This window comes from Coturnix japonica, chromosome 4, assembly GCF_001577835.2.
Source record: "Coturnix japonica isolate 7356 chromosome 4, Coturnix japonica 2.1, whole genome shotgun sequence".
Classification (NCBI taxonomy): Eukaryota; Metazoa; Chordata; class Aves; order Galliformes; family Phasianidae; genus Coturnix; species Coturnix japonica.
Genome location: NC_029519.1, coordinates 38889733 through 38961821, shown reverse-complemented (window position 1 = coordinate 38961821; position 72089 = coordinate 38889733). Strand labels below are relative to the sequence as shown.

The following is a 72089-nucleotide window of genomic DNA, read 5'->3' as shown; positions in this document are numbered from 1 at the left end:
AAATGCAGCTGATTCTTCCTTACCTCCTACAATATTAATTTTAATGTGTTATGTTAGTGTCAGGCTGAAAATAAAATACCTTCCCAACTCTAGAACTTCACATTTTCACACTTGGAAAGAGGGTTGTCTGATCATCAAGGACAAGAAAATGAAGTAGAGGTAGCATTAAGGAAGGAAAACTGCAGAGTTTGGGGTTACTTTCGTGGAAACAGAACATGGGGCTTCCCCTTGTATTTAGAATTACACTGGTACTGAGTTAGTTCCAACTTATTCTGGTGAACCATTTTTAACAGATGCCTAAATACAGTAGAATTTGAAGACCAGTATTTGGAGACCAGTTCAGAGCCTGGGAGATGAAGCATCAAAAGTCATATGGGGGAAAAGAATTCAAGCCAGTTTCAGAGAAGAGCATAACAGGTAAGAGGACAAGCAAGATTCCACCCAAGCTACAGGAAAGACTCATTTGAGGCATCTTATCTGGGACACAGAAATTCATGATGTTCTGCACATCTTCTACTCTTTGAATACCCTCTACACCCAACTACACCCAGGAGAATGTATGAGTAAATTACTGTATCTTCCACCCTCCTGCTTCCTTGACCCATGCAACAGCAGAAATCCATCAGCTGACCTGCAACAAGTATATAACTTAGGTGCTAGTTCTGATCCTGATTCTGCACCTTGCAAATAATGGAGAAAGTATGTCTGCAAGCTTACAAAGAAAGCTGATGACAAGGACTGAAAGATAAAAGAGGGAACTCAAAGTCATAGGTCCCTGCTGCAACACTGAGACCGGGTCATTCATTGCAAGAGCAGACAGCTTTCAAGATGGAAGGCAAGTACTTCAGTAACTCAGGAATCCTTACATAAAAAGATCAAATTGTTAATTATCAAAATCCTGTCAAACCTCTAATTTCTCTGAAATCTCCTATTTCTTAGAAGACATAATTGACTGTGATAAGTAAAGCTTAACACTTTTCAAGCATTAAGGGGAAAAAAATTGAAGATCTATTTTATCAAAACAGTAAAAAAATATCACTATTATTATATATTAAGAAATTTGTCAACAATAAATGCAATTCTGAATTTTGCTTTGTGGTCAAATGTATCAGATGCATTTGCATTATTTTCTTTGACAGGAAGCTTGGGGGTGGGGGAAGAAATAAAAAGAACAACAACACTTCATTTTCAAAGAGAATACAGAATCCTTCAGGTTGGAATTTGCTGTGGCCTTTTGTCGTTGCTATTGTTTTTGTTTTGCTTCAGTTTAAATATAATCACTTTTACTATGAAGGCTCATGGGAGAAAAACTGAAATGTATACGGTGTCTTTTGTTTCTTGAGTAAAACAATAACAAAAGTTACAGCTTTGGAAGTAAAACAGATATGCAGATAAAGATGAAATTTAGGATAGTAGTATAAGAGTGAAAAGTATGAAGAATACACACTGCTGCTGCTCCTTCAGTGCCAGATATTCATCCCATTTGGTCACATTATGGGTTTTCTCAATGAGCTGCTCCTAGGACTAATCAGTAGCTGAAAAAGCAGCAGAAATAATCCAAGAGATTCTCCAGGATTTTACGTACCATGCAACACATAACTGTCTCAACTTTGAGAAAGCTGAGGCAGCACTGCCATTAGCTTTGGTATGGGATCATGGAGATATGAGGGTGACTTGTAAGCCCACATCCTGACCATGCAGTGCAGGAATATGTTTATACATACGTAGCCAGGCTTATAAGTTCTGCTTTTCTTTCTGAGGAGTAAAGCCTACAGAATGAAGAAGTGTCAAAATCCTTACAGTAAAGATCATGAACCAGTTCCAGTTAAGAGCATGACAGATAAGGGGAGAGGCAAATTTCCACCCTAGCTACAGGAAAACCTCATTAGAGGCATGTTGTCTGAGACAGAGAATCCTATTCTGTACATCTCTCAGTAATACTTATTTGCTAAGCCATCTCTGGATGGTACTTGTTGATGATGAGTTGCTAAAAAATTTCATGCATTCAATTGTACTTTTCTAATTCTGTCTCTCTCTTGACTTCTTAACTTGCCTTTTAACATTCCTACTTCCTGGCACGTTTCCACAAGGAAGTAATCCTCAGCAGAAGTTGTACAGTATAAAATCAGTAGGCCTAACTTAAACAAAAACATTTGCCACAGAAAAATGTAGACACTCATATAAAATATAGTTTCTCTCTACAAGAAGTTTCTCAAACCTTGATCCTAAAACTCTTTCTCAAACTGTTCACACTAAGATTGAGGAACCCTCAAAAGCAGGTCTTTTTCTGGGAACCATGATGAACCCTGTAGAGATGAGTTCAGAGTCCTGTGGGGTAAGGACTATTCTCAAAAAATGGCATCTTGGACTAGCTTTTGGAAGACTCACCACAACTGTTTTAAGAGACTTTTAATATATTTTAATTTAGGCTGCTGTAGTTAGTAGTAGCCTTTTGACAGTCTTCACTGTAAACTTTCATTACATTTTAACATACAGCCTCAAAGAAATTTTTCACGTTGTACTTGCTAGAGGTAAAGTGCCAGTATGATGTCACTAAAACATCTGGAAAATATGTATAGATTTTGCCAGATTTCACTTTGACAAATATTTCTAAATTACCAAAAAAGAAAAAAAAATAAAATAAAAAATCATTGAAATTGTACATATATCAGTTTAAAAATATTTCTTTGCAATGAATTTGTTTTTGTTTTTGTTTTTTTTTAATTGAAATGCTTCAAATTAGAATAAGATGGTTCCCTTGACGCTAAAATTGTCAAATGTCAGCTTACATTTCTGTTCTGTGCAACATCATTTCTAAATGAAATGAAATGTATATTACAAAGTTTTTAATCAATCTAGATAGTCTTCCTTAAAATGCCTGAAGATCCTGCATGTACTTTTTGCAATTAACCTAATGGAAAGAGAATACAGTTTCAAGGGATGGGGTTCTCTGTTTGTAAGTTTTCTTTTCCAACTATGTGAACAAATATTCCTCTTAAAACAAAAAAGCAGGAACATCGTACCTCAGGAGCTGGATATATAACCCTTTACTGGATGCTAATGTACCAGTGATGTCAAAAAAAAAAAAAAAAAAAAAAAAAAAGGAACAGGAGTTACAAATACATAAACATGCAAACAAAAATCATTCACCTTTTTCAAAGCTCATCTTTGTGCCTAAATATAGAGATACCAGTCTTCTTGCCAAGACACAACTATGATCTTTCAGCAAACTAAACCTATGGTCACCAGACTTTATTTGTACCAATATTCCAAAAGGATCCAGGAGAAAAACTACTTCCTACTTTTATGGCACAATTCATAATAGCCCTGAGCTACATTTGTAATTACATTCTTTATCTTGGCTTTCTTTTTTTGATACTTTTCGAGAATGGTTTCACAGAATCATAAAGGTTGGAAAGACCACTGCAATCATCTGGTCATACCATCAACTCATGCCTGAGACTGCTCTAGACCATGTCACCCAAAGCCACATCTATCCTTTTTTGGAGCACCTCCAGGCATGGTGACTCCAATGCTTCCCTGGGCAGCCAGCTCTAATACTTCACTATTTCTCAGAAGTTCTTCCTAATATGTAACCAGATATGTTTCTTGGTGCTTCTTGAGGTCATTTCCTTTTCTATCTCCAGTTACCTGGAAGAAGAGTCCAATCCCCACCTCACCACAACCTCCCTCCAGGTAGCTGTAGGGAGTGATCAGATCTCCCCTGAGCTTCCTCCCCCTTCAGAGTCAACGATCCCAGTTCCCTCAGCTGATCCTCCTAATACTTGTGCTCCAGACTTGTGCTCACAAACTTTGTTGCCCTTCTCTGCCTTATAACAGTCCAGGCAAAGGAGGAGCATGTTACTGTTTCCTCCTGAACTGTGGGGGATTTAATTTACTCTTCGTCATCAGGCTCAGGAAGCTGAGTACCCTAAGGATAACCAGCTTAACTATTGAAAACTGAAAAAGATACTGGGAACCTCAGTCTAATCTTGGTGTATAAGGTGGTTTTGTTGTTGTTGTTACTTTTTGTGGGTCTTTCTCCACAAAATAACTTCTGTATATAAAAAGTACTGAGGCACAGGAGAACTATTTTACACTGCTATAAACAAATACAGTAACCTAGGAAAATCCAAAAATGTCAGACACTGTAAAAAGTAAAGCCTGAACTCTCAAACTGGCTACAGACAGGTGACAAAAGTGTGAAAATTCAGTAGCTGCTCTGTCTACATTCCTTTTGTTTTTGTTTTTCTTAAAAATGACAAAAAGGGATTTTCTGTACCTTCTGCCTGCAGGAGAAGGAAGAAAAGTATTAATTAAAGAATTAGTATTAATTACAGAACAAGTTGAAGGTCTGAAATACATGTAGTCCCTCCTGCATGTTTTACCAAGTACTCCCGTAGCAGACAGTCTTTTCATATAGCCTTTCTGAATCTGTTTACTCCTCTAAAGCTAAAAGCAACGCAGAGTGAAAGTATTTCCATCTGCTTTACATAAACACAGTGAACATAGCAGAGAGTACACAGGAACTTGCAAACTTCCATATCCTGTCTCTGATAGTGGTCACTATCACTGCTGTAAGAAAGCAGGAGACAGCAATGAGATAACCCTATCATCACAGAAAGCTGTTCTCACTGCCTGAAATTGATTTGTGCTTCTCAAAATAACTGTAAAAACTATGACTAATCTTGACACTCCTGCAAAGAAACTGCATGATCTTTAGCCCTCTGGCTTTTGTGTCTCAAGATCACACCTTTTGCTCAACTATATTGCCAAATGATAGAAGAGTTTTCTTTCCGCAGCTAGGAGACACACTCTTCAAGTGTAGGATTTTTAAGTGCAAAATTGTAGACAGCAGCAAACAGAACCAGGGACAAACATCACACCAACTGCAGTAAATCCTTTATAATCCAAAAACCACCTTCAAGATGTATCAACAAGGTACAAATTAGACAGTGGTTCTTATCACTATTAAAATTCACATCAAGCTATTTACAGCTTTCTACGGAGACGTGCTAAAAATCTCCAAGCCATTTCCCTCAAATTCCCTGGCTCATCAGTGACTACCTACTGGACTGTAGTGAAACCACTGCTTCTTTTCAGTAATAAAAACATATTTGGCAAAGGCATTCTGAGCTTCTTAAAATATTTAAGGCATGCTCTGAAACCAATCATTTATTATTATTATTTGCATAGTTCTGATACTCTGCTTACCTGTAATAAGTCACATCTTCAAAGTAAGCTCAAATGTGGATTAAAAAAAAATAATAATTTTAAAAAAATAATAGAAAATTGAGCTTTTTCAGTATGAGCGAGCAATCTTCAAGGAAAATTCAGCATTTAATAACAGTGCATATAATCTATAATGTTACCCTTTGTAAACTAACAGATTTTCCTTATAAAACATCAAGAATGTCATTCTCTGATACCTGAGGTCACACAAATTTCATTTCTTGCATAAAAGTTACACTTTTCAAAGGTAATAATGGGAAGTTACAATGAGAATGCATTGTTATATTAAGTAGGAACATAAGTGAACTAGTAGTAGGATTCAGACAAAACTTTGGAGTGCATTTTCGTTTTGCATTTTACCTTTATGCCAAGTTGTATTGCACTTGTTACTGGGTATTAATTCTTCAAATTAGAAAATTAGTATATGTTTTCAAAGGCAATCTTTTGGTTTTGTTTTTTTTTTTCTTTTTCTTTTGGCAGAGAGGGAGAGGATTTTTGACCTTTGGAAAGGACAAGAAAAGAGACAAGAGATAAAAGACAAGGTGATTATATCACAGAGTAATAAAATGACTTGGGTTTGAAAGAAATCATTAAGACCACCTATTTCCAACCCCCTCCAGTATATACATGTGCACTTCCCACTAGATCAGGTTGTTCAAAGCCCCATCCAGCCTGGAAATCATCCAACATACTCAGTAAAGACTACTCTGTGCAGATATGATTTGAATGTAGTTATTCTTATAAAAATCCCCCCATGCTGTGATTTGCCCTTTTTTTTTTAAATAAAATGTTCCTTTCTCGGTAAATTTTATTCTTAAAAATCTTCCACATACTCTTATCTTAATTTTAAACTGCAGATTTCATTTTGTTGCATTGACTTCTAGCTCAATGGACTGTACAAAGTAATTCCTTGTATTCTTTGTGTGTCTTTGTATGTGTACATGCAAAAAAGGTAAGCAAATACAACAATTTGGTTTTCACTTTTATTTTTCTAATTTTTTTGAAATTATCTGCATTAGCACAGAGCCATGCCACAGCTGAACATCCAAAAAGGACAGCAAATAGGCCACATTGTTCTCTTAATGTAACAGGGCAAAGCTCACATTTAGTATGACATATGCTAAGAGCCAGCACAGAGATGCAGACTTGCAAAATAACTTGCACTGCCAACAATTCTGTTTAATAAATAGTTACTGACTAATCTACCTTAATTTTCCAAAATAAATAAAAACAGCATGAAGACTTATTACACAATATAGAGAAAGACAATTATAATGTCTGTCTCCCTTTCGTTTAGCAGTATCACTTCATGAACAACTCATATGCAGAACTGGATGAATGCAAATAGCAAGTCCTAAAAAGAATTTGGAAAAAAATAAAAAAAAAAAAAAAAAACAAAAAAAACCCCACCAAAACAGTTCTTTTGAGATGTTGTGCACCTGCATTATTTTCTCTATAAATATTTTGATTAATTCAGGATCCCCACAAAGAACAACCTTACTATGAATCACCTTCTGTTTGGCTGGTTTTCACAAAGCCACAGGAATGTTCCCACTCTGAAACTTACTTTTAATTGGAAGGAATTCATCAACTGTTTAGAGTAGGAGAAAAAAAATAAACTCCATCTGTTTGAGAGCATAGTACTTTTTAGCATATGTGACTCAATAGTAAGTTGTCTTGAAACTTTTTGATGATTTCTCTACCTTAATAAGAACTGGAAATCACAGAATCACAGAATTGTAGGGGGTGGAAGGGACCTCTAGAGATCATCGAGTCCAACCCCCCTGCCAAAGCAGGTTCCCTACACCAATATCTTCAGCACAAAGAGAAGAGGATTCTAATTTTTCTCTATGTTCTTTCCTTTCTCTTCTTGCTGCACACTTAATTTATATACAGAAATTTCTAACCATTGCCTAAGATTTTTATTATTTTTTATCCAGTAAAATTAAAATGATTGCAATTTATGCAATTATTAAAGCTACAAACATTCTGGGAAGAAAGGATTCTATCTGGGAGTATCCATTATTTTCAGAAGATGAATGGGTTAAATTCTAATGTGTTACAATGGAGTCCAGTACTGCAGAGGAATCTAGTCATCCCACAATGAAAAGGAACACGACGTTGCGACATAAAGGTCTCTGAACAGCCTGTACAATTGTCAGTTGATATCACGTCAATGCTAATTAAGTAGAGATGACACAACTTTTGTAAGAGGGTATGGGGAAAGACATCTTAACTTGGGAAAACTTGTATTGTTTTCTTGAGTAATATTATGCTTTAGGAAGTATCTTATTTATATATTGCTTACCAGTTCTTCCTCGGGAAGAAAACAAGTACGTACTCAAACCTGAAAGGAAAGACAAGTTAATCTTGAATGCTACAGAAGTAACATGAAACAAATGGATACTGTGAGGAAGGAAAACAAGTGTTCCTATAAGGTAACTAAGCTTACAAAGCGGAAAGATTCCCAATGCCTATGGCAGACAGAAATTCAACAAGATTATATAAGTTGTTGTAATAATTTCATTCTTTTCAGAAGAGCTTCTAGATGGGATGGAACTACTTACATACCTTATTGACATATCCATTTAACTGATTAAATATGAGATGATTTAAATTTTTATAAAATAATTTAACAGATGTTCATAATTTCATCTCTCTTATAGATGTCTTTTTTCTGATAACTAGTGAGGGATCTGGAGTGTGAGTCTTAGGAGTGGTGGAGAAAACTGGAATCATTTAGTCTAGAGGAGGCTCAGGGAAGATCTTATTGCTCTCTACAACTACGTGGTAGGAGGTAATGGCAAGGTCAGGGTTGGCCTCTTCAACCACATAATTTATAATAGGACTAGAAGGAACGGCCTCAAGTTGCACCAGGGGAGATGCAGGTTGGATGTTAGGAAATTCTTCTCCAAAACTGTGATTGGACACTGGAACAGGCCACCCAGAGACCTAGTGGTATCACTGTACCTGGAGGTGTTCAAGAAATGCTTAGATGTTGCATTAAAGGACATAGTTCAGTGGGAAATACTGGTGGTAGGTGATCGATTGGGCAGGATGATCTTGGAGGTCTTTTCCAAACTTAATGATTCTATGAATCTATGATATCTTAAGTAATATCTACCAATACAGTGTCATAATCATTTTCCATATGAGCAAATTATTCATATGAGCCAAGGATTGTTTGCTCTTGAATGGGTTAATAGGACAGATCAATAAACTCACTGCAGCTCAGTTCTCCTGAGTTTGCAGGAAGAGCCTAAGAACTTAAAGCAACACATACATGCATGATATAATCAGAATAAACAAAACCAAAAGTAAAAAAATGCTCTGAGCATCATTTCAGCACAATTTATAAACTAGGCTATAAGTTGTGAAAAGAAATTTTATAAGAAAGGGGAGTAGGGCTAGAAACAGTCCATTAAAAATCAACATCTACACAATATTTGATACTGTACAGGCTTTTTTTAGATGACCTTTTTCCATCAAAAAGACATATATACACAAAACAAACAGCTCAATCAAGGTCTTAAATCAATAGGATTTTTTGTAGGGGAGGAATTAGTGAACATTTAATGTGTGTCATTTGAGATATCTGAGTATTGAAAATGATGACAAATTGAAAAAGTACTTTTGAGTTCAGTTATAAGAAAAATACAGCTTAACTGCATGTACTGAAGACATTATTTTTGCAATGACTCAGATAAAATGAGTGTCTCTATATTTAGAAAAAGGAAACTTGCAGTGGTTGACAAAGCATTTCTTCTGGAAATGTTTGTAAAGTGGGTCTTGGTCACTTGAACACATGGTAGTAGAATAAAATAAAATAAAGCAGAAGACAAAAAGCAAGCACATAAGATTATTCTTGGAGCTTTCCTTTGTGCGTGTACTTCTAAAATAAATGAAACTTACTAGTCCATGGAATGAAACTCTTGTGGCTGGACAAAGGAAGAGAAGTGATGACTATGGCCAGAGGTACAGCACAACCATCAAAGCAGCAGTTGTATGTACATTACACAACACAAACAAGGATGACAATCAGTGACACACCAGGCTAGCTTCCACTTTGAGAAACGTGCAGGAAGGATCATAATTCCTGAGGGCAGAAAGCTCTGTATCACTTTGGCAATCAGCAGAGCACACCAAGATGTGCTCAGAACAGAGTGGTGGTTCACTTACAATATACTGCGCAACTCTAATTGAAAACCTGCAGAATTTTTTTTTATATAAGTTCTCCCTTGGACTCATAATATTGCTTTTTCACACTTCTGTAATAAGCTTTTTTTCTATATAGTCATACTATCTAATTTCCAATCTCTCTCTTGTCTTTGGTTAGGTAACATATATATACACCCATATATACATCATGTACAGTGACAAGAATGAAGAAAAGCTCTCTTACAACTGGACAAGCCAGCAACAAACTCCAAGACATCATCTGCCAACAAATTAGCGTCACACTTTTTCATTCAAAACAAGTGAATTTTTCACAATCTGGAAGCATGTGTGTCCACAGCTGGTTGTGATCAACTATTAAACTGTAAAGACAGATTCAGTGCACACTGACTGCCACAGCAGGCAGAGGAGCATGAGGTCCCAGTCAAATAATGTGGAAGACAGACAAGAACCGCTGCAAGCTGAAGAAGCAAACATGCATATTCACTGTAGAGCAAATTCACTCCCATCCATTGAATCTACTTTTGAGTAGTCCTTTTTTTAATGGAGTTATTTGCAGCTTTAAATTCTAAAATAAATTCTAAATTAAACATACTTGTTAACAATCTGTACATAATATACAGTAATGTAGTTGCTAGAATAGCAAACTGGTGAAGTTTGTCACTGTATCTTAGCACTAGAGACTGCCAATTCTCAGAGCACAGTCAACTCAATGTGTGCCTATTAAATCATCATTTACAAAGCAGTAATTGGTTTATTTTTTCAGATCCTTGTGTTGATTACCCAGTATATACAACAAGTGCTGGTACACTGCAAACAAAACTGAAAATGTCTATTAATGTTTATTAGCAGCTTCTCTTTATTTCAAAGGATGAATCATCTCTTGGCTCCCCGAAACTCTGAGCCACTCCTGCACTGATTCATACTCACTATTATTATTATTATTGTTATTATAGGAATTGCAATGAGATACACCAGTCTGTATAACCAATGCCATAACACATCTGATTCATCCCAAAAGGCTCACAAACAGTGAGCACAGCATGAGACCAGGATGAATACAGCAACAAAAGTGTAAAATCAGAAATCTTAAATATATTTGCTGAATGAGTAGCAACTGTATAAGGCTCTGGGTAGCTGTCAGCAATACACAGCTGCTCGGAAGTGGTTTAGATTGAATTAATAGGTACAGAGCCCTACAAGTCTCCTAAGGCAACAGAAAAAGAGACTATTTGCATACAGGCAGGACATCATTGACAGGGAAGCTTTTCATCTGTGCTCATCTCAAAATCGGGGCAGGGCAGAAAATGCATCCTGACCTCCAGAAAACATTTCCATCATTTAGTTTTCTCCAGAATTTTGAGGAATCTATCAACATAGGTGTGCATACCTGGTAATTCTCTGCTTAAGGATGTTGCTATGAGCCTATCAGTACCACAGGTGATAGGAACTTGTAATTAGACTTGTAGTTAATTGGGACTTCAGTGAAAATCTTGGCAACTCCAGAAATGCCTTACTGGAAACAAGGAAAATAAAAGGTGTTGTTTCTTAAACATATTAGTCAAATGTGGAGTTGCTAGTGATTTTAGCAACGGGAGAAGTAAAACGTAGTCACATAATGTCTAGCATAGCTTCAAGTGATAAATACCTTGCTGTGACTCCCATCAGTACAAAGTTGATATCCAGGTTACAGGTGATACAGCCTCAGCTCCTCATCTCCCATCCAACACCATAGCTGATCGATTATGTGGTCTACTACCTCTAATCTAAAGCAGCTTACAAGTCCCATGGAGTGTGTGCTTTCCTTCAAGTGATATAACCATTTCTTGTTCCTCTCACCAGCTTTAATCTCCAGGAAACTGAATAGGAGAATAATACACAGGTTATGCAAGTTAAAGAGACTTTAAAACATATACCTGAGCTTTGTAATGGAAGTGTTATTCTAATGAATGTTAAAAAAAACAAAAACAAACAAACAAACAAAAAAACCTCATTCTGTTTGTATTGGAGATGGAGTTGGGAAGGCTAAGACAGATAGGAGAGATATCTCATTCTATAGTTGAGTAAGAAGATATTTTCCTGGTCCTCTTACATCCCCTTTGTAAATAAAATGTCAAAAATTTGCTACTCAATTTAACCCAGTGTGATTCTCAGGATGTTTCACCAATGTCATTGAACTGAATAGTCACAATTTTCTTAGATAATACATTTAATTACTGATAATCAATCACCTTACCCCACAAAATCAAAACCAAACTTTATTTTATTTTAACAAATAATTCTCATTGAGTTCAATGTCTTGTCTTATGCAAAGGCTGTATGGATTCCATCTCATACTATGGATCACTCAATAATCATAGAAAGAAAATAATAATCCTAGAATAACTAAGGTTTGAGAAGGCTTCCAAGATCATCTAGTTCAACCACCCACCTATCACCACCATTTCCCCACTAAACCATACTAAACCATGTCCCTTAGTTTATACATACATACATATATATATATATATATATTTTTATTATTATTATTATTTTTAATTTTATTTTATTTTTTTTTAATTTTTTTTTTTAACATCTCCAGGGTTGGTGACTCAATCACCTCCCGGGGCAGTCTGTGCTTGACCAGTAATCATTATTTTTAAACCTTTTGTTTCTAACATTCATTCACTAATGAATCTGTTTTTTTTTTTAATTACCTATGATCTTTCCCTTTGCCCCACCACACAATAACTGCTTTTCCACAGTAAAAGCTCACTACGCCATCTTTATCTTCTTTTCATTATCTTATTTTCATTAACTATCCTGTTCACTCTTCCTTCTTCTTGCCAGTTATTTTCTGTTGTGTTTTTTAGTTCACATCTTCAAAGCTCCCAATAACAACAGCCTGATGGTGTTTCTATTCTAATGGTGGTTTTTTTTGTTGGTTTTTTTTGGTTTTTGTTGTTGTTGTTGTTTGTTTTTTTTACAAGATCTGGGAAATAAAGATTATTTCTTCTCTCCTTACCCAGTGCACAGCTCCCCTCCCCACTCAAACCCTGGTCCTTCTGAATAAAACCAAAAATGGTTAAATGCAATAAAACAGCATAAAACAGTAAACATAGTCAAATCTTGCAGTATTGTAGAATACTATGAATGTGAATACTAATACAGAAGAAAACAAAATAAGACGCTTATACTGATATAAAAGAAAGTTACGAGAATTCAAATTAAATAGAGCAAATAAATTAAATTAGGATTTATCCAATCCCACTACCTTATCCATCTTCAAACTTGAAATTAAAGAAACACTATTTCATTATGTTTATCTTTTCCATCTAAATGTTTGAAGCCATGATAAATCTCTTCAGTATCACAAAGTAAGAATGAAGTGACCTTGAGAATTGATCTGTAACAACTGTATTATTTATAACTATGGTTTCACTGACAAGACATCAGATTTCTGTACAGCAATGTTCTTTTAAGTGATAGAAAATGTCACCATCAGGGTTAGATGAGATAAGAAAGGACAGCTTTAAGACTGATTGAAATTCAGTGGCCTATTTTAGCATATAACTACGCAAATTTGCACTTGAATGCTCTATGAAGTGCTGTCACTGACGTGATTAAGTAAAACATTTTGAAATTAAGCAAACTGAGCATGGAACAGGCTGATGTCAGCTGGCCAAGATATTGACACACTTAGTGATTCAGCTTAGAGACTCAGCTGTCACTGACCCAGGAAACAAACACAGACAAGTCTAATTCCCATTTAATTCCTCTTACATTCGTACTTCAAACATTGCTTGAATATTTCAGATTTTTCATTGGCTCATTAATACTAGAATGAGAGGTATATGCTATCTGTCACGCCTCATGTGTCATCTTTGGCTTAGCTAACCAATTTCAGCCAAGTGAACTCAATATGAGTTTGTTATCTCAGTATCTTTGATTGTAAATGCCTCAGGGCAGTGACTGAGACCTCAACAAGGTACTGAAATGTACTAAACAAACATCAGTAGTTAACCTGTACAGTAAGTTTCCATGACTTCACTGATTGCAACACACTTTTCACGACAACAATTACCAGCCAGCTATGGAAGTTCTTGAACATGCTAAAACTTCAAAAGTCAATTTAAATTTAAGCAACATACTGAAACTGTTCAATAGCCAGTGCAATATAACATGAACCCTACTGGCACCAAAATAAGAAATATCTTTGCAGCAGACCTTTTTGACAGGATGTTGTGATTAGCCAAACAGATATTTTTGGTTAGCTACCTTCCATATACTGGCAAGTTGTCCATTCCACCATCAATATACTCACCAAGACACACAAAACACAAAATTTCCATATCACTAATAAGCAACTTACCTGTATAAAGCACTAAAAGCCTCAACAGTTCCCTGAAACCCATACAGATCTGGCTGTGCCAACAAGATAAGAAGAGGCCAAGAGGAGGAAGATAAACAAGCTTGTTATGCCTCCAAGATTGCAGCATAGTTTTTGTGCAGTGCTACAACACAGTAGGGTAGTAGATACAGCTAAACAATAATATTTTATGAGGTGATGACAGATGGCTCTTTCTCACTTAAACACCACTCTGATTTTTCCAGTTTCCCTTGGCTGGCAGCAAATCAAATTGTAGGAAGTCAAAGTTTTCACATTCTTGGTTTCCATTACCCTTACACTCAGTAAGGAACAAGACAGGTTATAAAAGAATTAATCACACTTTAAGAGCACATTTAGATGTCTACCTGTTGGCAACCCTTAGGCTTCACTACACAGTAATCACCTGGCTCCTATCCATTCCTCAAACAAACAAACAAACAAACACCCTCTTCTACTTCATAAATTATTTATTGATGATTCTACAAACTAAAATTTACAGAAATAATATACTACAGATTCAATGTACTTAATGCCTTTCTTAGGCAAGGCACAGTGATGATGGTTATACCTTCATTCTTTTCCAGCTGTGTCTTCATGTTTTCAGGTATTTAGTGGTAGGGCAAACGTTTTAATCTAAGTCAAGAAAATGAATCAGACAACATTTTGAAAATAATAAGATCATTTATCTCAACTGAAAATCACTGTATGTAAAACCCCTTCAGAATACTTATCAGTAGGCTGGTAATTCAGATTAGAATGAAATATCATTGGAGGCAGTATGTAGAAATCATCAGGTACATCATGTGTTATAATGGTTTCCTTTCTCCTTCCTCTCCACTTGTAGTCAGTGAAAGTTCCTTCATCGTTTTTTCCTAAAGAACTATGAACAGGCAGCCACATGCAATTTGCAGCTTTACATTCTCATAAATGGACCCGGAAGAATCGTTTATCTTTTCTATTCTAAGATATATAATGTGAATATTAGCAACAATTACACATTGTATTACAATAATTTGGTGGTTTACGATATAGATATATAGAATTTTTTGTTAGAGTGTTTAAAGACCATATTACATCTCTTGTATCTTTTTTTTTTAAAAAAAAAAAAAAAAAACAAACCAAAACTGTTTATTTCCAGTTCTTCAAAACATTCTACATACAAGTGTTTTCAAAACCCTTCATTTTCTTTTAAGCCTTTGCACCAGTTTTGCATGAATGAAAACACTCAGATTTCACTAACTAGCAAGCAGATGAATCTACATTGTTTTGGCTAAAAAAACAAAACCAACAACAAAACCAAAAAGCCAAAATGAAAACCACATCAAACCACACAAACAAGCACAAGAACAATCACTCAAAGGTAAGGGATTCAAAGGGAGGTTATTACTTAATCCTACTGGTTTTGATTGCTTTAACAATATAAAACACATATACAACATGAATGAGATAGGTCACCCACAGATTCACTTCCAAGAAACAGAAGAAACATGGAAATTAGGAGATCTTACTTGCCCCCCCAACTTCTCATCTCCCCATGCACACAGGATAAATCCCTTTGTATTTTGAATAGCCTATAATAAATTTGAAATTTAGAATAGCAGAGCATTTCTCTCAAAATGAAATATTTCCAATCCCTTTCCCTAAGAAAAATTTTGATAAGTCAGTGTAGGCTAGACCCTACATTGATAAAGCCAAACCTACTTTTTTTTTTCTCCTTTAAATAAAAAACAGATTTACATGATTACTTGCTCAGTGTGGTTCCATGTTCCATAATGTCTATTCCTACTAGCTTCAGATCAACTTCTTATTTCATGAATTTGCATAGCTGCATTTGAAATCCACATTCCATTTCAGACAGTTACTACTCTTCTACAATCTAAGGTACAAACAATAACTTCTCCACTGTTTGTATGCTTTTTCTGATCTGAAGATCTAGAGGAAGAATAGAATGCAGCATTACATCAGAAATGTAGGATTTTGCATTTTTTGCATTAAAACAAATACTCTTAGTATTTCCTAAATAACAGTCTAAGCTTTCTCCATCACGTGAGTCTGAAATAGCCTTCTGAGTCTTTACAGTCTTTGGATACATCTCAACTCTGTTCAGATTACCTGTCTGCACTGTGAAAGCCCTTCTTGGTTGCTCCTGGATGACAGAATCTCTTAGATATTCTGCCCAGCATTTTCTGGAAAACAGAGCTAACAGTAGTCTTCAGAAAACCTCCCAGATCCACTTTCCAATCCTTTAGAGATGCAGCACTTGCTGCTTAGCAGAACGTAATTAGATTTGTGAGTGCACATTAATTCCAATAGGTCTAAGAGACCAATGTACTGAACGAGCAGCAAAATTCATACTGGTACAAACATTCATAACAGTCAAGGTGCCTATTACTGAACAGAAGAGGTTAATTTATGTTCAAGAACAAAAAACATAATACTGTGAGTAGGGTTTTTGTTGATTTGTTTCTTAACAGCATAGTCTCTTCTCAAGAAAACCAAAACGCTTTGTTTTTTCCTTACAGAAAACTATACTGCCTATGTTTTGGTGACAAGCCCTAGCCCCAGCTTTGCCTTTGGGCAAAAAGGTATAAAGACTTCTCATCTTCTTTGGTGTTCCTTCATTCTACAGTATAGAAACAGCCACCTCACTGTTCTGCATGCTTATATCTTCCAACCATAAAACAAAGAAGGCAAGAAAGTGATTATATATTTAAGTAATGCTAAAACCCAGTGTTAATGGAAGTTACTAAAATTCTTTCTCTCTCAAGATTTAACTAACTGCAATAATAAAACACCTACGCTCTAATTATCTTAGTTATAAATGTCAAAGTTATCGCAACACTGCTTTGGTTCCCGCAGAGGAGTTTAGTTTATAAAATGCACCTACACTGCCATCTTGTGGGAAGAATGAATTTGCACTGACTGGACCTTGGCCGGATAAAACAGCTTATCAAAAGGGAATTGCCTTTTCTTTTAGTACAGTGCTGTTTCTTATTGAAAATATGTGAGAGTTGGTGTAATTTTATTTTTTTGTTTGTTTTCTTTCTTTTGTTTTGTGGGAGTGGGATGGATTTCTATTGATGGAATCTTGTTAGATTTCAATATGACACCGTATTGAACTAACTTTCCTCTAAGATACAGTGGACAGGATAGATCCACACTGAATTTGCAACTTTAAGTGCAGCTTGTTTAAAATCAGTAACTGAGAGATAAAAAGAATCTTGCTGCATGCATCTCAGTGACCAACTCATTTAACATCCTCATTTTCCAGAATCCTTTTGAATCACACCCACATCCCTACAACTTAATCTCTGGATATTAGATTGCTCCAGTAAGATTCTGGTAATACCTGTACAGTCCTTCTTGTCCTCAGAAGACCTGTCACTCAATGGAATTCATGGTCAAACTGGGATCAACTCTTCAGTGTACATTAAGGAAGCATCTTTGTAAGAAGAATTCCATCACCCATTATGAGTTAAAAATACAGTGTCTCACCACTGTGGACCTTGAGAGCTCAAGGATATATTTTTCAATAAGGGCTAATGTGTAATCATTTTAGGGTTATATCAGGTACACTCAGTAAAAACAAAGAACTTGCATAACTCCTACGTACCTAAATTTCATTCTCTTGAGACTGATAATGCTGAAGAAATCACCTACAAAAGTTTAAAAACTATTACAACAAGTTTAAAAAATATTACAGCACATAATACAAACTTCTACTGTGTGAATGAAAACAACAACCAAGAAAGAACTGGGATCAGGTCTGAATGAAAACAACAACCAAGAAAGAACTGGGATCAGGTCTGAAGTAACATATATATGCCCCAATGACTCTTTTTTAGTGGCCTGTCAATTTGGTATATATAACAAATGTGTCATGAAGCCTTCCGCACAATCACCAGGACCTATTATATCTTCATTTTAGTCCCTTTAAGACCTTCTTCTCCCTCTAGCACAGGCCACTAACTGAATATATTTTGGTACACATTAGGTACTCCCTTACCTTACCTTAGCAGTCTCCAGTTGCTGAAGACTATACCATTTTCTTTAGATGGCATTTATTATTTCTAGCAAGAAGATTACTAAAATCTAAGATCCCAATTGCCAGGAAAGAGGTCATTTTTGAATGGTTTTCCCACAAAATACATACAAACAAACTCTTGTCCACCATGTTTGGGATTAGATTACGGGGCAAAAGCAAGGAGAAATGACACTAAACATAAGTTTCAGTTGAGAGAAATCTGCAAGAGATCTGCAACTTCCTCAGTTAGGATGAGCTACCTAGAAAGAATGATCACTATTGATTGTTTCTACTCCAGAAAATATATACTGGTTAGCACAGAAAGAACAAGAAGAATCCAACTGGTAATTCAAGAATGTGAGCATATAGCATAAAAATTAATTGTCATGACAGATTTTACAAATTATACTTGTAGAGATATTAACAGAGCCTAAAAGACTTTGAAGTCTTAAGAAAAAAAGAAATCATGCTGCAGGATGGCAGACTTCAGAATTACACAAAAAAACTCTGACAGTGTTGAACAGCAAGCTGTCAAGGCCCTTAGAGATGAATATGAAGTTACACTCATTGTTATGACATATAAAACAACATACTTGGAGAGGGAGTTCAACTTCCAACCACAAAAATATTTTTTCTTTAATGCAGACACACATTTATCATAAAAATAAAAAAAAAAAAAGCAAAAATCATAAAACAAAACAACACAACCACAGGCAATTTTCATGCACTAGCTGGGCAAGGAACTTCTTAGCATGCAGTTCTTTCACAGCTCCTAGTCTGTGCTGGATATTGCACTAGCAAAAAGCACTGTTATGTAAAAAATACACCCTAAGCTATGTTTTTATCCTGGAAACTTATCATCTTTTACATAGCTTGTAAATCTGTCCAGCTTTACATGTCTGTTAACATGGAAGCATCTACATGATTTAAAACAGAGTAATTCCACAGACACATACTACATTAAAGCATTTAAAAACACTAAGTACAAAGATGATTACATAGTTACAATTAGAGGAAAAAATTCTAACTTTCTGCTTACCTGAGGACCAGTCCTGGTCATCTCCTTTCTTGCCTCCCCAGGCTCTTCCTAGCTTCTGCCAGGACTCAAACCATTCAGAGGAAATGCAGCTTCTCTTCAAGGAAGGCATCACCATTGTCATATTCTTGGTGCAATTCACCTTTGTCTGCTACAGTTCCAATTATGGAAAACTAGAACAAAATTAAGAAGATTACAGATCTCAGGTTTATTTTTTATAAGTAAATACAATGAATACATCTGATACTCATAGGCATCTAAACAGTATGAAGTTATTTTCTCTGAGATCTATTTGGGGAATGTATTGGATTAGATCCATACTTATAGAAGTACAGGGTTTATTTTTGTACAAGATAGAAAGGAAAAATATTTGGGGAATTTCAAACAAGGATAGAATAAAGTCAGATAAAAGCATGCAAAACTCTGTTAACATCTGTTTATTAAATTTCATGAAGTGATAACAGACACTGAAATGATTGTTTTCAAACATGCGCACACGAAAAGGTACATGTACACATTAACTGTGGCAAGCCCAATATCAAATGTACAATTTGCACCATGATATACCAGCTACCCCTTTTTTTAATCCCAAAATAGTTCTTGACTAACATACTAAGTGTTCTAGCAACGTGCATAAATAAATGTCCAGTAATTCATTTCCACTTCAAACACTAAAACTTGGCACAATATTAGTAACGTTGGCAAGGAGCTAGACACTGCTATTTCCTAGACTTGATATAACCTGTTGGATACACATCTGTTAAATAATTCTAGTGAGCACATCACAGATAGACAGGTATGTCTCAGGCATTTGCAGAATTCTGTGTTGAGCTAATTTTATTCCTATGGTATACATTTAAATTCTGATGCTTCACATATATTTTAAGTTTAAATCTGTGAAGTTTCGTAGTGCATGACCAACATCAAGATAACCACCCTTATTCATGTTGCCATATGTGATATTTTCTCATTGTGTTATCACAGAATAAATGACACTACAATAATGTAATAATGGAACAGACTTGTTCTAAATCAGTTTGTCAAATTCAGTAGGATTATTTTAGATATGTACATATAATTGGAAGAAGGATTGAGTTAAAGTGCTTAGAAAAAAAAACAACAACATTACTCAGAGTGAAATCTAAGGCTAAATAACCAAATAAATCTAGAATAGAATCAGTACATTACTCAAAATTAAACCAGTATCAGAGACATCTGCATTTATCTATTTGTTGCTTATTCTCTGAATTTTCTCTGTAAAACATTGTTTCAGCAGAGTTACTCATATATACATATATATTACTGCACATATTACTGTAGAGTATATAATGCATCAATTCTTCTACACATGGTGATAAAAATTCTTGTAAAAATATATATTATGTCCTAATATGAGTATCCATCTCAATTGTTAAATTATTCAGCTCATTTAACTGCAAGTTAATGCGGAAATTTTTTTTTTAGTACAATTTAGCGTCTTCTTCACTTGCTTAGAGTAGATTTGCCTCTCACTTTTTATCCCAGATAATTTGCTTTGGAGGTCCTGGCACTACAAGAAACTCAGCATCCTGGAAAACTAGAACAGGACAAATTCACCAGAACTGACTTCACTGTCAATTGTTTATATTCTCTAGCATTTAAGATATCACCACTAATAAGTTTTTTCTGCTTCAGCTTCAAATGGTTGACCCTATGTCACTTGCACTGTAAAGAATTAGAATCAGCCAAAGGACTATTTTAAGACTATACATGGACTCTTTTAGTAATAGTACTTCTTGGTCTCCAATGTAACATGATTACAGAATAAACAAATAAGTTGGAATGCACAGACCGACACTTGGGCCACAAGTAATGAATCTTCTGTAGTACATCTCTCAGAGCTCTGTTGTTCTCTGCTTAGCTTTAAAGAGACTATTTTTTTCCCAGGTAATGCACTTCCTTGTAGCTGTCTGCAAACATAGTTATTTACTCTTCAAAAAGTTAAGAGTCTTCATGTTCCTACTGATATTTTCTAATATTTTCATCAGATTATAACCTAGGATGATGATATTTTGTAATAAATACCAATTTATTAAATTTGTTTATATTAAATTAATATATTAATTAATAAATAAATATTAATATTTTAATAATTTATTAATTTAATAATTGATATAATTAATTGATAAATATTGAATTAAATAAGTACAATAAATTACAATACATTGTAATAAATACAATGATATTTTGTAATAAATAATAAATGTCTTCAAAATCTTCTTGTTGATTGCCTATTTTAGGAGGAACCAACCATAAAAGGAGGAACCAATCATAAAAATACTCAGTGACAAAAAAGGAACACCACTCAAGATTTTGACAAAAAGCTTTCTTTGAATTTTAAGTATTTTCTATCCTCATGCTATTCTTCTTCTTTTCTCCATTCTTTTAGTCAGAAACAACAAAATGAACTTGTCATGGAAAAGAAATCTTCTCTTAAATATATATATGTAATAATAAAACAGACTGGCCCTATTTAGATTGCTTCAACAATGCCCTTATTCCAAAGACAAACATCCTACTGAGGATAACATTACCTGTTGTTAGAAGTCTTTCATTTTCCACTTTGAAAACTACTTCAGAACGTTTTTAATGTTTTCCTCCTCTAATTCAGAACTGAACAGAATTCACTTGCTGTACCATAAAGAGCAAAGAGTGACAGCAGATTGCAAAGCCGTCCTGTAAGTTGAGTCCTGCCTGCCCTGCTTAAGCCTGGCATTTGAAGCAGGCTGCTCGGAGGTTGGATGAGCAAGAGCTTTGGGTATGCAGACTCATTGGTCTCAAAGCCACAGATATAAACATCTGGTCTGCACATCAGCATTGAAAATGGAAGGTTTGCAAATGTACAGCACCCTCTTGTTGGCAATTACAATTCCTAAGCCCCAGTTTTCAGACATAAAAATCCAGAGATTTATTTTCATTGCCTTGGAGCTGGACATCAAAAATCACTTAAAAATTTCAGAGCTATCATCTTTGAATGGCTGTAAAGACCACAGCTCTATGTTCTATTCAATACAGAACTGATATTAATTCCCTATTTCTCTGCATCATTTAAAAATCCATCTTCAGAAGAATTTGTGCCCTTTTCCCCAGAGCACACTTGCACAATTTCTTGAAGATTCTGAAGCAGTAACAAGTTATAAATATGTGCATCAAGATGTCAATGACCACCTTAAGGTCAGTAAAAATTGAGTATATTCTGAAAAGCTGTAGACATCAAAAGAGCTAAATATTTCTGGGCTCTTTTAGGATCTTGGCTTTGCATTTATTCACACATACATCTTAGCAAAGCTCCTAATTTCTAAGCGCTGCACAATAGTACACTTACACATTCCGGTTATCTGTGTGACTTCCAAGTCCAGGTAATTTGTCATTTTCTTATGAAGCATTCATATTTGCACATTAAAGAAAATTTATAATACTCAAAGCATTCGTTATTGTAACAATTAAGTATATCCTATGATAATCTTCCTTGAAGTCAGGATATTGATTTATCTAGACAGTGTTTAAGACAGATAAGGAGACAACAGTGCTTTATGCTCAAGATGTATTCAGTCAGTTCATAAAAATTAAATTAACTATTCTTTTAGTGCATACATAGAATCATATTTACCTATTTACCCATTTCCTTTGTAGTGTGGCTCAAAACACCACAGAGACCTAAGAATGGAAAGAAACAGACCAAACAGCAGCTGCAGTTGTGAGCAATGATCACTACCTCCATATTAAGTTTTATGCTCTCCTCCTTCCTGCTGTTGAAAAGAGGTAATAATTGCTGCAAGTGGCCAGAAAAATGTGTTGCATTGAATATCTGCACATCTGTATACCTGAAGGATATTACAAGCATGCCTGCTGCCTTGCTGATGCTCTTCCTTTGAGCCAAGGACATGTTCACACAATAGCAATGCATGTATCAAAAGATACCAAAAAGAACTCCACTGAATGAAGAACTCTTCATACAAGAGCCTTAAGACTGTAAAGAAAACCCAGCAAGACATTTCCTCAAGTAGCATAACTTTTAACTAACATAGATATCATTACACATTACACAAGGAAAAAAACTGGTGAATACTGGTACTTAACCTTATACATTAGTGCAAGATGAACACAACCATAAAAACTTCATTAACCTCCAATAAATCATTCCATTTATTTTAATGTTACTTGTATAAATCCAGAGGATAACACTTTCTGTCAAGATTTACATTGATGTAACTTAGGTCATCACTTGGTTCCATAATTTTTAATGCATACTTACTTCTATGTAAATTTAAAGTTTTGCATTCATATAGAAAGGATGATTCTGCAAACAAAGAAGAGTATAACCACTATTTTTAATTTGCCTGTATGCTACATACTGCTTTGTCTATTCACAAAGAAAGGCATCTATACAGCCATGCTAGAATAAACTTCACATTTAAAGATGTACTCAGAACAAGAAAAGCAAGCATAAAGTACAGGAATAACAGCAGTTTCACAACTTGCCACCAAACTGACTTTCACTACTATCCTGCACTACCTCTATGCAGAGGAGTGATTCTAGCCTGCTAGATTTTTAAGATTTTAAAGGCTTGTACATTAATTGTGATCTGAGAACATTCCTGGAAATACAGGAGCACACACAGAATTATGATTTCTGGAGTTCCACATCAAAACACATCAAAATTTTTTCACATTCTATTTAAAGTCACCTTGCCCAGAAGTTTCCCTATACATATCTAGAAAACCTCTGCAAACACTAATCTTGTTTGCAGTATGTGTCAGAGATCAGTGAGAGTCAATTGTTTGCAAATCCATTCCCAAAGGAAGATAAATGCTGGTTTTTGGCCCCCACATTTACAGAGGGGTTCACGATATGTTCAGTAGGTTCTATATATGTCAGAGTATCACACATCAAATTTGAAAAACTGCGTGAAATGTTTGCCCAATGGCATTTCTCCCTTTCTTAAGAAAATATGTTTGGATTATACAGCAAAACAAGCCACTAAACTCCTAATTAGGCCTTCAATGTTCTCCTCATGTTGCTCACATCTACCCTTCTGCATTAGAATCTCACAGTCTAGAGTAATTCCAGAGAGTCTCCAAGGGAAAAACTTTAGAAGGAGGCACTTGTTAAAATACTGGCAATACATAAACTTGTCTTTTTAATGGCAACCACTCTACATTGTTTAGCACATTTAGCAGGATTTAAGGGTCACTCTAATATAGTCAGAGGCTTTCAAAAACACCTATGAGGTGGAGGAAAAAAAAAAGTAGTGAAAAATGAAATACACAGTCACAGCCAGCAGGTCGTGGGCAAGCACCGTGTGAGCAGGTGAAAAAAAAAAAAAATCTAGTGATTGTGAAGAGCTTGATGACAGCTTTGGGTCTGCTTCTCTTATTCAACTGCTTCCACTTATATTCGCTTCTGCATCTGTTACGTATTTAGACATGTTTTTATTAGTAAGTTTGGATCCATTGAAGCAAAAGAGTATGTGTTTAAAAGACAACTGAAAAAAAAGTTATGAAGACATGAAATCATTCAGAGAATGAACAAGGCATGTTCTCTGCAAATAAAGGCATGCACATTTTAATTGCATGTAAATCATCTGAATGGAGACAAAGTGAATATAAGTTTCATTTCAAAGTAAACCGTGTGAAAGTAACTTGATTCAGGTAACCTCTCTTGGTATCTATTGCGCAAGTTGAAGAACAGAAAATTCACAAACACTGTGCAAGCATCTTCCACATGATAAGCTTTTCTCAAGCAAGCTTTCCCTCCTTCCTTCTTACTTCAGATTTTATTTCTAACCCTTTTAATAATCCTACTTGTTTTCTCTGTATATGTGTTGACAGATGTCCCAGTTCAGGAAAACACCTGGTATGCACTTGAGATCCAAAGTTGTAGCAAGAAAGCTAATTCCAAACAAAACTCTCTTCCTGAACTTTGGTCAGTGGTGTTGCATTTTTGCTTTTGTTTTCAAGACATTCAGTTATTGCTTTGTACATAAAATCTTATTTTAGCATTTTAGCTGCTAGTCAGGGCAATATTTATCTCTAATATTTGGAGATACATGTATTAAAATGAAATATAACAAAGATGAATTTCCTTTGTGCTGCTGGGAGTACTTAATTCTGACAAGAATTTTGAAGAACTGTATAATACAATAAATTATATTTCCACTTCTAAAAAGTTTAGAGGTGCTGCAGAACTTCTTAAGCACCAGATCAGTTCCTCTCTCAAAGGAATCTAAACATCTGTATTCAAGTGTAGTTACATGATATATTTTCTTCTCTCCAGACAGCAAAGTCAGTTTAAGATGTTGCCATACCTTTTCTCCCTGATCCCAACCACTCCTTTTCTTTCAGCTGCACCCTGAAATGAGCCAATTTTAGAGAGCACTTATTAAACAAATAAGAATGATGACAACTAATTTAGGATGTAGGCGTTTTACGTACAGTGAAATATCTCCAAAGAGTTTCACAAATCAGAACACTACCCAGATAAGCCTAATATCGCCCAGATATTATTGGAAGGGATCCATTTTTCCTCTTTTAAAACACAAAGTGATGTTATTTATAATGTACTCTAGAGAAAATTGACTGGGGCACAAAAAGCAGACAACAAACATGAAAGTCTGGTCTAATAGTCAGGAAGCCAACAGAGTGGTGGTGATGTTCTGGCTACTTTTCCCAGGACTGTTTACCTTGTTACTCTTCAGTGCAGGAAAAATATTACTCCCAGTGTGAACTATTCCACAAAATGGTAGTTAAGACAATCCCAGAAACTGGACACAATTATTCCAGTCCCTCATCTGAGGTGACTACAAAGGCTGAGCTACAATACCAAAGGTAAGTTCTGCCACTGCTGTTTTAAGTAGATCAGTGTAATAAGAGGGCTTTTATGATATCTCTCAGTCCAATCCCCTAAGGATATTAATGTAAATGAGACAATTGGTTTTGGATACTGACCAGGTGCGATGCTCCTCCAAACTGATTCAGAGTGGACACAAGTGGATGTACAATTCTATTAAAGTCTTTTCATTTTCATGTTCCTTTGGAATTCTAATGGCCTGTAAGACAGCTTTCTGCTTAGACATCAAATTTGATTTGATACTGACCTTTTTTTTTTTTTTTTCCAAATTTAATAGCTCCTTCAAATCTTGTTTTTCTGTCAGTATTGTGGTTCATTTCCCCCTAGAAAAGAGATAAGAGGTACAGAAAAGCTATTCAGAAAAAATAAAAAAAGAAAAAAAAAAGAAAAAGAAAAGTAGATGGATGTTTTCTTAAAATAATCATCACATGGAAGGTATTAACTTAATCAGTGAAGATAATGTGGTTCATGTAATATATATAAAAAACATTAAAGAAATAGTAAAGCAGCTGTGAACATAAACTTGTTTCCTGAGAAGCAGCTCAAAATATTCATCTCTGAAATGTCCTATAACAGTTGTTGTGGGGTTTTTTTTGGGTTTTTTTTTTGGGGGGTTTTTTTTTTTTTTTTTTTTGGTTTTTGTTTTGCAATTCCACAGCTGAACAGATGCTCAATATTTTGCTCAAGCTACAGCCACAGCGTGAAATCAAGCACAAACCATGGTAAAATGATAGAGTCTACATATGAAACTCACTTGCCAGTAATTACTAGCCTCACAAGAACTGGGTTTCTTTTCATTTTTGGTCACCATATTTTGCAAACTGAGATACCTCTGGAACATCAGATCAGGGAGGGGCCAAATTGACTTATTTTGATGAAATACAAGAAAATGATCCAGAAATCACAAAAAATGTCTTCTAAGATTGTCTTTTTTCTCCCTTACTAATAATACCATTACCTTCTGTTTAAATTATTTCTAATGCCACAAAATATGAATCATCTAAACATCTCTACACATTATATATATTGTGGATAAGTAAAAGCATTACAGTGCAATAGAGATGGGAAAGAGAAAACAATATTTGAGGTTTCCTACAGTAAAATAGCATTTTTATACCTGGCTGACAGTAGTCTCAAATTTGCAATTATAAATCACAGATACTTTATGATCCCCCTGACTAGTCAGTCCAATATAGGCACAGTCCCAAACTTTGATTCAGGAAGTCTGAGATTTCTCCACTAATAAAACATTTATCATAAATCCAAAAAAAAATAATCACACAGACATCATTACTAGCATTTAAATTCTCAGAAGCTGATGCTCAGGAAATAAATGTTAGGTGTAATAAGTCCAGAATTGCATACCCATGATTTTTCTCAAAGGGTTTGAGTGTATATTTCTCCTTTCCCTGTATTACTCCTTTCCTTACTTCATTAATCATACAAGCCTCAACGTCTCTTTAAAGAAAGCCTTTTAGCCTTAATCACAAAGGGCTCTATGGAAAATCAGAATTTGCTAAATCTTATGAATTTATACATTTTTCAATATTATTAAGACAACATTTTATTCCTTGGAGAAACAAACGAGTTCAGCACTAATTCTAAATTTTACACAATCTACATGTATTTTTCCCCAGCCTGCAGAAGACTGCAACACTTCAGATCAAGACTAGAATTATTCTTTAAGGCCTGCGAGAACACAAAAAACCCTCACACTTCCCTGGATAGTAACTAAATTAAGCTTTTCAATAGTCTTAAAATCTATACCCTGAAGGGGGTTGAAATAAGCATGGAGGGCTGTACCTGAAGAATTACATGCTACACAAGGCATTCAAAAATATTTCTCCAGTAAACAAGGTTTAACTTATGCACCAGTTCTTTTAACTCAAAACAAAGCTGATGTCAAATTGGCTGCAAAGAACAAGGTGTGCATTTAGTACATGTGCTAGTCTAAATAGGGAAAAAGATACAGAGAAGGGAGAAAACAGTAAGTATAAATCAGTGCTAAGGTTTTAGAGAGCTGAAAAGAAGATAACATTGCCTATTTAGAGACAGATTTGTCAACTTCCCTTGATTTCCTCCAATACTTGTAGAAATTTGGCTTTCTCCAGAACATATTTAGGGAGGCAGACAGGAAAAACACGCAGCAGTGTCATCATATAAATTAAAGAAAATCAAACATAAAATTTTCATTAAGCTTCAGTAATATTTTAACTGGGGGAAAAAAACAAACAAACAAACAAAACCTCTTTCAGCAAAAATTACAAATACAGCTTTTGCTGAGCATCTTAATAAAACTTCATTACCCATTTTGTGAAATCATAATTAATCACCTTTATTTCTGCATACAAAACATTTCACACAGCTGCTGAAATACTTGGGAACACTAGTTGGCTTTCAGGATCTTGGAAGTCCTTCAAATATATCTAAAAACTCCATTTCATATAGTAAATAGCTTGGATAGAAGAGATTATCCTGAGACATTTTTGTTCATCATTCAGGAAGCAACTCATTTTTCTTAAATAAAATATCAAAATACATTAGTGGACACACCTCTAAATGGTGTTGTTATGATTAAACCCTCACTATTCTGCTGCTAGGAAAGACTAGCCCTGTATTCTTAGCAGATGTAACGTTGGGATTGTTTCATACTCTTCAGAGAAATCGCATTGTGTGATTTATCACCCTAAAGCCAGTGAAACAATGCTGACTGGAGTGCTGTCAGGGATGAATGACAATTCCAGCTGATTGAAATTTACTTAAGAACAACAAAGTTAGCATCTTTGTACAAACTTAAAGCTCACAAAGCAGTCTGGAGAGCTGAAACTTGCCAGATCTTCCTATAACTAGCGGCCACCCAGCACCCACTTTAACCAAGGGAATTACAGAGTAGCTTACATGGCCTGAGGCCACACACAGTCTAATCTCCATCATCTCTGGAGAAGGATTTAAATATCACAGCTTCATGCAGATACGAAGTTTCCAGTTGAGATGGACATACAAAAACACTCAAAGTATAAAATAAAGAAAGGAAAAACATCTTTGATTAATGCAAATCCTTGGAACTTGAAAAAATAGCTTTAAAACATACTGGGCCTGAATCTCTCTACTACAGAAAATGAATAGAAAAAAAGAGAAAGAAGAAAAAAGCTAAGCAATAGATAAGGTTCAGTAAAAATGAGATTTCAATTCTTTGAGAAATAAATCAGTGTTTAAAGCCTATAAGCAGAGTACAGAAACTTCCATGTTCTTATTTAATAGTTTTCAGGGGACTTGAGGTCTCTATTTTGGAAAGCCAAATCAACAAAGAACAAAGAATAAAGCCTTGTTCACATTGCTGATTTTTTATTTTTTTTTCCCAAAAGATTAAAACAAATAAAAAGTCATTTACTTCATTAAAGAGATCAAATATTAAAACCTCTTTAAAAACACTTTGACCCTAATACCTGGAGTTTTTAAGTTCTAGTCAACATCGCATTAACTGTTGCACTAACAAGTGTTAATGCAGTTCCTGCCTTTCCTCTGAAGAGCCATAAAACCCCAATGCTTTCAGAATTCAGGTAAAGATATAAATCTTGGCTCCAGGTGTTCCTGAAGCACTTTCCATAATCTACAGTGAAACTACTCTTGTCCAACACAAACTAAATTTTGATTGATTTATATGAATAGGTTTGTATGAATTTGAACTATCTTAAGATGGAATATGTAAAATAAACTGAAACTTACAGCCATATCTACTTTCTGGAATGCATGTTAAGTGGACTTTAACACCAGACTTGAAAATCCATCTGCAGAAGGGATATATAAAAGTGATAAATGAGGACTGAAAACCATCCACATCACAAATTTAATTGGAAGAAATACAGTAAACAACTAAAAAATAAATAAAATAAAATAAATCACAATCTGGACTAACAATTCAGTTCAAATTAGAATTTTCAGTTATTTTTCCAGTTGAAGCCAGTAGCTATTCTGTATTTTGCTGTACATCGGAAAAGCATGCCTATTGAGTGCAAAACAGCTCAGGATAACAAATATTAGCAGTGGTCATTTCAAACAGAATTCCTAGGCACAGAGCGCAAACCTTCTTCAGGGCTGACCCTAATACAAATCATGCTTCTATTTTCAATGAGACTCCAAATTTCCCACCCTCCCTCCTCACTAGAAACTCCTCCCATATTATCTTGTTTGAATGCTTCAATTAACAAGGAACACAGATGCTCACACTTCATTCCAGGGAATGCAAAGTTTCAGGGATACACTTCCATTTTATTTAATTAGAAAGAAAATTAACCTAAAATGCTCTGTGAACATGGTGCTGAAGTAGATTCCATGAATAATTCTCTTATAATGTTAGCACCACCCAATACCCTCCTTGACCACAGACTTCATTCTCTATATACTCATGGATAAATTGATTTCTCTGGATGCAAAGGCTGCCTCAAAAGTAATGCCTCCTATTTTATTATGTTGACCCACAACATCAGAGGTGATATATCATAGAGGCTGAACCTTCCCACCAATATTCTGTTGCCGTACAGTAGATAGCAGCAGAGAGGCAGTCTGACAGAACGATGTCTGATATGGAAGTGCATGTGAAGCAAAGTTTTGTCACTGAATTCCTCCATGCAGAAGAAATAGTACCCCCTGACACTTACTAATGCTTGATGAGCATTTATATGGTAACCAATTTATCTACCAAACATTCGCCACTGATTCTACACTGAACTTAGGCCAATAAATTCAAATTCTAAATAACTTTAACAATGTTATTCAATATTTTTTTACTGCACTTCAGATTTTGGCCCTGGATTTCTGGGTCTAAAAGTCTGACAGTGAGCATGTGCACATACTAACAGGCAGTAGCATCTTCTAAAGATGATTCTTTCTCAACAGCCCTGAAAACTAGTAAGCAAGATTAAGTATTGCTGTAAATTTGACATCTATTATTCACGTGAGTCAAGCACAGGAGCTTACCACAAAGTGAATTGTCTTGCAAACCTCTGGTAAATATGTGAAACATATTGTTCAGTAGCATTTTTGCTATGCTTTTGGCATTAAAGGGAGAAAATACATTGGAGCACTGTACATCAGTAATTTGGTGGGCTACAAGCAGTCTGAAAATGACTTACAGAAAACTCTATATTTGGATTTACACATTGCTCAGAAACCACATGAAGGGGAATATCTGCAAGAAAAACATTTTACATTGAAAAAATGACATTTTATATTTTAAACAGTGGGAAATTTGCAAACAGACATGGGGAAGAAGACAAAATGCACATAAATATTTTGCATCAGTAAAGATATAAAGCATCGTCTACAGAAAGAGGAACAAGCATTCCCAAGTAGATGTGTGTCAGAGAGTCTACAGTTACAGGTATTTTCTATTCTAAATACAAGGGAAGTACATCAGTAAACACTCACAAATGTTGAATAACAGCCAAGCACAAAAAAAGGTGATTGCTAAAGCAAAGTTTGGAATAGGCTAAGCTACTTCTTTAACAGCAGTCAAGTAAAACAATGCGCAACACCACCCAGTGCACAGAAACACACATCATAACTCACGTAAGTCTTGTTTAACTTTCATGCATCAGAACAATGCAGAAAGCCCAACTAAAACTACACTTAACACAAAAGCCTGTGTAGAATCCATACAGGCAACTTAAAAAGTTGTTTAAAAAAGCCTTCAGATGTGTCTTGTGGTGCACCTCAGGTTTTCAGTAGAAGTCCTGTGCACTCAAGCTAAGATTCAGGGTAACATAAATCAATACAAGAATATATGCAAAAAGAAATGCTAGGTTGGAAGCATGGGAATAAAAATATTAAAAAATAATAACCCTCTGTTGAAATGAACTGCACTGTAAAAATAACTTCTGATACAGCAACAGCTTTAATTATGAGGTATTTATTTTTAAACTTCTCAATGGTAACACCATTTAAAAGTAGAAAAAAAATGAGGTTTCATGTAAGATTAGGAAGCTTTTCCCCAAAGCAAGAATAATCTAATTACTATCAGAATAGTACTAAACAGTAGATACTATAACACAGTATACACAACCGTTAACAACCTTTCTCATAGCTTTTTACTAAAGGAAGAGATAGTGCCATCTTTAGTCAAAATCAGCAGTTTCTTCAGCTGTCATCCACTACCTTGCTAAAAAAAAAAAAAAAAAGCCCTTCACCTTTCCCTCTTTTTTACACCACTTGGAAATATCTAATCTAATTTCTCAACTTTTTGTTCACCTTGAGCTCTGAAAAATTCCTGGAAGCAACAGAAAAGGTGATACTAATGAGGAAAAAAATAATCTCTGATAAGAGATTTGAAGAGCAGGTATTCGCATTAGAGTAAAACAGAGGAAGGAGCCATAGTGAATATTATGGCTTTATGAATAAGTATCAGAATATTTTCCATTTTAGAAAACCAAACAAGTGGCTTTCTACAGGACAGGGAAATATAACATGGATCAAAAGGCTTCTGCTTATCTAGAAAGTTATGAAAGGCAGAATTGTTTTAGACGTAATAAATAGAAGAACAGTTTTAGCAATTCTAAGGAAACACACATGGATACATCTGTATGCAGAGCATTTTAAGGATGTGAAAATAAATAACAAAGTAGCCTAAGGAAGAAGAGTTAGAATGCATAAATTAAGTTGAAAAGATTTTTTCTAGAAAGTTATTTTGTCACAAATGTGACCCATCTATACATCAAAGAAGTGCTGAAGCTTCATGTAAGCAGAAGCGGTTTGGACCAGCTGTGCTTCATTACCAGTTTCTAGTTTAGCTGAAGGTTAGACCCTCAAGTCCCTGCTGACAGATGTTTGAATAATACTTTATTTGGTTGATTTTGTAAGAAAGGGCTGAAATGATTGCCTCTGCTGACAGGAACCTTAATGGTAACTTGAATTTGCAATGTTACCTGTTTCTCACAGGTCATCTGATACAATTTCAGCTATGTAAGTTAAGTAGCTTTGAATCTTCCTTGATTTCAAAGAGACTTCTGGGTAGCCTTAAGGTCTCAGGTAGACAAGATTCCAAAACTTAGGGAGAGAAGGCCTCAAAAACCCCAAAGGAAAAGGAAAAATGTCTAAGGACTTTTGTATTAAGCAGATCCCATGGTTAAGTGAACCAAGGGGTCAGTTACTTCTTTAAAGGTGCTGATCTTTTTAGTAGGAATTTAAACGTATAATCACTTCCTCTAAGTCACTTTTGTGCCAAACAGTGAGTTATGTTATACCACTGAAGCTGTGAAACCACATTCTTTTTGAAGAGTTCTGTACTTGTTCTAAAGCCGCAATTTCTGCAATTAATTGAAATAGGCATATTCCTAAGAATCCACCAAGTTCATTTATTTTGTCTTTTTGCATTTTTTATTTGTGACAAACATCTGATTTTCTTCACCCTATATTAACATTAGATGAGCATACTCTCAAGGAATTCAGAAAAGAAGCAGAAACATTCTTGAGCATCTTAATTTTTAAAGAATATTGGTGAGAATTTGTTTCCAACATTCTATATACTGTTCTGCCAATATTCTCCCCAGATTGTTAACAGTTCATCCACAGCTAAGAACCCAACCTCTGACATAAGAATGAAGTAAAATGTACAAGAAGGCTGGTGAATGTTAGAACAAAGATTTAATGTGTACTATCCTTCTTACAAACACAGCTCAGCAGTCTAAGCTAGAAAGTAGAAACATCAACTTCAAATGCATCCATAAATGTTCTTGAAGAGAATATCTGGTGTAATATTTTTATGTTTTAACTTCAAGGTTGTGAAGACTACAAAAGCTGGAAAAGGCTTGAGAATCTGTTTTGAAAATGCTCCTCTCTTTAGGAGTTTTTGAGAAAATGCTCTTGGGCATCAAGCCTTAAAGCTAGAAAATAATTAAACCTAATTATTATGATATTACCTGTAACACTGACTCAGTGTTATAAATAAGTGCTCAAAGAACAAAAAGTGAACATAAAGTTCAAGTTTTATTTTATAAAAATAAATCCTGTAATTCTGAAACACTCTCTATACTGCTAAGAACTTTATGATTTTTAATTTTAGAAATTTTTAAATAACTACTATATAATTTATAATGTTAATTTAATGTTTGCCTGGAGCTGAATTTTTATATGGAAAAGACTGCTGATCTTGTCAACTTACTGGGAATTTCTTTTGTCTTAAACCTTTTCCCAAACACAAATGTCCTGCTACCAACTCACACCACCTCTCCATTATTCATAGCTTTTATCTTCTCTGACCTACAGCACTGCAGCTGACCTTTTTTCCTGAGAAGGCAATATTAGCTACTGTTATCTTGAAAATGTAGCAAGTATCAGTCTTATGTGGGAGAATAAAAAAAGAAGAAAAAAGTAGCTTAAAGACTACACTGTTTATATCACAGTAGACATTTCTGTCTACAATTGCCAATAAACTAAACTGAAGTAGAAAACTCGTATCATAATGTATGTGCTGTATTTAGATACACATACTATACTTCCAAGGTTCTACTTGCAGAAAGCGTCCACTTTTTTTTGTGTAACGACTGACACCGGAGCAGTAACAAAAGAATGATCCTTTAGTAAATTATCTGACTCAAAGTTCAGATTGAAAGGCATTATTCCTGTGCTAACAGCAGCTTTCCCTTTCATGGGAAATGATATTATTCCTTAAATCACTCCAAATAATATTCTATTAAATCTTTAACAGAAGAGTACCATGCCTATTTTAAAATAGAAATCTTGAGTTCAAATAAGTTCCAGGTAAGCAAAAACTCATTCATTTTAAGGTGTTACTAGTAATTATACCACAGTTGGTATTAATGAAGGCTATTAATGAACTATATTGCATTTTGAATGACTTCCTTCACATTTCACTATTTTAGAAATGAGTTTCTTACTGCACTAATGTTTGATTTACCTTAATCTGTTTGTTTCTCTTTTCTCACCCCAATACAAAAATCACATAGTTTAGAAAGCTTTGGAGAGTATTTCAATGATTAATGGAAGTAACTTAATGTTACCATGCCAGTGATTAAAGATACTCCTAAGAACAATGATAGCAACAGTTCTGCTGCACTTCCTATTACATTTTTTATTATTATACAGTCATGGAGTCACAGCTGACTTTTCAAGATGGGGGAAAAAAAAAAAAAAAAAAAAAGACTTACCTCAGAATAAGTAAATCTAACTGGGCAGTAACACCTCAAAACAATGCTTTAGTCTTCATTGTATTCAAGGTGACTGTGACATCCATGATACTAGGTTTGACCTCAACTATAACCTAAAACATAATAGCACTCAGAAAGCACACAGAAAACCTAAAAGAGGTCAAGAAGAGCCTGTCTGAGGAGGTACTATAATATGAGACAAAGTACCAAAATCTTCACTCACCTCGTAAATCGTAAAAGAGGCAAACTGACCCATGCAGGCAAGCTATTAACAAGGAAGCCCTTAGCAGTGAAGGGAATTTTAGTCCCAAGAAACCAAGTGTGATATGCAAAAAATACTGTGAAAAGTGGAAACCTTAACCCATCTCACTTTAGGGTACCCCAGCTGCATATTCTTATCCTCGTTCTCCCATATTGTCTTAGCTTTGTGCCTAACCAGAAGTTTGGCTGAATTCTTCTTCCCTTTTGCTTCTGGTCTCTCCCCAGCCAAAATGGCACAGCTCAACCTCTTGTGTGTATAGAGCTTCCTAATAAATAAAGTAATTCATTAAGACTGCCATAGGGTCACAGCCTATCAAAAATGATAGTCCTCTTATAAGCTTCTCTGCTGCATGAGTACAAAGCAGAAAGTAAAATACTTCAGATCTTTCAAACTCCACCTTCGTTGTCAGAGGGCAAAATCTGACACCGAATAGCTGGCAGTATAGCTGTCATCACAGAAGGAAAAATATATCAATAAACAATTTCTATTTAACTTGAAATTAAATTTGAATAAAAATATTAGCATAAAATAATATTAGCAATGAATACTGGATTTCTATATTTTTTCTTTTTCTTTCCCCATTCCGTTTACCCACAAGCCTTTGACGTACCTCACAAACTGTGTACGCACTGGAGACAACCTTCTTTTTGACCTTGTTGGCTAAGTTCTGAACCATGAGATTCTGTTACTTCTGTTTTAACAGAAAGCTAAATGCACTCTGATAAAAATATGAAAAATGCAGAGGAGATTAATTAAATCCAAAGGGAATAACAAAAGAGATTTAAATATATATGTAGAGAGAGAGAGAGCGCACGCGTGCGCTTTGGAGAGAAACACCGATTCCAAACCCAAGGCCAACCATCTCTCTCCAAAATGACAGCACTCATTTTCTTCACTTAAGCACAGAAGAGAAATATGTCAAACATTTTCACTTTTTACCCCACAGCTCACCATCTCCACATTTTTAGAGAAGTTCTCAAGTAGAATATTTGCTGCACTTCTGAGGAACATGGGGGTCTTAACCATCACTTTCCTTCTGCACATCACCTTTGAAGTTAAAGTTGTAGCAATTATTTTTTCCCAGTACCAATTTTCCCTACTCATTTAAGAAGTTATAATTTTAAATAGCTCTCAGTACTAGCATAGTTCTAATTAAACACGTCCCCTTTCAATTTTGTGTTGTCTGACTGTTTGACATATTGCATTATGAACCTATCTTCTTAAGCGTTAGTAGAAAAAAAGTTTTCTTCTGATACCTGTGGTAAGTGTATCCAGGACATTTTTTCTGCTTCCCTTGTGATTTCATTGTTAGCTCATCCAGAAGAATTGCCTGCAATTGGGCTTCACTTTAACAAGGGCTGGCCTTCATATTCTGAATGCATTTTTAAGTCCATAAATATTACTAGGATTCCAGCTTGCCCTTTACTCAAAACAACTTCTCTCCTAAAACAAGTTAGGATTTGTGGATCACAACAATTAGCTTACTTTCACTAAACTACCATAGGCACATGTGAAACTGTACCCTTACAGCAAAGTTCACAACCTATTCAGGAACACCTAGAGATAGATCACAGCTTCCTGGGATTACTGATCAGTGTCAGTACATATTTATGTCAGTCTTTTAAGCTGGGAGAAAGACCATCAGATAGGTCACTAGATAAAGATTCTAACAGTGTAACAAAATCATGCCTGTAACAAAAATTTCATTGAAGGCCAAGTTCCTGAAATCAACTACAAAACAACTAAAGACAAACAATGTCTTTCAATCGCTTTCAAATAAATAGAATTTATTACTATTATTTTAATACTAAAAACTAAGACTATGTACCCTCCTACTATGTGCAGGTATGGAAGTTACTTGAACTATGAATAAAACAATATTCCAATAGTGATGTACAAAACAAACAAACCCCTTGATTCGCAAAACTCAAACTGCTGTATCACAGCTTACAAAGAGATTTGATAAAGTATTCTGTCTAGCAATTCCCTACCATACCAGCACCTATTTTTCTGATGCTCACACAAAAACACAACTACTTTATCTGAAATTATCACAGCTGTCAAGTACTTTTATAACTACAAGAAGCTGGAGCTTAAGTTACTACTAATACATAAGCTCAAGTAAGTTCATGAACTCACCCTTTAGTTCCTTCCATAGTTTTCAATGGAATGGTTTCAATTAACAGAACTCCTGAAACCAGACTACAATTTTTTGCCATTAGCTTCTTTCCTAAGTAATTCCTAAAGTCAGCATAAACAACAAACCAAGCCTTGTATCAGTCAGAGGAGGAAAACAACAGGAATCACTTTGCCTGTTTTCTCCAATTGTAAAACAAAGTTACTATAAAAAAATTTTTATGCAACGATATTGGGATACAGATTCTATGTAATCCCAATTACATATGAATATGATAGGAAAGACACAGCTTACTCACATAAGAAACGATAAAGCACACTCAAAATAACTGGTGTCTTCAGGTACTTTAAAATTCACTTATATTGACAGTAATGAAATATTTCAAGCTACATTAAGAATATATTCCCACTTCAGAGTCAAACTCGGCTTGAGAGGAAGTTACTTCATATTTTTGTAAAACTGCGTGACCATCTATAACAAATACTGTTTTCAATGCTTTACATGTGTGTGCATGTTAACAACATAACACAAAAGGTTTCCAAACATGGCTCCTGTGAATTTGGTTTTTATTTGACAGTATGTTTTATGTCCACTTTACATAGCAAGACACTAAACCTAATAGGTTGACTGGGAGAAAAAAAATAAAATAAAATAATAAAAAAAATAAATAAATAAAATCAGAAGCACGTGTAATACACAGAGCTACTTTAACACCTGAAACCTGACCAATTTCTGAAACATAGATTCCCTTTTATGTTATTTGTTTTTTCAGACACATATCCTGCCCTTTCATTCAATAATGAATTCAAAATGCAGAACAAACAGGGTTCATGAAAGTATACACCAAGACAGACATTGTGTAACAACTTCTTTATTTCTAGTTCACTGTGCACTCAGAACAAATCCTTCAACAGCAATGCACTAATCTGACACATCCTCTTTCTCTCACCTTGTTCTTGTCACCACAGCATGCTGCTTCAGCTGGAAGTTCAGACAAATGTTTGCATGTGAATTTGTAAAGTGGATCACAGAATGTGAATGGAAAAGAAAAAAACAACACCCTTCTCATCATGTTTTCAGTATAGTACACTTAAGTCAATTCCATTACTAAATGCAGTTCACAACAGAGCCAGATGGGAATGAGAAAAGGTGGGAGGAAATCCCTTAAACTGGTACTGCCAAAAAGTTCAGCATTGTTGAACTACTCTCACCATTCACAGAAACTATTCAAGGCTCTTTAACTGCAATTCTCCTAATCCCATATCATATTTCAACATACACTCAATGAAACACAGCAACACCAGGTAAAATGAGAATAGCAAGTGTGAAAATTTAAGATATCACAGTATCTTGCAGAAACATAGCGGTATCATTCTTTAAAATACCCTGAGGTGTAATATTTAGACGCTACTTATACTATAAATGAATCACTATAAAACACACCTCCAAAATTATACACTGCTGACTCTAGAGTCTATCACAGAATCATAAAGGTTGGAAAAGACCTTCAAGATCACCTGGTCCAACTGTCTACCCATCACCAATATTGCTCACTAAATCATGTTCCTTAGTACAACAATTCACGTTTCTTGAATACCTCCAGGGAGAGTGACTCAAACATTTCCCTGTACAGCCTGCTCCTGTGCCTTTAAGACTTCCTTCATGAGGAGCAACCAGCCTTCCTGGACTCCTTTACCCTTCAGGACTGAATCCCAAGGGACCCTCCCTACCAGCATCCTGAATAGTTCAAAGTCTGCCCTCCAGAAGTCCAAGATAGCAGTTTTGCTGACTTCCCTCCTGATTTCACTTAGAGAACTCGAACATTCTGTGTTTGCTCCACCCAAGACAGCTTCTGAACTCCACAAATCCCACCAGCCCTTCTCTGTTTGTGAACAGCAGGTCTAGCAGGGCACCTCCTCTGGTAGGCTCTCTTACCAGCTGCAGAAGGAAGTTGTCTTCCATACACTCTAGAAACCTCCTAGACTGCTTCTTCTGAACTGTGCTATATTTCCAGCATGTGTCAGGGAAATTTAAGTCTCCCATAAGAGCAAGAGCAGGCAACCATGTAATTTCTTCAGTCTGCTCATAGAACACCTTATCTGTCTCTTCATCCTGGTTAGGCATTCTATAACATAAGTATCATTCACACATGCAGATGATTAGAAAGCGCAGCAAATATTTATTTTTCAGAACATGGTACCATCTTCAAAAAACAAGTTTCATTAGGAAAAAAAGCAGGTGTCAGAAAAATAAATTTAAAAAAACAAAAAAAACCAAAAACAAACAAAAAAAAAGCTGCACTGTCCTAAGTGTAAAATATTTGGCTTCACTTTGATTGAAGTGAAAACTTACTTGGTCCTAGAAATAGGTGAAGTAAAAGGTTGAATCACATTGTATAAACAAAAAAAAAAAAAAGGAAATAATTGAACAACTCAATTTTCAAATTCCGCATTAGTGAACATAGATGATTTTAAATTACAGACAAACAAACAGCTTTTCCTAACATTGCATCACTCACACGTATTAAAGGATTGTAAGGTTGAATGATATGAAGATGGTAACAAAGATGATGGCAAATATTCAAAAGGTTATTTGTAAAGAAAAACTCACCAATACCAATGGCTTGGCTGGAAAAGCTGGGGCAATTTCCACCAGGGAGCAATCTCCGAGAGATGCTTCCTTGGTGGTGGTCAGCCCTTAAATGAGGTCTCGGAAGTGGAGTTGAGCTCCACCCCTTCTGGGAGCACAGCTAAATTACTCTCAACTGTGCTCCCACAGCTGACCCAACACTTGCCTCAGCTGATTAATCAGAGGTTCAGGCTGTGATTACCAGTTTCCCATACCAGGATTAATACCTGCAACCTGAACCATTTTTATTGACCAGCACGTCCCATACTGAGCACTGTACCAACATAAACAGATTCACTGCTCTCCGGGTTCCTGCCATGAAGTTTAAATATTAATGATTATTTTAATTAAATTGCTTTCCCTCTTCCAAGCCCAGGCAAAAAAGAAACATTAAAAAGCAGGTAGTAACTGAAAATATTTTATCATTGTTAGTTTAAAGCAATGGTTTCTACTGTATAGAATACACTTAATTTTCTTACTACGTTACTGTTTTGTATAAAGACTTCCACAAGATGGTGCTGCAGTCCTATTTTAGAAGCTGTTTTCATATATCTAGAAAAAAGTATATTCATTATTGTAAAACTAATGAAATTATTTCTAAGATCTATTTTGAAACAAAAAGAAGAACAAGTTCATACCTTCATGCTCTCCGAGTTCTTTTATTGTCCAGAAACAAATATAATAAAAATGGAAAGTTCTAATGCAAAATTCCAAAAATCCTTGATTATACAGCAGGTTTGATCAAGCTATGTACTTGTTTGTATGTAAAGTAAATTGAATTTCTGTACAATTATAGAAAAAGAATCATTACTGTTAAGATACAAATTACTTTTTACAGCATAACATGGAACAGTTGGTTTTTTTCCTTCATCTGCAAACTCTGCTTAAAAACAAAACAAAAAAAAACCAGAAACCCACACATTGATTTCATGAATCAAATTCCCCAAATCTTTTATGTAAAGTGGGCATTACAGCACAGAGAAATACTGATGATATGCCACTAATTTACAAAGGGAAACAAATATTGCCATACTCTACACATTTTAGTTTGATTATATGTTTATGAAAGTCTTGCATCTACTTACATCGCTAAAGAGAAATTTTAGTGTAGCTTCATATCATAAAAGTCTTGTGCATCTTTGTATACTGGATGGTCTCCATCTGTGCCGCTAGTCTTAAAATGTGTTAGGCAACAGTACTAAAACACTCACCACATCTCTTGTAGTCTGTGAGCTTACTTGTACATTTTAGTGTTTAGGATCAAACTGACTCAAGCTTTGTTTGTGTTAATGGAAGCCATAACGTGTTGGCACTTCCTAGCTGTGTAAAAAAACTTATACTAAAAAAATATATATATGTATTTAAAAGCATGTATTTAAATTTTCATTAAAACTTAGTCAACAGTACAAACAGTAAGATAGTAGGCAATAAAACCTCTTGGGTGCAATATGCAAGTACCAGCTGGAGTGTTTCCAACAGGATGTAAACCACGGTCCTCAAGCCCACACTTTAAAAAACACACTAGTTAGCACGCTGCTAACAAATGTCAACAAAAAAATACACCACTGTGATGACTTCGCTCTACCAAAGGAGAGAGACAGAAACTATTTCAACAGTTTTACAAAGTGAAAGTCAGTGAGGTAAATTTAAAAATAAAAAATCGTAAATATGCAGATGCATTAAAAGATATTTACTCAAACACAAAAACAGCGACCATTACAAATTTGATACATTAAAAATTTAATGTTGGACAAACATACATATTAATTTTTATATCCATACGTCTACAGAGACCAGGCCTGAAGAACTGCTCTTTCAGGTCTTCTCAGAGGTGTTACTTGAGGTTTTCAACAATTCTGTGGTTTCTTCAATTCTGAAAATAAATTTTGTTTACATAGTCACATATACTTATTAAAATACACTAAAAGGCAAATCAGTTATTTACCTCTGAATGGATCCACAGTACTAATATTCAGCATTAAACTAAGCACCCACTCATGTACCTCTTTTTCTGTAATTGGTTTACACACTATATGTCTATCAAATACCTAAAAACCTTACATAGACACACAGAAAAAAGCAACCTATGCAAAATTAGGGAAGGTTAAATTACAAAAGAAGGGAATAACTTATTCAGGACAGGCATATTTAGAAAATGAGTTAAATAAATTGCTGTTTCCTTAGCAATAATCAATTGAAAGTATTTCTTCCAAAAAAAAAAAAAAATTACTTAGAATACTCTTTAATAGCAGTAAACACACCTTAATGGAATGGTTAGGCTGAAACTGATTTTTCTTTTTCTTAAATAATGAAACAGCAGAGTTAAAACATTAGTTACTTTTCAGGAAGAAAAGCTGCTCATTCAAGGGAACTCCCATCAGAAGATAAATAATATTGCTATTCCCTGTCAGTTGAATTCTAAACACCCTTTAATCTTTAGTTGATACCATTAAGAATGCTTCTATTGCTTTTTAGAAATCAAAACAATGACTCATCCTACAAATATAGAACTGTAAGTGGATTTATTATCCAGTGGAGTCATAAGGAAATGCCACACCTGATGTAGAGATCTTTGAGGTTTGGAACACATATGTACATTCTCTTTAAGTCTTAGTCTAGTACAACTCCCTCCTGGGAAATGAATTCCTGCTGCCCTTTCCCATTACTTACATTTTACTTATCCTTTCCATTCTTTGTCTTGTTGTCTCCTACAATTTAAAAGCAACAAGTTTAGTGAACTCTTCAAATGGACTTTCAATCTGAAAAATTCATTGAGAATACAACTTCAAGCGCAGTTTACATAGCAAAAGGATTTTTTAAGAGACAGACCTAGAACAGGTTTGCATAGTTTCCTTGTTTTACCACTAGCAGCATATACAACTGATATTAATGCTTACTTGTTCTCTTGACATCAGAAAGGAAAACAATGAAGTATTTGCCAGTTTTAATTACCTTTGAAATCTCTGTCACGGCTTTGGGAAATGAGACTGTGGATAACAATGAACTGCATCTAGACAACTGACGAGGACACTCTGTCATCTCCTCCTTCTTTTCTGCATCTATGGAGAAAGGCTCATTTTTACATGAATTTTGCTTTTTTCCTCTCGTATTACAAGGTCTGCTACCAAATAGCTTGATTTACTGTATGTAAAAACAGTAGTAAATGCATTGTTTAGAAAGGAAAAAAAAACAAAAAAAAACCCAAAAAAAAACAAAACAAGAACAACACCTACTTGTTAGGATCCAGAATAGTTTTCTCATTTCTTAAGACAAGAGAAATGAAGTATATCAGGTACTACACAAACAAGACAAACCCCAAAAAGATCATTTTGGAATGCTACCTTTTGCGAGTACAGTGAAATCAACACTTAAGAAACTCTACTATTAAATGCATAATTTCAGATGGTTTACATTAGTAGTGCTGAGATCTGTTTTACAAGCATGTTTTTAAGTAATTTGACTTTTAAGGATCAGAAAAGATAAAGACAGCACATAGCTTAAAATTTCTGTCAAGTTCTTGCCATTTGCCTAGCCTTGTTCACACTGGACTTGATTTGGCCTCCATTCAGCAGAAACAGTGCTATATTTTACATTAGGAAGGTTCCAGTACTCTTACATTCAGAACACCATTGTCAGGGAAAAGAAACAATTCAGTACATAAAAAAAGCATTCACATGACCTTCTTTTAAGTAATATAAGCATCTCCAGATTCTGTCTTTAGTAAATGTTCAGCTAAGCTATTTTGTAATTTAAATACATTAAATTATTTCTAATTGATTTAAAAGTGTTCCTTCAGTACAGCAGTGATTCTTGAAGAGTAATAAAACAACAAAAAAAACAAGCAAAAAAACCCACCAAACAACGACAACAAAACTCCAACATTCTCAGTACTGTATATCCTAAGACATACAATTAAAACTGGCTGCACAATCATTACATTTACAGTGACTTGGATAACACTTTGGAAAAACCAGAATAACAAAGTCAGAAGAATTCTAGAAGAAAGAAAATATGAAAATTCTCTATAAAAGACCATCATCTCGCTTCCTGAGTATGAAGTCCTCAAATGTCAGTAATATATCATTGAACACACAAAGGGAAGTAAACATGGCAAGCTTTTTAAGGTCTGTATAAAGATTCAATTTCTGAGACTTTAAAATAAACTTCGACATAATCAAGAAATGGCCTTCCCAACTTACATGGAATATGGATTACTCAGATAAAAGAAGGTTTATCACTTCCTGTCTAATTCCTATGCAACATCCCAACGCTTGACCAAAATGCCTAATAAATGAGAATATCCTCCTTACTAACAGTGGTAAGAATAATAGATGCCATTAGGAGACAAGTCATATTAATGAATGGTGAAACTTAAGGGGTAAGAAACTACCACTGAGGGAGAATAAAAAAAATAAAAGTTATGATAGGGCTAGGGAAATTTTTTCATTCTTTCCCATGTAAGGCTGTTTCATTTACCTCTGGTATATTTCCAAAATTCATCTGGAGACTAAAGAAAGACTTTGCTGTGCTCTTCACAGTAAGAAAGTTCAGCAAAAAGGTTAGTTGAATAGTTGCTATTTCAAGAGAGAAAAACTATAGAGAATGTTCAGCACAGATTATGAACTTGTTTTTGCTACAGTTTTGCCCAAGTCCCATTGTAAAAGTAAGCAAGTAAATACGCCACTATTTTAAATACAATAAACTGTGGCAGCAAATTTATTCTGTGTGCCTTAATTAAGTTAGCATCTGAGACTTTTGGTCATGTGTTATTTGTAAATTAATTAGCATGCTACATATTTGCATTAAAGGTTAAAAAATATTTCTGTAGTTTATTTAGTATCTGTATTTACTAACATAAAATTGCCATTAGGTTTATTTCTTATCTATTGTATGTATTCAAATGAAAGATGTAAACAATTGTCCACTTGTTTTAATCAAGGTCAGCAAGAAGCACTTGGCATGTGACTTTAATTAAAAAAGTCATTAACACTCACCAGGAGAGACTGGAGTTATACTGGGGGTACCATCTTGGCTTACACTGTTGAACTCTGCAGGTAAGTCTCTCTGAAATACAAGTTTACCGTATTTTAGCCATATATAAAAAACATCTTCTGGCTGAACAGTTATACTTAAGTATTAAACACGAATACTTTTTGTCCAACAATCCATTTATGTCAGCACTGCACACATGTTTTCAAAGAACTGTGCATTCCATGAAGGCTTTATTAATGTTGCTGTTAGTAAACAGGTCAAAAGCAGGTCCAAATATAGTTTCTATAACTTTGGGATGAGTAGAATGAACAGCCATAACTTTCTTGACCTGTACTAACAACTAGATCTTGATTTTGGCTGCTGTTAGTTTGAACAAAGCATACCTTTCAGATTCAGATAATATTCAGATATGTAGCATTTTAATCTTAAAAATCATCCTACAGATGAACAGAAATTCATTCCACTTAAAAGCATAGAAGCCAAGGCTAGCTAAAGCTAGTTTTCCAGACCCCTAAATGAGAGAGCTGTTTCTAGAAAGGTCTCAGTTTCACTCGATCTAGCTTCACAAAGACTGTTCATAAAAAAGGAAACAAAACTGATGTTCCACTAAGAAATGTATGCCATTTCTTTATCTCAAAACTAAAAACAATCAAAGAAACCAAAAAGCCTCAAACAATATCCACCCTTTATTAAGCAACAAGCTATTATTATGTTTGAAATCTTACCCTTCAAGAAAAGTACAGTACTTCATATGCTGGAATACGTAACTGTATCACTTAATAGGGGATTATATCTAAGTAAGTAGATAAGGGAGAAACAGTAAGTGCTGTGAGAGAAAAAGCTGAAGTAGAATGCAATTATGAGTGTTTCTCTAAGAAAAGGAAGGAAGGGGGAGAAAAAGAAAAAAACAAAAAACCAAACATCTGCACTGAGTGCTATTGCCCAACTCCTTTCATTGAAAGGGATTTGGTAGCCTTTCAGATTTTCCTGGAGCTAAATTGCACAGCTGCTGCTGCTGCTATTCTGTGGCAGCACTGCAATACAGATCTTAAGAGTGTTCCTGCTATGGTGGCTAGATGCCAGATGTTCCCTGAAAAACTTAAGAGTAAGAAGAAAGGAGTAACCCTAAATTGCTTCTGTATCTGCAAAGAACAACTTGGACGAAACTTCAAAAAAAAAAAAACAAACAAAGCAGCAGAAATTCTCTGGCCCAAAGGAATATTTCCAGGCAGTTTGCAGAAGTCTATTACAGAAAAAGTTTTAAAGACTCTTCCTAAAGCCCAGCTTCTTTTGCTTTGAAAAAAAGGGCTAACAATGCCATGCACAACCTAAATTCAAACATGTTACTGTTCAAAGTTGTCTGCAAAAACAGGTACTGCAGAAATAAACTCATTTCCAGTAGATTTTTTAATGATATTAGTGTCAAGCATTTTCACAGTGCATATTCCATACTATTGCAGATCTCTGAACTACTCCAATAAACACTTCACCAAAGTAATAATAAACCAAACATATACAGAAATTCTTAAAAACGCCTAGTTTGAATTATAAGCCATTCTGCACCACACATGCGGCAACCACCTCTTTTAGAAAATGCATTTGGAAAAGACTCAAATCAGTTTGGCAGTGTAGCTGAAGTGCCCTTGAAATTGATCAGAGAAGAAAGAACATAATATTGGCTGACTCACTTGGACATACATCCACTCACAATTACATTATGATATTTATGCACAAGAAAGTGATTTCAAATTATAAATCTCTTAAGCCATTACTACCTGAGACTTTTTAACAAATATATATATGTTAATCACTATTATTTCTGGATGATCCCATGATCAGTCTGAAAATTTGCTCATTTAAAAAGTTTTAACTCAGCCTAACTAGCAAACTGCATGCACACAGAACTATGGTAAGATATAGTGAAATCTTAATCTTCCAAAGAGAATAAATATATCTGATTAAAGATCAGCCTGGACAACTCAAAAGAAAGTATAGCTGTATCAATGGCAGAAGTACCACCCCAGACTACTGAAATATGCAGCCCAGAATGAGAGATCCAAATTAATATGGACAAGGAAGCCTTAAGTGTGTTCCCATTACAATGAAATTCTCCAGATACGGTAAACTTTTAAAGACAGCATAATTTTAAGTCTGTGAAAGTTATCTCAACAAGCTCACTGTCATATAAAGTCACACGGTCACTCTTTCGAAGATATACTGAACTACACCTGCTGGAAACAGTCTCCAAAGGAGAAGTTGGTACAGAATATCAGAAAGCAACAGAATGTAACAATTAAGTAGAAAAATATATCCTCAAATAACACTGGCATTAAGATCAGCCTATTAAGAATAGAGGAAAGCATACATCAAGAGGTAGGAAAAACAGAAACAGACAGCACTGTGTTTAGCAACACTTCTGTCACCTAGTAATAGCTGGAAAACACTAAAAGTTAGTATTCTAATAGCCGCATCTGCTTTTATTATAGAAATAAAATTGAAGTTAATATACCTTTTTGGACTGCAGCAACAGTTCTGTTTCAAGAAGCAAAACTCTGCTCAACAAATTATACCAGTCCTTCTCATCTATAATCACCTTCCCTTTCAGCCTCTCTTCTAAAACACGTAGCTTATCTTCCATCCAGTCTAGCTTATGAAGCTTTTCCTGGCAATCAGCAAGTTGATGCTGCAGGAGCTCCATCTGAGAATTACCTTCTATGACCTGAAAACATGGATAAAAACACGTTCTCTAACTCTGGCTTAGATGTAATTCATCCTTTGATCAATAAAATTAAATGCAATTTTCCACAATTTTAAGTAAGCACATTATGCTACATTAGAAAATTATCTTTCAGAATTGCTATAAACTAATAATACAATGAACTAAGCTTTTACAGGATCTGTTAACAGAACTGGCACTTGAAAGATCAGACTTTTTTAACCACTGAATATATATATATTGTGTGTATATATATATATATATATACACACACACACACACTAGTTATATTTAAAGAGAATCCAACTATTCTTTTAAAACCTCATCCCATAAAAAAGGTCCTGTAAAAAAAAAAAGTTAGGAATGCATTAAATATCTAATGCATATTTAATTTATATATTCTTACTTGTTCACATTTAACTTCCTCAACATCATCATCTAAGACCAATTCTTCTTCATTATCTCCCTCTGCTGGAAGGGATGGTGGATTAAGGGGTGTTGGATTAATAGGTGCGAGAGGAAGCTCATCACTAACTTCATCTCCTGAGTGTCGTTCTACAAGAGGCATCTTCTGTACACGCTTTAAAAAAATAAAAATGAAAGCCCACTGATGTTTCTCAGTACAAGAATATTCACATGCATTGGATAGATAACTGGTACAATACATCTATCACTCTAGCATTTAATTGTTAAAATTGAAGTTTTATCCCAACTGACTGCAAAACATAGAAAGCCACAATAGGCAGTTCTGTAACAGCCATTATCTTCATCAACCGCATGGAGATGAAAAAAAAACAAAACCATCAAGCATGATCAACTGTAAAAACCTACATGAAAGCACATATTCCAGAAAGAGTCTGACTTGCTACAAGTGAGACTACCTTTTAGACACACAACATAAAAACCCATTTCATACCTGTTTGGAATTCAGAGTGCCACTGAGATCAACAAGAACATTACCACAATTTGACCATATTTCACGTTTTGAAGGTCTGAATTTCTTCCTTGTTTGCGACTTAACCTTAAAAATAAAGAGGAGGGGGAAAAAAAAGTCGTTCTAATATGGAAACATTATTCTCAGAGGGAAAGAAGACTCCACTTCCAACCAATGCTAGCAGGCAAGAAAACTGCACCATACACACGTAAACACATTTAAGTCTCTGAAATACAACACTGTCTTAAAAAAATAATATAAAAAAATTATATCCTAAATTAACAGAGAAAACAGATCTCAAAACAAATACATATTCTTAACACCTATGCAATGCTGCATGAAAGTTGATCACAAATTCTGAACTTGCAAGGTTGAATGTCAAATAGGATAAAAGTATGTCACTTTCAGAAGCACAATTAGAAATAAAGCAAAGAGAAATTCTGAAGTTTTTATAAACTTAAATGAAATAAGCAGACAATTTTTTATTAAAATCATGTTTTTAAACACAGTATAGACGATAAAAAAATAATTTATGTACATCAAATATGATTAATAAAAAATAATCAGACTTAAAATGTATACTAACAAAACACAAATACAAGCTCATATTTATATTAAATGTTACCAGAACTTTAATATTGCAGAGGATTCTGGTTCTAAATCTACCTGTAATGTCTTGAGTTACACAAAAAATTGCTGTGTTAAGAAATAGAAAAGTCCACTTATCCATTAAGATACAAAGTATTTCACTGATCTTTGTTCTAGTAATTTTATTTTGTTTATAGTACAATACACTGGCAACTTGTGTCTTTTATATACTCAGCATTCAGGAATCTCAAATTGCAACTTTATACTAATTTTCCCCAAATTTTGATAAAAATATACCGATTTTTACCTTCTAGCTAGAGGACCAAAACCACATCAAGAATAACATTTTTCACCATGAAGTTACCATTTGATCAGTACCTTATTCAGTTTACTTAATTCCTTATGTTTTTTCACCACGCAGTTAATAATGTCACAAACAATCTGCATTTTTCTTTCTGCAAAACCAAACTGAAGAAACTGCTCTTTTGTTAGGATTGGTTTATAGTGAAATTGATCTCGAAGAAGCTGGAAAAAAGAAAAAGTTTGCTTTGAAAATCACTGTAAAAAATTATTGTGGAAATGAAATGACATGCTCCAGTTCTTATTTGTCTGCAGTCTTTCATTCTGCACTTATTCAGTTCAAAGCATTAGATTAGATTTTAACTTATAAGCTGTTACAAATTGGAGCTCAAACATAAAATTATTTTAAAATATCACATCAAATTAATTTCTTAGTTGTGTTTCTATTATAATTATTGAAAGGTGCTGTAACTTTTTTCTTCTGCTGGTTATGATTTCTGTGTGTCTATTTCTGACCACATAAATTGTTCAACAAATATTTCATTATTCCTCAAACCTAATATGTAAAGCAAATGCATTACTGATTCTGTTACTAAAAAATGAAATTTCTTTAGATTTTCCTGAAAATTAGGAAGCTAAGGACTTTCCACATCCTTGGTGACTACCGATCTAAAAACATTAACCAAGTTCTTTTTCACAGACAAAAATTTCCACTCTCACTAGATACTTTTACAAGGTCAAACACAAAAAAGAACGTGAAGACAGATACCTTATAAATAGCTTCAATAAAGCGCAAGTCACTCTTTGCTGTAAGTTCCACATCACATTTCACCAGAAGTTCTGCTATGTAAGTTGAGAAGGATGTAAAAGAATAGCTAATTATGGGTAAAAACGCAGCTGGATCGCCCTTCACTAGCCTGTTAAGAAAGAAAAGTACTTTACATAGCAGAAGAGAATAAAAGACCATGCACAACTGCAAACATTTAACTTGGAAGGTTAATATAGCATACATGTTACACTCAGATTATATCTCCTCAATATGGCAAGCCCTTTACACCTCAATTATAGTGTTTTGCCTTCATTTTCAAGTTTTTTCTCTGGTTCACTTGATTGCAAGTACCTTTCCATGCATATCTCGTTTACTGCTATCCATAAAATGCCTGAAACAATGCTTTTTGTGACTTCCCATATGATCCCAACATGGTCAGGTCTAAAGCCCAAAAGTTCAATGTTAAATACCTTGCTCCATCTTTACATGATGAAATTTCCTGAAGAAAGTGTTGTGAGCACTTAGAAAGAAACAAAGAGATTAATCAAGGGGAAAAAAATTGCTCAGACTAGCAAAACTGAATTATTTCATCTTTCATACCACATGTATCAAACTCCAACTTCACACAGACGTAACCTCGCTGCTTACTTATCACTGGATGCAAAGCCAGTATCTTGCTTACACATCTTGCTGTCATCATGTATTAGCAGAAATTTATTGACACTATTTCTTACACTGTATAATCCACATCTCTTGGATAATTTATCATGCGAAGTCCTTGTTCTATTTTTCTTAAACTTCCTTTTAGGTCTCCTGTTGTCATTCTTCCAAACACTGCTCTCTCAGATTATGTGGCAATTGTAATTTTGTCTGCTCAAGAAAAAAATAAGTAAAAAAGAACACATTAAAATTACAATATACATCATTATCTCTGAAATTTCTCTTTTCTAGAGGCTAATATTTCTGATGTTACAAAACAGCATAGAGCTAAGGTTCAGTACTAATTAATATCCATTATTTCCCTCATATCACCCACATCAGGACTGAGTAGAAACACCTAATCCCATCCACTATCAAAGACCTTCAAAGACAGAGATCTGAATGCATATGAAGAATTTAGGGATGCTTAATCAAACAAAATGGAATGAGCTTCTTTATTATCTCAAAGGAGAACACCCTTCTCCATTAAACTATCCACTAAATCAGCCTAAAGTTGTTCAGGCAGAAGTGGTGCAACAAACTCGGCAGCCTAGGTACTTCAAGGTAGGTCTAAGTTTATTGGCACTATAGTCAGAAGGTCCAGTTTTAACCTCTACATCATAACACACAAGTCCCTGCTTTTTAGTTTATCATTCACAGGAGACTCACTTAATGACATAGTATAAACTACAAAATGGTGCCCCTCTCTCTGCAGAGTTATCTTGTAAAAAAGAAAGAAAGAAAAAAAAAAAAAAAGATAACAGAAGAAAATCAATAATGCATGATAACATTATCCAAATCAGCTTTGTCAAAGGCAAAAAGTGGTAAAGGAAACTTGTACATTTAGTGATACATTCTGGCCAAATTGATTAATAAATTCTCAAGTGGAGGAGAAGACTGAGTAAAAAAAAAAAGTCAATTGAACATCATTATCTTCACAGACAGTCCACAAGCACTGTTTGCTGTATCTTGTGAGCACATGTTTATAAGCAAACAATATTAGTTCTTCTCCAATGCAAAACTTTAAAAGCATAGACTGGATAACAGCCAAGCTTTCAAATCACATCTGAAAACAAAGCCTACATCTTAGCCTTCTGAACAGACCACTACAGTTCAAGAAAGTCTATTAGCAAATGTTTGAGAAGAAAGGAGTGGGGGGGGGGGGGGGGGAGGGAGGGGAATCAACATAAACACCAACAAAAGCATGTTAATACACAATATTCAGAAGATATGAAAAGTTCCATATGAACTTATGAAGTTATGAATATATGAAAATATGAATATGAGAAATGAAGTTATGAAAATAATGTTTCTTCAGAGAATTTCTCACATCCTTGAGATCGGCTTCTGAATAACTGCCATAATTGGAAATTGTAGTCTTTGCTGGGTTATGGACTTGCTAGAGGCTTGGGCCCAAAAAGAAGTTGAGAATGGAGTTAAATCCAGCTGGCATTCAGTCTTGAGGTCCCCAGGGCCTGGGACCTGTCCCATCTAATATCTTTACTGCTGATTAGGATGAGAGCACTGAGCACACCCTCGGTAAGTTTGCAGAGTTGGCCAGAAGCATCGATCTGCGTTGGGGCAGGAAGACCCTACAGAGGGATCTGGACAGGCTGGATCACTGTCTGAAAACAGCAGGAAGAAGTTCAACAAGACCAGGTGCTCTTTGATTATCATCTTCGTAGAATTCCTTTCCATGCCAACAAACAAACACTGAGAAGCCCATTAGTCCAAGCAGCAAAGAAGTATTGCCTAGTAAAATGCACGTGGAGATAATGCTCCCAGGATACACAACTTTGCCATCCTCTCCCAGCGGCGGGCACGGGCTGGAGTCCGAGGTGCCGACAGGCTGCGTCCTGCTGCCCCCCGCCCGCCCCGAGGCCAGGGCTCCCCTCCAACACCCGAGCAGCCCTGCTGTCCCAACCCTGCTCGAAGGGCCCGGCACTCACCTGCGTCGCTTCCCGTGGCCGGAGCCTCCCGCCTGCGGAGCCCGAATCTGCCGCCCCGCGGCACAACGGCCGCTTCCGCTTCCAGCGCGTCCCTCCGCGGTGACGCCACTTCCAGCAACAACAGCGAACGTCAAACCTGCCTAGCAGGAGGCGCGGCTGCGGCGGCTCCGTGCATGCCGGAGGGGCCTCACCGCCTCCCCCCACCGCTAGGGCCGCTTAGCCCCTCTCTCTGCCCGGCGAGGCTCACGCACCGACCCGCAGCGAGCTCGTCGCGGCGGCGGTTGGACCCGAACTCGTACAGGTACGAACCGCGGAAGGGCTCCCGCAGCCGGGCTCCGTCCACGGGCAGGCGGCTGCGGGATGATGGACGGGCGGCTCGGCTAATCAGAGGCCGAGGCTGGCTGTCGTGGGCCACTGGGACTCGGGGGCGGTACCACCGCGGTGGTGTTGCGAGGGGCTGGGGTCACCGGCTCCCTCGGCGCTGTCCGGCTCCGGGTCTGACTCGGGTGTATGGGGCTGTGGGGAAGGAAGCTTAAGATACGGGGATGGACTCAGACGCGGCTGTAGGGCTCGGTGCAATGCAAAGGCCTCTCGTGGAGCCTGTGTGTGTGCTTTGCTGCTTACAGAGCTACCAGGGCTACTACATCTTTGTCCTAACAGATGACATGACATTTACCTTGTAGTCTTCTATCATGGGCTCTACTGCAAAAAAGATTTACTCTGGAACACGGTAACACAAAGCAAACCTGGTTCTCGGGATCTCTGAAAGGTTAAGTCTGGCTGGTAAATAGCCACAAGGCAGGTGGTGCCAGGGAAGATCAGCCGTCCATAAATAAGCTTAGTGTCACTTTTTCCTGTCAGAGTTGTGACAGCCAAGCCATCAGAAGGTTGTGGGTACTAGCTGAAATTACATTAATCACAAGTTTGGAAACATACATTTCAGTGGCTTCCTGACTCTGGGGCCTGAAGATGGATGTTCACAATGTTACAATATCACAGTATTACAAAATTATTATTATTATTACTCGCCGTTACTCTTAGAGCCATACAGTCATAGAATGGCCTGGGTTGAAAAGGACCACAATGATCATCTAGATTCAGCTCCCTGCTGTGTGCAGGTCGTCTGCTGCTGAGTAGCCATGCAGTGTGTTCCCAGCAGTCAGCTTGAGTTGAGTCTTTTTGTCATCCCCAAAACTTATTCAGCTGGTGCTTAAAATAGAAATATGTATTTTTAATCATTTTTTTTTTAATTTCAAGAAGTCTTTCTAGGATTCGTGGATACCATAGCACTGTTTTGTTGGTTGTTTCTGTTTTGTCTTGGAACCATGCTGTTAAGTAATCTAAAAGCGATTGGGCTGTAAATGACGTGTCACAATTAGCATTCTGTGGCAAGATGAACCCTGTGAGCACCAGCAACAAACACTGGTATTCTTGTCAGCTCGGTATTGCTCAACAGAATGCAGCTTGTAAACAGGAACTACTAGCTGGGTATTGCAATAAAAACATTAAGCTAGCAAATAAAATTTGGATATTTGATTTAGGGCTAGAAAAACTTCATCCTATGCAACTAGGACCCGTTTACAAGTGTGGCCTGCAGAACAGAAGGATAATCTGACTAAAGAAGCTTGGAAGCTGTTATAAAATTGCCAGATCCGTATCTAATGGAATAAAGTTCACTTGATAATTCCCTGAGTGCAGCCTTTTGATGATCTGTTTCTGATAATGCTGTCATTCTTTCTGTGTTGTCATCCTAGTGTGTTATGAAATTTGTCCTAATATGATCTCTAATGTTCTTCAGAGACTTCAAAATTACATATTACATTGTAATATGTAACATATTACAAACATTTGTTTGTTTGTTTGTTTTTCCTTAAAGTGTGTCCAACTAGTTAGTATTTTTGAAAGACTTGTTTTTCAATCAGTTAATAAATGGATGTGGAAATATAGCTCTGTTAAAATTATATAAACTAATGTCAGAAGAGATAGTACAAATATTAGCAAAATGTGTTTCTTAGTCTGAATTTTAAGTTACCTTAATTAACAGAGCTCTCCTTTCTCATTACTTGATATACACAACTCACATAGAAGTTCACTCATTACTTGTTTTGTAGAATTTCATATTCAGTAATTCGCTTTTATCATATTTTGTCCTTCTGATGCTTTAGTGTCTGAGGAGTTAAAACAAAGATAAGGAATGACAAGCATCCGGTTCTTTCTGTCCCTGAAACTAATGACTTGCTTTTTGGCTGTTTTATTCTTTTGATTAGTCTTAGTGCTATGTATTTAGGCAATTTTTTTTTATTTTTTTTTTTTTTTCTGTTTGCTTGTGCTTGGGTCAGAGCAATCCCAAAAGTGTGTACAGACTGGGGTAAGAACTCAATGAGAGCAGCCCTGCAGAGGATTTGGGGGTCCTGGTGGGTGGAGAAGACTGCATTGAAGATATCTAGTAGATGAGCAGAGCTTATAAACAGGGTGGAGGTTGACTTTTTACTCAATCTGATGGTGAGAGGGTGACGGGAAATGGCTTTACACTAGAAGAGGGGAGATTCTGGTTAGATATTAGCTGGAATTCAGGTTCCTTCCAACCTAAGCCATTCTACAATATGATTCTATGAACATGCAGATTATACTCAACTCACATCTATGTGCATGTGCATACATTTACCTATTTTCTAAAACCTAATACTTCTGACAATTGAATTGGAAGAGCATTGTTACTCAGTCATTCACATCACCTCATAACTCCTGGGAGTGAACAGGACCTTTCAAATTGCCACCTGTGTGTTTGAAAATGTAATGACTTGTTGACAGTGTTCAACTCACTGACAAGGCAAAGAGCTAGAATTGGTTGGAGCCTCTCAAGACATTTGTAGATACCTGTTTACTAAGCACTTCAGTAAATATCCAACTCATTTCCAACACCTAGCAACATGGGAATGTCATGTTAATTAAATTGTGCTTTTTATTACTGCCTACTGCAAATTTTGACAAAAAATAAACATACTGTACAAGTTGAGATGAGTAGGATAAAGAAGCCAAGTTTTGCTTTAGTCAGTCAGCTGAATTTTTATCTTGTCTCTTACACTGAACCTAAAAACTTCTGGATACTTTTCTAAAGGTTTGGGATATGAGACTGTACCACCGTTTCAAAAAGGTGTTAGTGAGGGACTGCAAAGAGAAAGGAACAAACACCTCCTTAAGTTCCAGACAAGACTTCTTCCAAGCCTTCCTTGCAGTAGGCTTAAACTTTAGAGAACTGTCCAGCACTGTAACTGATGATCACTAGAGGTCCGTCCAGTGTTTTGAGCATTCAGCCCCCATGTTCCTTTACTACTTCATTCTTTGTTGTAATGATTAAGAGTTAAACAAGGTGGCTGTGTTGGTTACAGTTTTCAATAATTCAAGAGGCTATTAACTTTTCTGCTTGCTACACCTGTGTTATCTACCAGCCATCTGATGGATTCTTATTGGTCTTTTGTAATTCAAAGTGCCTGAACTGCAGAAAGTATTCTTCATGCATCCAGACCAGTGATGCATAAGAAGCTGTATTAATGCCTCCTCTCTCAGGGCTGAGGTGTCTCTTTGCATACTGAGCAGGATTGATCTTCACTTAGCAAGTGATACTATGTTTCAGATGTGTGTTGCTACATTGTGTTTTTAGAACAAGGGACAGAACTGATCAATAGATTGAGCTGGTGTCCTGGCTTTAATACACATGCACAAGCTCCTAACCCATATGACTTTGAAAAAATGTTTGAGGAAGTGCTTTGGTGCTCAGAAACAAAAAAAGAGAAAATACACTGAAGTTGGGAATGGCTTCTAGCTGCAATATTTCTAAGTTTTTAAATGCTGTCCTTATGTCAGTCATAGCCTGCTTTTGTGAGTTCCCCATTCCTATGGATGATTTTGGTTGTCCTTACATTTTGTAGCATTTCATTGTTTCTAAATAAACTATTTTAATTAAATGTTAATGAAATGTAACAACATTTAATTTGGCTTTTTATGTCCAACAGGCTCACAGATGGGTCAGGGACTCTGGAGGGTTGCTAGGAACCAGCAGCTGCAACACCAAGGATTCAGTGGACAAGGTTTTCTTACCAGGGAGCATGGTAGGAGAATAGCTACTAACAATGTCTCCAATACAAGCCAGCGGAAACAAGCCCAAGGAGGCATTGACATCTACCACCTGCTTAAGACAAGAAAATCTAAAGAGCAAGAAGGATTTATTAACTTGGAAATGCTGCCACCAGAGCTTAGTTTTACCATTTTGTCATACCTGAATGCAACTGATCTCTGTCTAGCGTCATGTGTTTGGCAGGATCTTGCTAATGATGAGCTTCTCTGGCAAGGGTAAGCAAAAACAAATGCATCACCTGGGAGTAGTAAAAATAATTGTCTCAATTTGTGCTTTGTATTATTCCAATCTTAGCAAAGGTTTTGTGTGTTAAATGAGATTTGGCATAGGGTAAAAATGAGTACAGTTTAAAAATCCATAATTATGGATTTCTAATTACTAAGATATTGGTAGAGGTTTCTGTATGTACATGTGTGTATTACTACAAACTTGTTTGGGGGAAAAAAAACACATAAAGATTCATTTTTGTTTTAAATCAAATCACAGCTGAAATATTTGAAGAGAAGTAATTACAAACAAATATCCAGCTTGAGCAAGTATACCTGTTCAGCTGAAGCTCCAGTTAGAAAGGAATAAGAACTTACTTACTTAAGCTGATTTAGAGCAACTTATGCCTTTGTTTTTGGGAAGACAGCAACAGAAGGAAGGGGAAAGAAAAGGTCAGTTCTGCAAGCATGTCATGGAATTTCTACTATGTAACAGCTGAAACATTTATACAGCAGCAGAGGCAATTCTGCCTGTTTGTATGTCCAGGAAATAAAGGAATGTTCTATCAAATAAAATTGTGCAAGATCAAATTTTAATTAAGAACACCATCTTTCATTCTGGTGTTTCGGAGCACTAGGAGAGAATCCTATGAAAGCAGAATTTGTCTTCTTTCACAACATAACCTTATCCTTCAGCTTAACTGACAGTGAATAGTACTAATGTCACAAGTCGGTTGCAGTTCCAGTTCCTCGAAGCTATTTCCTTCTCTGAGTCTGTTTGCTTCTTTGCATTTGAAGGAGTTTTCCTCAGTTCACTTCATGAACTTCATCAAGAGGATAACGTAATTATAATTTCTAAAGTCACAACTGTTCTTTCATTCAGGACTGCTTGTGCTGGCAAGAAGTAGTGGTTCCAGTGATGGTTTAGGCTCATAAGATTATGTACATAAAATAACTTTGTAGTTTGTTATCATATTGTTCTTGATCCTTGGTATCAAATAAATTTCCAGTTCTAAAGCACAAGTATATAATATAATTAAACAATTGTATGCAATATATGTTCTTAAATTACACATTAAAAAGTATGTTTCCCTCAGAGTTCGCCTTGAGAAACAGCTCATTCATTTTTTGTGAAATCTTCCTTAACGTTCAGTTTAACCATATATTTGTGAATATTTGTCCTGTTTTAGTCCATTTTTACAAAGTCTCAGTTCATATTATGTCTGCAAACATCTTAATTCTTAATAAAACACATATTTTGTTTGAGTTTAGAATTTAGCGAGTCCTACAGTTGTGCTTCAGAACTCAGTTCAAACAATACCCAATTTACTGAGTGAATAATCAAGTTACTCTCTTGTCCTACTGCAGCCAAATGAAGAATTCTACTGTGGCCACTTTTTTAAAAAACAAGTATATTAAAGCATAACTGGAACTGAAATAAGGAACTCAGATAAGAAACAAGGTGCCGAGGAAGTGAAAGTTCAAGGGGAGTTTAGATGGCACCATCAAGGAGACTGGGGTGAAGAACAGAAACTGATGAAACAATGTAGTCAGAGGCAAGATAGAAGGAAAAAAAAATGGGAATCAATTGAAAGTGTAGATTAAATATTTATGGAGGCATAGAGATTTATCAAGTAAGCTAGACTGGTCAAGACTGGAAAATGATGGGTGAAAAGTAGCATGTTGCATATTCTGGTGCAGATGTGACATTCTACTCACTGCACAACTAGAACAGGAGAAAAGAAACAGATTTTTAATCGATGATATTACTGCAAAAGAACAATTTGTCACTTATTACATACTGTTCAGATACTGAGTCTCAGAGGTTCCAGCTGTGTCGATGTCATTACAATGCCACCTACTGGAATACATTTTGAGGTTGCACTAGTATATACCAAAACCTGCAGAAGAAAATGTCATCATAGCTGAAGACTTTAGAAACAAACATACAGGAGGGTTAAGAATTAAGTATTACAATCAGTCTTGTTGGGTTTTTTTTAAGTTTTCTTATTGTTTAAGTACTTGGTTTTGTGGCATTGGTTACGTTTTGCTTCTATGAATACATGAAATACAGAAAAGGTTTTTGATAATAGACTAATTCTATTTTCATAGGTTGTGCAAATCCACTTGGGGTCACTGTTCTATATACAATAAGAATCCACCTCTAGGATTTTCTTTTAGAAAACTGTATATGCAGCTAGATGAGGGCAGTCTCACCTTTAATGCCAACCCTGATGAGGTAAGTGAACCGTTGATGACAGTAACAAACAAATTAAAATATTTGTGGTTATTATTTTATAGTCATAGACATATAAAAGCCACATTTTAGTATTTCTTCAACTATAGAAATGGTTAATATTAAGTTATAGCCCTATCCTGATTTTTTTCTTTTTTTATATGGTACCTGTGCACATCATTTACACAGCTTGCCTCTTAAATGCTTGGTATAGCAGTCTGACCTATGGTTGCCAGAAATTCCTTACCTTGTATTGACTTTGGTACAAGAGGGAGATCCTAACTGAAGAAATGGTGTATTAAAAAATAAAGTGCTTATAAATGCAGTCAAATGCTGATTCAGAGTATGGGTTTGTTCCTAATTTACCTAACTTCAGTTATAGGAGGACAAGGTATAAAGTGACAGCAATTACTTCTGTGACAACTTTTGTTTCTCGTAAGGCATTTTTAAATGTGTCAAGGAGCACAAAGAAACAGATGCATTGCTGAACTACCTGAAATATCAGTTTGATTTTATTTCTGGGGATTTTTATTCTGTGTAAATAGAATCATTCTTCAAAGTATGTAACATCATATATTTTCTATTGTAACATCATAAACATTTTCTAAAAGTTATAAACTATAAGATTTCAATTTATTAGTTTATGTAACTAACTGGAAAAAGTGGTTTGTTCCTCTCTAAATTTCAAAGACAAAGCACATTTGAGAGTAGGTAACTACATATCTCCCAGGCAAAAGCTAAAGTGACCAAGACAGTATTCTATACATAAAACTAGACTCCTCTTGCTGCATGTTTATTAGGAAAAGATGGTAGACAGTATTGAACAAAAATAAATATCAACTTCCTACATATGTTTATACGTACACAAGGAAGTGATAGCTGAACAAACTCAGAGTAGGAAAAGTCATGAAGATATATACTTTCAAGAAACAAATAGTTTGTTCTGCAGATAATATGCAGAAAACAAGAACTTGAGGTTGCAGGGTGAAATAAATAAAGTAGTCGTATGGATCATTGCAGTAATGGGACTTTGAATAAATTCTTGCTTTATCTCATATCCTGCTTGACAAACTCATTACTTCTATTAGTCATAAGTAAGTATTCTGTAAATTCTCTCACAGAGCTCTGCTTTAAACTTTGGTACGTAGTGCTGAGCCATCTTCTCAGCATCTTTCCACTTGAGAGATTAGCAGTGATTTTCAGCAGGATTTTAACGAGTTTAGTAATAACTGTAAAGCTTTTCAAATAAAAGTGGAACTCAAGAATACATCAGGTATCAAATAGCAGCAGCCTTGCCTAATTTAAAGTAATTACAATAGGTGTAAAGCATTTGGAATCTTCCCAAAAGGCACTGAATGAAAGCATCAGTATTTTTCAAGAAAAAAAAAAGATAGGGAAACTAGAGTTACCTTGTAATATACCTCAATTAAGTATTAAATTTGTTAAACTAACATGCTTCCTAAGGCTTCATTATGATTATATTGTACAGTAGCAGCATAAACATTCTGCATCAGGCCTAGTAAGAGATGAGAACCTCGGGTATCTCCTATGCCTTCTATTCCTCTCTCCCTGTGAAGCACCATAGCCTGGTAGGAATCATTCATGGCCTGAGTTTCAGGAGAATTCATAGATACCAATGCTTTTCTTGTTTACAACTGTGATGTTGGCAAATTATTACAAGGACACTGTGACTGGAATATATCACATTCCACTATTACAAATTGTGTCTTGGAATTTCCTGCCAAACTCTGCTTTACGTTTGATAACAGACCTGATCAAATACTATAAAAATAGGAATACTTACAGCCACAGGAGCAAGATTCTCCAAAGGACAGCGCCCATGTCATGAAAATGGGTAACCAGGCTCCACAGCAACAGCTCCAGAGCTAGCGGTGGCTCACGGGGTAGGGAAGAGCATCTACAAGCTTTGTGGTAGGATTCTCTGGTTAGCCATTGTTGTGTGCATGATGTTGTGATATCTGCTGTAATTTAGTGTATTGACTATGTGCATGAGCTTGCTTAATTCATACCAGGTGCTCACATTCTGCTGAAAAAAGATGTGCATAATGACACTACATATGATCTGAAAGTTTTCCAGTGCATGTTTGGTTTTTGATTTCTTGTTTGTTGTTGCTTTTTTTTTATCATAATGGCAAGAACCAGAACCACTATAGCCAAGATTTTGGAATTTGGTTTTTGTTTCTTTGGGAAAGGGAATGGCTTAGATTTAGTATTAAGACTTGAATATGAATATTTTGTTTAACCTGCCAACATTATCTCTGCTGTATTTTATTCAGAAGATTGTATAACATACATGAAATGTTTCTCATGAAGTGCTCATTTCCTATCATCTGTGTTTATGACTTAATTCGTAAGCAACCAGAAGCTGTTTTCCACTGTTCTGTATACAGTTTCCATTTCCCTACAAAATATACAGTCAAGTTAATTTCACAGGCCTATACTATGGAGTTACATTTGGAATCGAAACTGGAAAAGAATACTTCAGTCAGAAAAGATCTAATTTTTGTTTATTTTAACAGTAGTATTTCTTATAGATTCTGTTTAATAGCAGTTACTTGTATGGATCTATTGGAATCTGAACAGTACAAGAACACTTCTATGAGGTCAAGATTTCCTGTACACAGCATAACAACAGTAAAAAGCAGTAAGCAGAGGCGGTCCTCACACTATGACTAGTGTAATGCAATGAAAAGTACTACAATAGCAATAGGGTAGCAAGATCCCAGGCTGCAATAAGTGAGGATTTGCTCAAACACAACAGCAGTGGGCTCAGAAATAAAGGAAAGAAGCTGCCTACCTTCATAAAGTATCACATACACAGGGATCTCCAGAGAGATCCCCTTTACCTCCCCCAGTCCTTAAATGAGGTCTGGGAAGGGTCCTATGAGGACCTATTAGGATGTCCTAATTCTGATTTGGCAGCCAATTCCGTTTAAATACTAAAAAGATAGAAAGTGTGGGAAAAGGACAAAATGAGATTTCAGAAAGTTCTATCACGAACTTAGAACACAGTTAGTTTGTTTAATGTGCATATCTAAATAGAAAGGGCAAAGGAAATTACAGATGTCTGAAGTTCAGCAGTAACACTTTTGGCCATGGAAAGCAAGGTATCTTTAAGGCATCTTTCCTAAACCTCTAATGCTAAGAGCATTATAATTCCAACTAGATTCCACAAAAGCTAGTGGAAATCATCCTTGTGCTTTTCACCTCATTACTGGTCAGCTAAGCCAGCTCATCCTAGTGTACTTCATAAGTGTTTAAAACACTTTTACAGACCTCATAGATAGAGGCACAGATCTGCCAAGCTGAATTCAGGCAAATGCTGCCTAAGAGAATCACCCAATGACTGAAAAATAATCTTAGCATAGGACTTAGTAGTGCATAGAACTACTTATTTCAGCTATCGTACCTACCACAAGCAACCATTTTAGCTACCAGATGTGATTTATTTGAAACATGGGTTCTGAGAGGAATCCGAGGATGTTTACAGTGTTACAAAATCAGATTAGATGATATACCTTAAATCTTGAAGTTAAATTTAATTTGCTTTGAGCTAAAACTTAAAAACTATAAAGAGAAAGCAGATTTATATTGTTGCAAAGTGTTTGACATTACCTAAGAAATAAACAGCAACTTTAAAATGATGTGTCTTGAAATATACTTATACCTTATTTGTGAAAGTGATAAGGAAAATGAATAAAGAGATTGCATTCACAGGAGGATATTTGGTCAACTGTTGTGTTGTGGGGAGAGATTGTGAATTAGAGACAGGGAACACAAATGTTTTGCAGGGACTCAGTGGCGTATCAGGTGAAGGTTGTTTACTGAGTTATAATGTACTAAAGAAATAACTTACAACATTTACCAACACAGAGAAACCAACCTACTCTCTTTTAAAGCAGATGTTATTTTCATGTTGCTTCAGCTATGAAATGCCAGGTATTTTCCAGATATGTTGCAGAAGCATTTATTAAACAATTGCAGCAGAAATATGCCTTTGAAAGTGTTACTGACACTCCCTTGACAGGCTTCAATTTGTATTACATTAAGCAAGTGCTTATTACTGAAGCGAATTCTAAAGTGTCATGAGGCAGGATATCCTTAAAGGGGGGCATAGATACACTGAACGTAAAAAGAACTGATGAAGCCATATGTCCTGCTGGTAGTCATACGCAAGCTGCCACCAAAATGCTTGAGGAATTAATAAGCAGTTGATACTCAGTTTGATTTAATTTATGTTTAGCTCTAAATCAAGAAAGTACTCAATCATATGTTGCCCATCCTAACTGCACACAGACTTAAATATCATCTAAATTGGACTTAAATGCAAGCTTATAATGCAGTGCATTTCACTACTGTCTCAAATTAAGATTCTTCTTAAAGTCAGAGGTTAATGTTACTAGTTTTATGGGGTTTTTTTTGTTGTTGTTCTTTCCCTAAGTGTATGAAACCTTCTTTTGTATTTCTTTTAGAAAAAGAAAAAAAAAAAGAAAAAAAAAAGAAAAAAAAAGAAAAACAGTAAAGAATGATTCTTCAGTGCTGTTTTCTATGAAATTTGGCTTGTGTGTTCCATAAGAAATGTATGCTTGGCAAACTGTGGAAAATTCTACAAATTATAAAATGAATATAAAATATACACACCAGTTCTATCTTTCTTAAAGCATTTCTATATAATGAACCATTCTTATTTTTGTCTATGCATATTTTTCTATGTCTATTTATATATTTATATTTACCTATGCTTTGAAATCTGCGTGCTTGTGTTTATTTGCAGCATTACACATTTAAACAAATGCATTTTATGCATCTATTTGAATGTGATGCATCACATACATGTGTGAACGTTAATGTTTTAGTCAAAGATATTAAAGACAAAACATATTATGGCTAAGATTTTCTTCTCTCTTAAAGTTCTGAAATTAAAATCTATGGTTAAAATGTATGGTTAAATAAAATTATACACTGTTAAAATACTGTAATTGAAATACATAATACATAAATGTGCTACTCTAAGTATATGTAAAATCTCAACCATAACAACAAACTAGATTCCTTTGAATTTGATTTGTAATTTTAGATTGTATTGTGCATGTTGAAATGTGATTTAGAGGAAGGGAAATTATTCTGCTAGAATAAAATGTGAGTAATTAGTGGGATAGTTTTCTTGTTTTGCTAAGTACAGTGCTTGTTCCTAACCGTAATATGAAGATGAAACATATTTATGCATATATGTCTTTTATCTCAGGGAGTCAACTACTTTATGTCCAAGGGCATACTAGATGATTCGCCAAAGGAAATAGCTAAGTTTATCTTTTGCACAAGAACACTAAATTGGAAGAAGCTGAGAATCTATCTTGATGAAAGGTAACTTGAATTTCTTGTAAGGAGAAAGCCACTATTTGTTTTCAGTGTATAGCAACCCTGACAGTAGTTATTTTGCTTGTAATTTTACCGATGTAAAAATACATGGAAATGCAACTAAGTAATGCTGCTGCTAAATCTGAACAGTTACTTAGTTCCAAAATTTTGATCATATACGAACCTCTGAAAGTACTACATATAACCAATGACTCTCACACAGTGTGCTATTTCACCATGTTTGTAATTCTTCTTATAGATTGTTAAGAAGGTATAGTGTGCATTTAAGCTGTGCAAGATAGTCTCTACTGTATGACATTCAGATTTTATATATGTTTTACTGCTTTACAGTAAAAATTAGGCTTCTGGACGTTAAAACTCCCCTCATGGGATTGAAATATTTAATAGAAAGGACTAATATTGCAAAATATTCTGTTTCCAATTTTACTTCAAAAGTCTTCTGCATATCTGTTTATATGGGCTAGTTTGAATCACTTCATTGCTCCTATGTTCAGTGGAAAACACTTGGTAGCACTCTACCCTGATGGACTTAACCTTTCAAGAGGTTTTGTGAGTGAATTTTATTTAACTTAAACCTGTTTTAACAGGATGCTGCTGTAACAGCTTCTACTTAGGCTCCAAAATGTGTACAATATGCACAAATATATTCCCTTTACTGCATTTTAATGACTTTGCAAGATAATTAAAGTCTGTTAGCCTTTATGTGTACTGTAAATGAATATGCATGTAAGGAAATTTAGAATTCTGTTTAAAGTCCATTCTTAGAATATTTGGCTATTATTGCAAGTGTTTGAAGAACGTGTATTTGTCCTTCTATTGTTCATGATAATTCTGTCTTTCAACCAAAATGAAACAATAGAATAGAACACTCTAAATCTCCAAAACTATTCTAACCCCTCTATTTTGATTTTTAAACCTACATTTTCATGTTTAAACAGGCTAAAAAAAATAATAAAAAAATCACTTCTCTAATTACCTGAGATTTTCTTCTACTAGGCGAGATGTTTTGGATGACCTTGTGACACTGCACAACTTCAGAAATCAGTTCTTGCCAAATGCACTGAGAGAGTTCTTCAGACATATTCATGCCCCTGAGGAACGCGGGGAGTACCTTGAGACTCTCATAACGAAGTTCTCTCACAGGTTCTGTGCTTGTAACCCTGATTTGATGAGAGAGCTTGGCCTTAGCCCTGGTAAGCAAAAAGAGCTTTGATTCAATGAATCACTCTCTGTATTTCTGTGTATGTTTGGATGATGTTACAGTTCATGGTAGATTTACGATCGGCACCTAAACAAATATTTCTCAAGGTGCAAACATGTTTGGTAGCATCCTTCACCTTTGCTGAATATTAAGTCATCATCTCATTTGGGTTGAAAATGAGTAAATAAATAACACAAAGACTGTTTCAGTTGTTAGGGGTGGGTGTATTTTCATGTTAGTTTTCCTTCACTTTTTTTTCTATGCTTAAGCTCTCTAGTATCAATAAGATCCCTTCTGCAAAGACCTGCACATTTAATATTTTGCCCTGTGGATAGTCCCACAGAAAGGAGAGGGAGTTGTGGACCTCACTGATGTTAACAAGCATTTCTAACTGGTAGTGGGGAGTTTTTTGCAGTGGCACTGCTTATGTATTAAAGATAAACTTATCAGGATGCTGGCTTTAGATTACAAAGACTTCAGGATTCCATCTAAGTGAATGTGCATAATTACATCAATAATTTTTAGATACTGTAGAAATATTAAGAGATTTGTATAAGTTCATTTAGCAGTGTGCTGATGCTATTACTTTGAGAATGGTTATATTAAATTTTATGTCAGTGCGATATTCCTTCAAGTTCTAAACTATATGCAATTTTAGGTCCAAATGCTGCAGACTGCATAAAAGTTTTGATCAGGGAACAGTATTTTTAACGATCATAATTTCCTTTGTTTTATTTCATTCTCTTTTGTCTAGATGCAGTTTATGTACTGTGTTACTCTTTGATTCTTCTTTCCATTGATCTAACCAGCCCTCACGTGAAGAACAAAATGTCAAAGAGAGAATTCATCCGAAATACACGACGAGCTGCACAGAATATTAGTGAAGATTTTGTAGGGCACCTTTATGACAACATCTACCTTATTGGCCATGTGGCTGCCTGAGCGCACAATTTGCTAGCACAATTTGTAATTTTCAAAAATGAGTTTCAAGAAATAGATTATTTTGTAGAAATGGGGGTTATTTTAGTGCTGGTCATTCTAACCTCTGTATGCAATCAAAGTTTGTGTGTAAGTGTGCGTATGTGTAAACTACCTTTTCTATCTGTTTACTGTGGGAATGGAAGAATTTGGAGATTGGTTTTTCATAATTTTTTTTTTTTTAATTTTGCACAAAATAGTGCTGTTAGTCTGACACAACTAATTGCAAATGTTAAAACTGACATTACAGCCCAAGCTGACAAAGTGGTGGATTTGTGCATTAGATCTGCTTGAAACTTTAATAAGTTCATTCTTTTTAAGATACTGTGTAATGTGTATATATTTAACTAAAGAGATTTATAATCATAATTATTTTATTGTAAAATATTTTAACTAAAATTTCTCCTTCTCTCTCTTAAAAGTGTACTTCCTTCTTTTGCATTAAACTTTTTGTTACTGTGCTAATTACCTCAGATACATAGGTTAGAGAAACATAGGTCTCAATACTGTGATGAAGTTTTTGTTTGTTTGTTTTTTGTTTTTTTCTGAGAGATGACAGAACACTTGTAAAGTATCTAAGTTAATATTTAATACTATATGACTAACTTGAATAACCATATTGGTCACATAGGCATAGCCTAGGGAAAATGTGCATGTTGCACAGAGATAGGAAACTTATAGTGGTGGTGTAGAACAACTACAGTCAGCTATTCAGCCCTGTAAGCAAGGAAAATTTAAATAGGTAAAGTGGTGTAGGGAAGCTAATGTTACTGCTTTCAACCATCTCCCTCAGTGTGAAAGCGTCAATGATGGAAATGACCAGGTAAATTTATAGCGGATGACTCATTGTTAAAGCTATTAAGAACTGTGTCTGAGCTAGCTTAGAGTGGTGACTGTGCATAGACAGGAGCTGTTTCAGACCATTTTGGCCTACTCAGACTCTTCCTAAATCTCTTCTGTAGCTAGATTTTAAATAGTTCTAGACTTACAAAAATACTTGAAAAATGGTTTAAATCAGGTTGTGTCTTATATTCTCTAAAACATGCGGAATATTAGCTGAGCATTTGCAGTGCAAGTGCAGGAAGTTATTAAGCATTTGCCTTGTTTTAGTTCATACTGCCGTGCTTTTCTTAAACTGAATCATATGTAGTTGAAATAAGAGCCGGTCCTTAATCTCTTCCTGATTATATTTGTTTATATAATTCTCAGCTATCTCTAGCATCTGTTTTCACCATAATAATTAATAGGTTTATCATTTTTACATACCACAGCATGAGATGAGGTAGGAAGATGTTCTTAGTTGTGTATTGAAAACCTCTTTAGGGGTTGTTGTTTTTTCTTATTAATTTTAAGAAGCTTATGGTGGAGCCAGGAACTGAATGCTCTCATACTCATAGACATATACTTTGCCCACACTGCTGCTTTCTTTTTGGCACTGAGTGGTTATTACATTTGTCTTAGATATAGGAATGATGACTGACAATATGCTAATTTCAGTCTACATAAGGGCTATGTAAATAATGCAGAGAAAAATGCTACTGCTGGTACCTCAAGTATTTAGTAAAAGCAGTTACGTTCATCACTCTGGTCTACACACAAAGATGCGTGCAGAAAGAATTGTATTTTTTAACGAAATTACCTTTAATCAAATTTAAACATCATTTGTCTATGTGTAGCATACACGACCAAAGTCAGAAGCCAGCAGTACTGCAGCAATCTTCCTGTGAAGTTTTACAATATTGCTTCCCTCTCTCAGGGTAGGCTCTCATCACTTCATTCTGGGTCCTTTCATATATTTCAGAAGGCTCAAGGACACATTCCTTAATCATTAGTCATCAATTGATGTCAAACACCAAATGTTAAAAGCATAATATTAAACACTGCCTTACGCAAAGGTCTCTAGTCCTGTTAAAAAAAAAAAAAAAAAAAAAAAAAAAGTTGGGAACTTGGAAGTACTCTGTAAAAACAAGACGGATAAGCATGGGCTCCTTACAGTACTTTTACAGGAAGGCTGCACAACACCACTTCTTAAAATGCACTCTTCAGATGTTACGTACATACAAATAGGAATTCCATGAATTTTGAAGCTTCAACAAGTTACAACCTTATCAGGAAAAGTTTTCTTCTGGGACCACAAATGCAGCTCAGAGTCTAATTCTCTTTTCCCTGGCACTTCCACTGACATCAGAGATAGTGGTTTTGATTTTACACTGATATGAGAGTACAGTTCATTAATCTACATTTCTCTCTATTTCTAATGACTCTCAGTTCCTATACTCAAACAGATAGAGAACAAAGGCTCCAGGCAGGCAGAATGTGTTCTTTCTGCAGTAGTTGAATACATCTATTAACAAGCTTTAGAAATCTTCAAGGCCCATGTAGCAGCCAAGAAGATAAATGAGAAACAGAAGAATACACTTAAAGTTTCTGTAAATCCAGGAGGAAAACAAAAATGACTCCTATGAATAGCAGCTTCTGGTCTTCACAAGAAATTTTGAATAGTGTTAATTGATTAGCACCCAACTCATGTTATACATTTTATTAGCAACTCAGAGTGGATAGAAAGCATCTAACTCAATGTGCCATGTGTGAATTCTTTTAGAAATATCCAATAAACAAAAAGTGACAACAAACATTTCATCTGTTCTTTTTTCTTTTGAGGTTTGAGTCACTCTGTAGAGTGGCAGATAGGCATTTTTTTTTCACTCTTAAGAATCACAACTTTCCATAAAGTTAGACAATTTTCTGCCTTGTTTTAAAAGGGGTGGGAGGCTGCATGCAAAAATTAAGCATATGTACCAAGGGTGAAATTATAGTTATCTTAGTCATCCACCAGAAGTCCTATAGTTTGGGGCAGTTTCTTTTTCAGTGCACTGCTACATTCCCCATGTATGTTTTAAAAGAAAACAGTGGTAGATAGTTCATTGATCCAGGTGTTAGCAAGACTGTTCATTGGCATGCTGTGACAATAGCAACTTGATCAAGCATTCTGGAAGATTTAATTAGAGGATTCCAAACCTAATTACATGAGCATTATCATACTTGATCGTACTCTGGAGGTACCAGAGTGATTCCACTACTGCACATCCATTGAATTTTGGCTGTGCATCTTACCAGCTTGTACCAGTAGTCTGTGGCTTCTTTCTGAAGGAAGAGGCCGCAGCCCATCCCCATACAAATGCTAGTTATTCTGCTCCTAGAATACCAAAGTTGTGTTCTGAATGATCATTTCTGGGATTTTGCTGATGCTAGTATAAACTTCAATAGTTTGGATGTGACAAAAGGACAACTGTTCTTTATTCATGTAGAGGAAACCAGTATTCCTTAGTCCATGTCAAATGTCACATTATACAGTTCATTTTTGGCTGCATTAAATTCTGAGACTGCGTTTGTTTACAGAATAGGTTGTATATTCCATATTCATATGGCTTAGTTATAATCAGCTTCTGACATTCTATGTTTTCTCATGTTTCTAAATCTTGAATAGTTTCCACTCACGGATTTATTCAAAGTAAAACAAAGCTTGTTCAACAAATGAGAGCCCAAAATGTAGGCTAGAGACAATTTTGTCAGTTGTGAAGTGGGCAGTAAATTCTCATTCAGGAAAAATAAATTGAATTTGTTCTCTTCAACATCTCCATCCTATTCCCACCGGTGAAAGGAGTCTACACTGAAAAATAATATATTTAAAACAGCTTCAAAATAGATATTTAGGAAGATAAACTGTCTACCGGTGACTATTTCCTGTATACCGGGATTTAGTAATGTTTATTGCACAAACAAGTTTATCAGCAGAAATTGTTCTTTTTGGAAGTGGCAATACTTCTGTTCTCTCTGTAAAATTGTGCAATCTGATATTTTTTCTCATTCTATTTTTTCAAAACAAGTATTAAATTATTTTTAGTACTTAAGCAAAGATTGAAGTGCAGTAACTTTCTCATGTTAAAATAATGTTAAGTATCTAGCAAAGTCAAATTCACTTGCCTTGTGTTGTATCACAGATGAGAATTTAAGAGAAGGGTTTTTCTTTCTTCTCACATTTTTCATTTCAATATCGAAAGTAATAAACATTAGTGTAGATGACTCATTCTCTGCCATTGTAAAATCTATCACTAATCTCAAAAGCGCTATTAAAATGGACAAAGGACAGACTTAGAGGATTTCCTGTGTCTCCCATAGGTGCATTATGGTTTCATTTTGTCTTAAAGAGAAATAGTGTGCAATCTGTTATAACCTACACAGAACAGTGATTTTAGTAAGATCAAATTTTATGTGATCTTATCATATTGTATATCAGATGTTAAAAGTTAAGACAACATAAAATGTGTGTAATTACATCATAACCAGATAGTTAGCATTACTTATAGAAGTGAATGTATGTGTAAAAGGCTGCAGAGACTGCACTGTTCCTTCGTATTTTCAGTGCTTTTGTTGACAGAGTTCTTCATGAATTTGCAGTTTTTCTGTATTATGAAATTATGAGATTATTATGAGATTATGAAATATTTAACAGAACACTTCCATCCCCTCTGTGCAATTTTAGTCTGTTAAGAGGTAACTTTTTTTCTGTATTTGGTATTGAAAAGCAAAAAGCTGCAATTAACTGAAAAAAATGAAGCCAGTCTAATTATCAGAGCCACTCACACATAGCATCTATTACAGAAAACGAGCAAAAAGCACTTCTCTGTTTTCTACCCGTTCCACAAATTCATTATTTTAAAGTTTAAAAATAATACCGATTGTGCACGTGCACATGACAGAAATGGTGAATATTTGTCTGAAAGCAATACAGTCAGGATATCAGTTCTTTTCATAGAGGGTATTCATTTGTAAAAGTTAGCTTTCTTCTTGGCAGTGTAGGAGAGGAATGTTGGATTTAATTTAAAATGATTAATGAGATTTTGTCAGACTCCCTGCCTTTACCACCACTGCAGTTTGTCAGCACAACAACTTGGGAAACCCGGACGCCACTCTGTCGCCCAAAACAGCTTTCCAGGAAAAAATAAACCTGAGTAACTAGTGCCAGGTACATGTCAATGGGACTGTCTTTCAGCTGTTGACAGCTTAACTCT

At 35.3% G+C, this 72089-nt stretch overlaps 2 protein-coding genes across 3 annotated transcripts; one reads left to right on the top strand and one right to left on the bottom strand.

Moving 5' to 3' along the window:
• Positions 1–40549: 40549 nt before the first annotated feature.
• On the bottom strand, positions 40550–52976 carry CEP44 (centrosomal protein 44). 2 transcript variants are annotated; one of them, XM_015861710.1, is made up of 11 exons: positions 52862–52976; positions 50948–51083; positions 50214–50361; positions 49523–49669; positions 48539–48643; positions 48029–48202; positions 47416–47625; positions 44909–44978; positions 42867–42973; positions 42585–42622; positions 40550–41787 (listed from the first exon to the last, which is right to left on the bottom strand). In XM_015861710.1, exons 2-11 carry the CDS (start codon positions 51034–51036, stop codon positions 41730–41732), a joined length of 1146 nt encoding a protein of 381 aa, XP_015717196.1. In that variant the 5' UTR covers positions 51037–51083; positions 52862–52976; the 3' UTR covers positions 40550–41729. The 2 variants fall into 2 exon arrangements, with proteins under 2 accessions (XP_015717196.1, XP_015717197.1); XM_015861711.2 differs by lacking the exon at positions 52862–52976 and adding an exon at positions 52243–52729.
• FBXO8 (F-box protein 8) lies at positions 52969–69650 on the top strand. The gene is made up of 6 exons (XM_015861713.2): positions 52969–53162; positions 56875–57211; positions 59315–59441; positions 64705–64823; positions 65835–66031; positions 66794–69650. The coding sequence occupies exons 2-6, from the start codon at positions 56883–56885 to the stop codon at positions 66979–66981; spliced, it is 960 nt and encodes a 319-aa protein (XP_015717199.1). The 5' UTR covers positions 52969–53162; positions 56875–56882; the 3' UTR covers positions 66982–69650.
• Positions 69651–72089: the final 2439 nt, after the last annotated feature.

Coding starts and splice junctions, on each gene's coding strand:
- FBXO8 (XM_015861713.2), top strand. CDS start 56,883: ATGGGTCAGGGACTCTGGAGGGTTGCTAGGAACCAGCAGCTGCAACAC. Junction 59,442..64,704: donor TTAATGCCAACCCTGATGAG/GTAAGTGAACCG, acceptor CTTTTATCTCAG/GGAGTCAACTACTTTATGTC. Junction 66,032..66,793: donor AGAGCTTGGCCTTAGCCCTG/GTAAGCAAAAAG, acceptor TCTTTTGTCTAG/ATGCAGTTTATGTACTGTGT.
- CEP44 (XM_015861710.1), bottom strand. CDS start 51,036: ATGACAACAGGAGACCTAAAAGGAAGTTTAAGAAAAATAGAACAAGGA. Junction 48,203..48,538: donor GCACTCTGAATTCCAAACAG/GTATGAAATGGG, acceptor ATTTTTTTAAAG/CGTGTACAGAAGATGCCTCT. Junction 44,979..47,415: donor TGTTGCTGCAGTCCAAAAAG/GTATATTAACTT, acceptor CTTGTATTTCAG/AGAGACTTACCTGCAGAGTT.